General features: G+C 40.3%; 3 protein-coding genes across 5 annotated transcripts in view; all 3 read right to left on the reverse strand.

The window, feature by feature from the left end:
- Positions 1–4,906, reverse strand: part of ptdss1a (phosphatidylserine synthase 1a) — an 8,578-nt gene extending 3,672 nt beyond the window's left edge. The window contains exons 1-7 of the mRNA XM_008323313.3: positions 4,506–4,906; positions 2,897–2,988; positions 2,333–2,377; positions 2,119–2,243; positions 1,871–2,029; positions 1,559–1,710; positions 836–977 (exon numbers count right to left, since the gene is read on the reverse strand). Coding sequence (XP_008321535.1) covers positions 836–977; positions 1,559–1,710; positions 1,871–2,029; positions 2,119–2,243; positions 2,333–2,377; positions 2,897–2,988; positions 4,506–4,687 — 897 coding nt within the window. The 5' untranslated portion in view covers positions 4,688–4,906. The remainder of the gene's footprint in view (positions 1–835; positions 978–1,558; positions 1,711–1,870; positions 2,030–2,118; positions 2,244–2,332; positions 2,378–2,896; positions 2,989–4,505) is intronic.
- Positions 4,907–11,448: 6,542 nt separating this feature from the next.
- plekhg4b (pleckstrin homology domain containing, family G (with RhoGef domain) member 4B) lies at positions 11,449–34,005 on the reverse strand. Of its 2 annotated transcripts, XM_008323314.3 has the most exons (24): positions 33,532–34,005; positions 28,066–28,263; positions 25,562–26,801; positions 23,141–23,344; positions 22,526–22,649; positions 22,139–22,232; positions 21,532–21,618; positions 21,244–21,360; positions 20,652–20,750; positions 19,948–20,090; positions 19,718–19,856; positions 19,492–19,614; positions 19,225–19,389; positions 17,964–18,832; positions 17,488–17,737; positions 17,165–17,254; positions 16,507–16,731; positions 16,131–16,301; positions 15,861–16,038; positions 15,332–15,448; positions 14,848–15,120; positions 14,383–14,615; positions 13,570–13,646; positions 11,449–12,383 (listed from the first exon to the last, which is right to left on the reverse strand). In XM_008323314.3, exons 1-23 carry the CDS (start codon positions 33,598–33,600, stop codon positions 13,602–13,604), a joined length of 5,253 nt encoding a protein of 1,750 aa, XP_008321536.1. In that variant the 5' UTR covers positions 33,601–34,005; the 3' UTR covers positions 11,449–12,383; positions 13,570–13,601. The 2 variants fall into 2 exon arrangements, with proteins under 2 accessions (XP_008321536.1, XP_008321537.1); XM_008323315.3 differs by lacking the exon at positions 13,570–13,646 and having other exon boundaries at positions 33,532–34,003.
- A 12,806-nt stretch (positions 34,006–46,811) lies between these two features.
- Positions 46,812–52,694, reverse strand: part of nkd2b (NKD inhibitor of WNT signaling pathway 2b) — a 24,565-nt gene continuing 18,682 nt past the window's right edge. The window contains exons 4-10 of one of the 2 annotated variants that reach the window (XM_008323320.3): positions 51,300–51,360; positions 50,509–50,636; positions 49,182–49,277; positions 48,912–49,053; positions 48,679–48,736; positions 48,427–48,551; positions 46,812–48,131 (exon numbers count right to left, since the gene is read on the reverse strand). In XM_008323320.3, coding sequence (XP_008321542.1) covers positions 47,506–48,131; positions 48,427–48,551; positions 48,679–48,736; positions 48,912–49,053; positions 49,182–49,277; positions 50,509–50,636; positions 51,300–51,360 — 1,236 coding nt within the window. In that variant the 3' untranslated portion in view covers positions 46,812–47,505. Of the gene's footprint in view, positions 48,132–48,426; positions 48,555–48,678; positions 48,737–48,911; positions 49,054–49,181; positions 49,278–50,508; positions 50,637–51,299; positions 51,361–52,694 lie in introns of both variants that reach the window. The other variant, XM_008323319.3, reaches the window with a different exon arrangement.

The following is a 52,694-nucleotide window of genomic DNA, read 5'->3' on the forward strand; positions in this document are numbered from 1 at the left end:
TTTTATCAGGGAACACATGTTCGATCTTCTCCTCTGCAGACATGTTGATGTTAGAAATAAAGGTACAGCTGTAGAAAATAACTTTTAATGATAGTTCTGGTTCAAGAACACGCGGCAGTAGAACCAGCCAGACTGCAGCTACGTGGACCAGGCCCTGCTTTATCTGTCACACCTGTGGTGTGAAGTCACACAGCTGGTAATAAGATTTTATTAGTGCTTTATTACAGGCAGATGCAGTGAAGGTCAACCTGAAGTGGGAACATCAGGGATGTATGATAATTATCTGGTGCTCATGGCTGACATCAAGATGATAACCTATAATTGTATATGTCCTATTTAGTAATAATACACACAGTACGTGGACAGTACGTGGACATAAGTACTGACCATACAGTTTTCCAGGACTAAGTGATTCGTCTGTCAATCCCAGAGAGATTTTCAATGTCCTTAAGTGACACAGCGGGAGTGGTGACGTTGTTTCATCACTGTACCATAACAGTTACACCAGATTTCATCAGCACAGACAGTGACTCTCCACAACAGTACAGTGGCTCTCACTCAGGTTCGTATGCATGGTGTTCTCATTACCCTAACATGCTGCTCTGTAATTCATTCTTCCACTCCTACAGACTCTGTTACTGTTACAGCTGTTACTGTGACGGGATGCACATTCATGGTATGGATGCTCGTAAGATCGCTTTGGTTTTAGATTTCACCACTGAATGTGATAATTGGATTAGCCGGGACTTAGCACACCGAGCATATCGGATAATCCTGGACTAGACAGCACTTAGTCACGATGAGACGGTGAGGAAGGATTTCTTTTTAGACCCACCTGCCAGATGATCATGAACAGATAGACGCCCGCCACTCGCTGCAGGGAGGATTTTGGGTCAAGCCAACGTACGTAGGTCCAGCTCGCAGGGGTGAACTGTAGGACGGCTCGTTTGATCTTCCCTGTGGTGGTGTGGATGTCCCTGGAGGAGAAGAGGGGATTTGGGATTACAAAAACGAGTCAAATGATACGCCACGATCCACTTGTTGGAGATAAATATTTGTCATAAAGTTACAGCATTACAAAATAAATGTGTGGAAATGATATTATATCCATTTCTTTGTTTCTCATTGGGGAATATGTTCAGGGTTTTCTATACTTATTTTATGTCTGACTGAATGTATTGTTCTACCCAGATTTTTTTTTTCACTTTAAAATTCTCTTTTTTTATCTGATCATTAAACAAATGTATTCAATATCAATTTCTCACAAACATTAATGTGGTGTGGGTGTTTAGTGTGCTAGTACCACTTTTAAGTAATAAACAAAGGAGTTACTGTAAAACATTTTCTATGAAAACAAAAAAGGACTAGTAAAAAACTAGTAAAAATGTAGCTGCCCAGGCCAAAAGGAGACAAAACGTTATATTTATAACTCAACAAATACTGTTTATATAACGGTACGTCATGTGACAACATGAATATTTTTCTAAGATAAAATGGGCTAAAGAAAGACTAAAACAGTGAAAAACAAGTGCTAAATCATTGGTAAACAGTTCCATACTTGATACTGGCCCAGTGATAGGTCCTCATCTCCAAAAAGCGACACACGGTCATGCCAAGCCAGATGCCTCCTCCGTTACACAGCAGAATATCCAGAATCACTTGGTCCCACCAGCACTCGGCAAAGTTAGGCAAGAGATGCATGAAGAAGAGCTACGGAAACAGAGGAACAACAGGGCACTAAACATCTAGGTTTGGGGGAAAAAGGGGTAAAATACCAGAGTTCAATGTCATCAGATGAACCAGTGCCTGAGTGAGACAACGAGGAAGAAAGACACTGCGCAGACACTGGTGGGCTGATGTGTCTCTGTACCTCAGTGAGCTCCCAGGTAATACTGATGGTCCAGCACAGTCCATAACTTCTGATGAGCAGGGCCTTCATACCCCAGCCCCAAAAATGACTGAATGCAAAGATGTCAAAATGGCTCAGGATTCTCTCCCAGGTGAGGACATGACAGTTCACAGCGTACTCCTGAAACACAGCAGCAGAAAAAAAGCCCAGTTCAGAGCAGGAGTAAAGAGAGTTGGTGCAGGTGAAAACAAACAGACAAACAAATCCACCATGACGTCTGCTTCTCTTTTGGCATGACGCAGGTTTGAGTCCAACCAAAACATGAGGTGCTTCACTTGCTGCCAGTTGAGGAAGATGATGAAAACCAGGAACAGGAAGTAGAGAACACTCAGACCTGTTGTAGCAGAAACAGTGGCGTTTAAGGTCACGCCACCAACACTAACAAACTGTGTGTGTGAACTGGAGGACTCAGGATTCATTTACCAAAAACTATCCGCCATATTGCTGGATGTGGTCTGGTGAAGGGGCCTGTAATTAAAAAAATAACATATTAATGTTATGACACTATATGAAACATCTTCAACCAACAATGTTTTTTTAAAATCATTTATTCAACTTCTATGCTTCAGACTTCTCAGGGTCACAAGGAGAGGTCACACAAAAGGTCAAGTCACCAGTCCAACAACCATGAGCAACTTAGAATTAACCTTATCCTGTAACTTTTTGCACTGTGGAGGGAAAACCTGAGAACTTAGTGAAAACACACATGGGGAAAATATGCAAACTTGCTGTAAGGCAAGAAAATGAACCACTTTTCCACTGTTTGTCTCATAAACCTTAACAAATGAACTGTGCCAAAAACTAAAGTGGTTTTCATGTTAGGATTATACAAGAAATATAAACATATTTAGTGATTGGGTGAATGTTTAAATAATGTGTCACTGCTTAAAATTACATCAACCCCAAAATATTCCATTGTACAGTAAAGTAGTGGTGTCAACTTCTGAGTTTGTTAAACAACTACGAGAAGGTTTTTTGGCAGCCTACCGTTAGGAAATGCCAACACACTGATGATGAGGAAGAAAGAGATGACCAGGATGAGTCCCACCCAAACGTTACTGTCAGGGTTTCCATCGTCTCTGCAGCAGGAGAGCACACACACACACACACACACAGACATTAGAAACATGCACTCGTCAGCCCCACTGCTGGGCTAATGTGACTCACATGACACTCATTATCTGACAGCGAGCAAAATATAATAGTTATTTTGATTTGAATGTAGACATTGAAGGAAGAACACTGTCTTTTCTGAGAACCACCAGAAGTGTTTGGTCGTAGGTTCATTCGCAAGAACACTGCCCCCTGCCTTTGATTTATTTTATTTCTTTTTTCTTTTCTTTTTTTTAAAGAGAAGAGTGTAGGCACGTTTGGGGTTTTTTTTCCTGTTCTTGGCAATGATAAAACTAAAGTGTCAGCAGCTGCTTTTGTAGCAAATACTAGTACATACTAGTAGTAAATACTGATTTAAAGTGAATGCCAATGAACTGATGCTATGAAGCAACAGAAAATCTGTTTCACCTTCACCTGAAAAACTACAGCACTATGAAATCATTATCATAAGGTTCAGATAACATTATACACGATGAAATGATCAGCAGTTGCAGCTCAGTGTTGTGATTAGAATAAAGGGCCAGGACAAGACCTGATGGTAAAACTTAAACAACCATTGTGTTTCTTGTCATGACTGTTATATTATTTGAGGCACAAATGTAGTTGTAAACAAGTCGTACTCAGCCAGTAGCACTGTGTGTCACTGAACAACGTCCCATTGTTGTCAGGGATGAACATCGCTAGCGAATTAGCTGCAAAAAAGAAACTCCTCTTTAGCCAGTCATGCTGTCAGTGACCAGTGGTTTGGACGAGAGGGTCACGAGGTGGATGCCTTAAATCTTTCATGCTATTGATCGTCTTCACAGCTAAAAGTGCAGCTTTTTTCAGGTCAAGGATTCCTACAATGATGGAGCAAAAGAGCAGTGACCTCCTTCTAAAAAAAACCTATTCAAATAAAATACAAGATCACGTTTGCACACTAATAAAAACTCGTGGGGTATGAGGTTTTTAATTGTAAAAAATTATTGGTTTAATTATTTTGAAAAAGAAGTTCAATTTATAAAGTTCAATCTATCGAATATGTTCTTATTTTAAAATATGACCTGAAACACAATAAAAACTACAAACCCTTAATTATTTAATCTATATGTCAGATTCTGGGTAAATTACTTTACAGTTTTGACAATAACTTGGTTTATTTTAGACTGTAATCAATGTGTTAGGTTGAGCAAAGGCAAAAAGGAGAAGGAGAAAACATCAGGTGTTAGCTAATGTCAGAGGAAGCAGAGGTCAACACTGGAGTGACATTACCAAACCAAAAACAAACACTTAAGCTGAAATTTACCCAGTGTTGCTCAGATCACCAACACTGGGGAGTACGTACAGACAGAGAGAGTGCTCGAGGTGTGTTGGTGTAAAGTAATCAGTGAGAGTGACTGATTAAAGCCAGCCAAGGGTCAGAGCATCACTGTCTGCTGCTGCGTTAGCTCTGCAGGCTAACAGGGCAGCTAACGCAGCAGTTAGCTCACTGCGGCTCACTCACCGAGTGAAGGCGAAGTACATGAGGCTGAGCACCGTGCATGTCAGCAGCGTGATGGTGTGTGGCCTGTAAAAGAACTCGATGGTGATATCTTCCACTTGCTGCTCGTTGATCATTCGGAAATGCATCCTGTAGTTCACGTCATCCTTGCTCAGCGTGTGCGATCCGCTAAACACGGACGCCATAGTAGGAGAAGCAGCAGTGACTGACTGACTGTCTACAGTCGGCAGCAAACACTGCTACAGACAACCAGTCAGGCAGCAGTTGCTGTAAAACACTGTAAAAAACCCCACACATCCAGCTGAGCTGAGCAGCAGTTCAGACCATTGTGTGATTCTAGCGGATGGTTTTGATTGGTGTGTGTGTGTGTGCTTTTTTGGGAGTGTCCCACAGCCGCTAGGTCTAAATGCCCTCCTCTGGTTTGTCTAGGCAAATTCTACAAAACAGGAAAGCCGGAATAGTTGGAAATTCACACATAACAAAAAAAAAAAAAAGTCTAAATTAGCTTTGGGGAGCTATTACTGAGTCAAAGGTTTTTTGAATAAACAAAAACGTCTTCAATTGTCAAAAAGTGTACTTTTAAAGCCAGTTTACTCTAACCTGGTCATTGCTTATATATTGAATGGTACATTGCAAAACATTGCCATTATGTTTTATTCTTTGGGTTCAATTTGCAGAGCTTTTTAGCGTGATTTCTAGGCCACTCGGTCCTGAAAACCAGTGTTGCCAGATCTCATGAGAGAAACAAGCAATCAGATATAAAAACAAACCGAAAAGAAACAGCCCGCGCATTTTATTGACTTTTCGACTTTTAAAATTGTCTCTTTTTCTAAGTCTTTGTCAAGTTTATTTACAAATGAGTCGTTACGAATTCATTCAGTATGGCGGTATTGCCGTGTTTACAGCGGGCAGTGGGACAACTGTCCTACTGTTATTGATTGGTGCTGTAACGTGATAAACAGGAGTAAACTAAATAATTAAAACTAAAAAACACGCTGTTGTCAGATGCACATACACTCTGCCTCGTGTGTACATGACCTTGGCCTAGATCGCCGGTAGCCGACATCTAATGTTTCCTTGTTTCGAATAGATGCATCTTTTACAACAGTAAAAAAAATAATACTGTGATTGTCTTCCTTCCAAGGTCAATTCTGCCTTCCCCTCCATTTATTTGTGTTTGTCTCCCTCTTGTGCTCAAAAGTTTAGCCTACACGACACCACCCGTATTGTGGGAGAATGTTTTGACAAAACAAGTTACTCCAATGAAACTTCACTGTATATTTAATTGATTAATTAATTAATTAATTAAAAGAAGCACAGCAACTCCCCATTCTCTAAACTTTTAAGTCATTATTTATGTCACTTAATCGATTGCTACATTTCATTAGAGAGAATATACTGATTTTATATATGTATATAAGGTTTATTCATATTTACAAAATCTATTTTGAATATGACAATGTTATTTTTTACTCCTGTGAGGACCAGTTCTAAATAATCCACACACTTCATCATCAACACGTAATATTAAATCTGTGGATTATTTAGATCTAATCTCACGTTTTAGAGATTAAAAATCCATAAACTAAAAAAATGTATGATAATTAATTCACATAAAAAATCCAAACTTGTTCACAACATTTTCAATCTTTAAATATCATTGTTGCAAACAGCCGGAAGACTGAGCCTCACTGCACAGGAAGTCATGTGATCTTCAATAATAATATTGTATAAGTTGAGAGAAGATTAGACACAATTAAAAACATAAACCGTCTGTTTTAAATGTCATCATAAAATGCTGTCAGATTTATTCAGCAAACAGAGGCAACGCTTTCACTTCTCAGGCTGAAATAGTTAAAGCTTCATTTCTGACTTCAAATGTTACGAAGAGGGAAAAAAACCCGTGTTATTAAAACGATTAAAATGTAATCATTAAAATTTGTTTTCAAGTAGAATTATGTGAAGCTTTACCTTGTCATGTTCAAAATGCTTTGCAAAATTACATATGCTTCTTTTTGTTGTTAATTTTTATTTATTATGATTTTATTCTAGCACACAGTCTAAGAAATCTTTTCTACAAGAAAGATCTAGCCAAGATACCACACAATCAAATCGCAGTAAAAATAAAAACAACACAAATGCCTTAAATTCCATGATAAAACTGAATACGTTATACAGAAATTACACTTCAACGGCAATTGCTTTTTTTCTTCCTTTTTTTCTCCAATAAGAACATTTTTTTACTGCACAGATATAGGAACGCGGATTACATTTTGTTTTGCGCCATCAGGACGTCGTCATCCGTAACGTGGTGTTTCTGTGGAAACGACCTACGACGTTGTGACGTCTTTCACTTCTCAGGTTTCAGTATTATGACTGGCTGCAATAATAATAAAAAAGAAACAAGTTCAATATCTAGAAGATATTATATTATTATTTTATATTGGTCTGTAAGACTTATACTAATAATTAAAAATTCAAACCAAGGTGTTGAACTCTTGTCTGCACACAGCTTTGCTGGTCCAGTAGGTCAGAAAGAGGGCGAAGAGATTTTCAAGAACCAGCAGAACTAGCATCAATATATATATTGCGTCTTTTATCTGCAAAAATAAAAAATAAAAATAAAAAATAAAAAAACCCGACACTTGTTAAAGTAAATAAACAATATTCTGCACATATGGGAGAAAGTCTGTCATTTACAGATTTTCCTTCTTACTATCTCTGGGTGTCTTAAAGGGTATCTGAAAAACTGTGTTATGATTCCAATAATTGGCCAAAATGACCCAAAGAAGCTGAAGATATTCAGAAAGAACGACAGCTTCGCCTGGAAAACAGATGAGGACAAAGAGAGAGAAAAAAATTAAAAATAAATAAAATATAATGTTAATGGAGATAGTTAAAAAAAACAAAAACAAAGAATGATCACATGCCATAATAGTTAATAATATAATATATAATAATTATATCACTAAATAAAAAATCTTAAAAATGTAAAATGTCCCTTCAAAATCATATTTTTCATATTTTTATATAAATCTGTTTCTCATTTTTCTCTTTTGAACAAAAACAGACGCAGAACATTTTTTTATAAACACAAACAAATTTCAAAGTCAGATAAAAAAATATATACAGAACAAAAGAACAAAACGTATTCAAAGTTGTCATTCTCACCACAACCATGTACGAAGTCCTTCCTGACGCAAAGGAGATCAAACCAGTGATCACGAACTACAATAAAAAAACAGGTTTACAATTAAATAAAAATATCAAAATAAATGTTTACAGTTACAGACTTTTTTTTACCACAATGCAGGGAAGAACTGTGGCCATTTGAACCTTTCCCAGCGCACCCAGAGCACAAATAAACACACCGATGAGAGCCTGAACTGCCTGTTGAAAAACCCCCAGAAATAAATCAAGAGAAATGATTTGAGTTTAGTGTCTACTAAAAGAACAGCTCGGCTCAAAGTCTCCGAGGCTCAAATCAAACTCACTCCAACATGCTTTGGTTTCCCTCGGTGGACGAAGACCTTGTAGAAATCCTTGAAGACGCAGGTAAAATTCTCCTGCACCAGATGTCCTCCTCCATCCCTCAGATTCCGGATGGGAATAGTGATGACCATGGAGTTATTGCATTCAAATGTCTTCTTCATGTTGCTGCGTGAACGAGACAGAAAGAGCAGAGCAGAGCAGACTGATCACTGATAAAAGTTTGACCTGAACCTGTGATCAGTCGTCTGCATGGGCCGAAAAGGTTTGAAGAGGAAATTGCCACACACACACAAACACAAACACACACACAGACAGAGAATATTAACAGACCAATATGTTGAACACATTAAAAACAACATCTCACCTTTTCTATATAACTCCTCTGTCTCTTTCTAGTGATAATTCATGGAGTGAAGTGAAGTGGAGTGAAGTGAAGTGAAGTGGAGTGGAGCAGACGGGTGCAGAGCACAGACCGCTGACAGGGTGAGGAAGTTCGTATGTGAAAAGACCACAGTATTTACAGGGAAGTGTGACTGACTTTCTGATGAGCCAGTCATTCGTGAAGAAGGCAGATTAAGAAGTCACTTCACATCAAAACCCGGTAAGAACCTCTTTCTAACATCTCCATACGAAATTTGTACAGAAATAAAACATTTAATGTGAATTTTAATAATTATTGTGCTACCAGAAATTTCTAAGAAGGGCTTTGAGGCTGAAAGGACCAGGTTCAGTCATCAACTGGTAAATGGACTTATTTAATGATAGATTAGAGACATGAGTAAAATAAAAGTTACATCTCTTTAAAAGATTATTCACGAGGAAATTACCTTGAAACTCAAATGACATCAATGTTAAGTTTTTACATTGGATTTTGTTCGTTTCTCAACCGTACGATGATGGGAAACCTATTTAAAAACTATTCTTTAAACATAAAGTGGACAAAAACTTCAAGATGATTACAACATGTAAAGGCAGAGAACAGACGAATAAAGAAAATGAACAGGATTCACAGATTCATAATCAATTCACATTCACATTGTTCACAGGAAGGAGACGGTTTGACAAAACTCAGAAAACAGTTATTAATCAGGGAAAAATGTAAAGAAAAATATGCAAAAGTAAAACTCTAAATTTTGCTTTAAATTCTGATGAGAGTTGTTGTCATTATTTTATGTTAAAGCCCCACAAATGCATCCTGAATGTTGAGATGGTATTTTTAGGTCCCAACTTGTCCTCAACTGTTCTGTCCTCATCTATATAAACTTCATTAAAATCCATATTAAATGAAGGAAAAAAAAACTCTCTCTTTCCAGATCACGGCAGCGAACATGGCCTGTGCTAAACCTGACATGAGTGTACGTAGTGTTGATGAGGAAGATGAGGAAGAACGCAGCAAAGAGCGAACTGCACCACCGATGGTGACAACGTACCTTGCTAATGCAATAGTAATGGACCCGAAGAAACCACTTCATGACCTCATGAAGAAGCAACCGTGTGTGGTGGGGGTAAGATCCAAACTAAAGACAAACAACTATAGAGGCAGTTTGAGGCAGAAGTTTTGGAGATGTGACCCCAGAGTTGAGATGTGACCCCAGAGTTGAGGTCGGACCTTAGAAATATTTTACCTTCTGTTGTAGGTGTGATACATTTCTTTTTTTTTTTTTACAATACTTCATAATAATTTTCGACCATGTTTTGTTTTATAATTGTGTTTCTTCTTCTATGGTAGAATATTTGCAGCATCCTAAACAAGTACTGTACTGTCTACCCCTCTGTTTGTCCTGTGTCAGTCTCTGCAGATGGCAAGTGGTTTCTTCAGCGTGGGTCTCGGGATTCTCTTTGCTGTGTCCCAGGAAATAAACGCCTCGTTTTTAAGTCTGTTCAGAGTTTCCCAGCTGACGGGAGTCATGGTACGTTTCTGCTCAGACAGGACAGTGAAGTGATAAATGATGACAATGGAGAACAACCAAGTTACACAAAACCAAACAAAATACATCCATTTTCAGAATGAACTCAGTTTATTTACACGAGGCGCTCTCTTCTCCTCTCTATTTACAGTTCATGTTTGCGGGAGCTCTTTCCATGCTGTTGTCCAAACATCCAAGATTGTTGCCTGTTGGTACACACGTTTCTGATGACTCACAGATCATACAGAGTTGGTTGTTGGACACGACGAGATATAATGAATAATTTCATTTGTTGCAGATGTCACAGAGGGTTAACTGTGGCTGCATCAGTGTAACGTTGATAGCAATCTGTCTGACAATCCTTGACCTGACTATAACGAAAACTTCCTCGGAGACCTTGATATGGGTGAGATTTTGTTTTTCCAGTCTTGAAATATTGAGTAACATTTGAACATGTTAGATAAAAACAATGATTATGTTTTTCTTACAGATCACAGTGCTGGCACTTTGTGTGATGCTGTTGGAGGTGTTTTTTTCTGCACTTCTCTGTGTTTGGTTCTCAAAACAGAAAAGTGTTTAACCACCATGACCATACATGTATCTAACCTCTTACAGGAAGCTTCACAATTGAGGATGTACAAACTCTGACCTTCAACTATAAGCTATCCTTCCAAACCTCTATGAAATATTTCTGTGCTGTTTCCTTCTTCTTCTTCCTCTTTTTTTTTTTTTTGGTTGGTTGACCAGATCATAATCAACTGAATGGGACAACACTTTACAAGACTATTCGGGACATATTATGAAGCACGTTATAAAAGCCCCAAAGCAGAAGTCATTTTTTAATTTGTTTTTGCCTTATAAACAAAAACAATAATTGCAATTTATCTTTCATTATTATTAGAAGTATTTACATAGTAATTTACATCTTATGACCGTCATGGGACATATATATATATATTTAGCAATACTTGTTTTTTTAGTAATTTACATCTTATGACTGTCATGGGACATATATATATATATATATATATATATTTAGCAATACTTGTTTGCACGTATTTTGCTTATCATTTAGTGTATCAGTTTTCTTATACGTTTAAATTTAATTTGTTTCAATATTTACCTATTTTAGCGAGCTGTTGTAAACATTTCTGCCATACTTTAGCTTCATCTGGGTCAAATGTCTTCCGGTCTTTTCTCGTTATTACCGATGCTAACTATTAGCTTACTTATCTCACTTTTCGTCATTTCTGCCATTGATTCTTAATTAGCTCTATGTTAGAATCTCCGGCAAATTCATTAAATAAACGTTTTAAGAATCTAACTGTTGGCTATCATCGGGTTATCTACTTTCACCAATAAAAGAATCTAACTGTCGGCTATCATCGGGTTATCTACTTTCACCGCCTTGAATTGTCCCCATATTTCTTCTCATTAATGTCTGTACTTTTTCTGTACATTTTGTATTGTTAATTTTCATCTGAGTTTTGAGAAACATGCTTTATTTTTTTCTGTAATTTTTAAGCTTTATTATCTAGCTTTTAGCATTTTCTCTAATAAATTTGGACCAATTGTTCTGTATCTGTCTATTTGGTTAATGCATTTTCAGATATTCTTTCATACTGATTTGTATGCCATTCTGCTCATATAGAAGATATTATACATATATATTCCTGCAGTCAAATTTCTTTTAGGTCAATCATATTTGGTTTTCAGTTAGCTCTGCGCTTTGAACAGACATCACTGCTAAACAGGACAGGCTGTGGTCAGGGTAAGAACACAAAACGTATTAAAATAAATGTGAGCAGCATAGGAGACACCCCACTTCTCACCACACTGTATCACACCTTTCATATAATTTCCTGCACGAGTGTGTGGTTTCACACGTCCGCCTGCTTATCTGGGGGGAAGAAATTCACCAGCACACACTATAAAGGTGGCAGGTACAACAATGTGAGCATGTGTGTGTGTGCGATTTCAAAGTGCAGCCAGGAGAAAGCAGTGGAAAAATAATTCCATGTGAAGAATTGTAAGAGATTGAGAAAATCTGTTTAAAAAAAAGTGATGCATAAAAGCACCCTCAGAACCTCTGACGGGTTCAGTCTCAGGGGTAGATATAAAATGTTAAGGTGAATAAGGTGAATTCTAAATAAGACAGGAAGTGAGAATGTTTTGTAAGCTTTTAATCATATGTACAAACCTGTCAGAACTGGCAACAAACAAAACTCAACAATAAAACATTAAATCTGCCTCCTATTTTTTTAATAAAGAAATAAACATTTAACAACTGATCTACATTATAAACAGGTTGCTAGTCCATATTAAGGAAATGTACAGACCACTGACGTACCATCATGACAATGTAAAATGTGTGTCAGATACTTGAAATGTCATAAATCAAATTTATTTTCTAGAGTCTTAGTGCTGCGATGGTGTTGAAATGCAAATGGCTGAGGCGTCCAGGAGTCTGAAGGTCTCACAGCTGTGAAAGGAAGTGACAAAAAGGAGGTTATTAAAAAAATGTAATCACAAATATTATCCAAACATTTGAACTTTACCACCATGCAACATTAAGGAAAGATCCACAAAAAAGAAATTTTAAATGCTGTTAGCATTTAAAATTTAAACAATGCATTTTTCTGGTCCATAATTTATATATTTTTTATTTTTATAGGGTTTTTTTAACATTTCAATGGAAGTGTTTTTTAGTATTTTTAGTAAACACTGGACAACATGGATTAGCTACCACATTGTTGTCTTGTCAGTTAGCTAGCTTGTGAATTTCAATAAATGTTTGACTATATCTTGGCTAATGTATCTTTTTAGAGTTACTTTAATACTACATTCTGAAGATTTAACTTTTCCTCAAATACATTTTAACTTAGTGGCTTAATGTTTAATTTATTCAGTTGCAATATTTTCTGCCTAATATTTAAGCCAAGTAGAAGCTAAGCTAAGATATATTTTGCCAAATATTTTGGCAAACAGCTTTGTCAAGATTTGAGCTGCCTTACATTTTATTTCATAAAATGAGAATTCATCTGAACATTTTCAACCAAACTTTTATGAATCAAATTTAGTCATTTTGGTTCCTTTTTTCTCTAAACATTTTTTTCATTTCCATCCTTAGACGAGGCAAAGGAGGAGGTTTGAAAAATTTCTCCACAAACAAGTTTTTCTCTAATTGAAAAAAAAAAAAAAACTTCCTAAAGCGTTAAGATGTAAATTTAAGATATGCAATGAAATTAGCTTTGGTATTTTTCACAAATTTCCTTTTGAGCTTCCCCTCTGTTTTGGACCACAAAAACATCTCCTTAACCCAAAACACCAAACAAAATGATAAAACTCTGTCCACACCACCAGGTACAGGAACATGCATGTGTGCACTGCAAACATTCATAAAACATGCAATATTTAGGAAATAGATTCAATTCTTAAAGAGAGGCAGAAAGCCCAGAGGCAAATGTGAAGACGTGGCCCACACTGACAAAACAAAGCAGCCTCGTGGCTCATCAGGATACACCGTCATGCAGCACAGGAACTGGAGCGCGGGCTCCAAAGCACTTTTCACACGTATTAGTGTTCACAGATATCAACCCCTCACACATGTTAGTGAGGTCTGTAAAGGAAACAACATGTATGTAGAGTCTTGTGACACCGTTACTTACTGAGCCAAATCCCCCCCCCCCCACACGTCTGATCAGACCACAGTAGAAAGGCCTACTGCCACACGTGAAGTCTGGCTCTGGCAAAAACACAACAGCAGATAAGCTTTAAGGGCCACCACTCATACAACAGTTTTCACCACTTCCCCTTTGATTTCTCTGCATCTACAGACCAGCTTTAGAACGTACTGCACGATTTTTACATTATTCGTTTTTTTAACAAAGACCATTACTGACTAGAGGCATCAGTCAGAAGCCAAGAACTGGATTTTCTTACACTTTAAAATTAACTCTATCTACCCTAAAGTGTTTCATACAGATGGGATAAAAAAATAATAAAAAAATCTATATACTGTATATATATATGTTAAGTCGAAAAAAGGAAATGAAGAACAGAAATCACAAAATGACACATGAACTTCTGAAGCAGGGGAACTGTAACGAATGATGTGAAGTCACGCTGCTAGTAGTTTTTTGTTAGAGGTTTGTCAAACCTACTGGTTAATGTATGTTGCGTCATAAATGTTGCGTCAAACACCAGGGGGTGAATGGTTGGTTCTTGTAAAAACAATAGATTTGAAAAATAAGTGTGATGTATTGTGAAGTTGAGCTGATTTTTAAATGTGATAAAATAAAATGACTTTACAGAAGTGAACGAGTCAAAGAGTGAAATCAGAATACTGTAAGATGCTGGCCAAAATATTCAGTCAGTTATTCCTTTCATAACTGCTAGCAGCATCTCTGCTCTCAGCACTGATTATGTGTCCCTAACTCAACTCAAGGCAACATAGAAAAAGACAAAGGTCAAACACTCACTGCTGTGATGAACTTGGTTCCCGGCGGCTGCAGGTCTTCTTCTTTCTGGAACATTGAAGGAGATGCTCTGGAAGAAGGAGGTGAAGAGGAGCAGAGGAAGGAGGAAGGCTCAGTGTTGTTGTTGTTGAAGGAGTCCAGGACCAGGGCTGTGTGTCCTGCTATGGCGCTGGTACTGAGTCCCGCTACACTTTCACTGGAGGGACAGCGTGAGGACGTCTCTGAGCTCTCAGTGACTGAAGACCAGTGGAGGAGAAGAAACACAGACTTTACCTCCGGGACATTCCATAAGACACCATGTTATGTGCTGTTGTTGTCTGTGTTTAGAAACAGTGACTATTACGTTGAAAAGCAGCAAAATCAGGTTTGTTTTTTTCTTTGTAGTTTTTTTTCCTTTTTCCGCAGAATTCTGGGGGCTGTATATAAAATTTTTTTTCTGACATCCTGTCAACACAGACGGACACTCACTCATGGAGGGCTGGCTGCCAGTGTCCTGCTCCAGCTCATCCTCCTCTATGCAGTCATACGGCCACTGGGCGAAGGAGGGGACGCTGGAGTATGGATGAGCATGTGGGTGGGAGGTAGAGGAGCACAGGTGGAGGTTGAGTGAGCCCAGCAGCGAGGAGGACGACTGGCTGCTGGAGGAGGAGGTGCTGCTGTTGGAGATGGTGGAGTGTGGTCTCTTAAAGGAGGCACAGTGCTCAAACGAGGACACGGCGATGGAGGCTCTGGTCCTGGACTCTGTGGAAGAGACGATTCACAGTGAGCTGTGAGGGAGTTATTATTGACTTTTAGGTCTTTGTTAATTCACAATCAGAAGGGTGATATCTGTGATGTGGAAACATGAAGACACAGCTGATGTCTTTTTACCCCATTTGCTGACTGTGATCTTAATATTTTAATCTCAATAGGCTATCAATCAACCATTCTAACACTTTATTTCCATCCTCACCTGAACCCTTCATGATATAGTCGATGGATCTGTCACTAATAGCTGCTTCACTTGGTTTGATGTCCATGAACGGTTTACTTCCAATCCCCATAGAAACCATTTCCTGCATACGCAACTCTGAAGTCAGAGATTTAGAAAGAAAAATATGCACCTTAGTTAGCAGGCTAGTTTCATACAACATATAACATATAACAACAACAACAACAATAATAATAATAATAAATAATGCAGAAACTAAACTTCTGTGGATGTGAGTTTTTCTCAGCATTTATCCTATTAGCATCTCGTTGGCATCATGGAGAAAATATCCAGTGCTGCGCCATTTGTTATTTGGAGCTGAGCTTCAACATGGTTTAATACACCCTACTGTACATCAGTCAACATGGGATAAATAGCTGAATCTGTATGAAACAAGTCATGAAGTCGATGGACTTCCTGCTCATTGCATACAACAGACACAAAACACAATTTAACAATTTTGACAATTAACAATTTCTTGTCACTGATTACATCATAACAATAGACACACCTCTGTTTCTGAGTGCCTGTCTCCACAGGATCTTCCCAATGATGGCGGTCCAGACCGCTTTGACCTCTGCTGTGCTGGCTTGAAGTATAAACGTATCCTGGGACTTCCTCCTTCTGAACCATATTTCAAAACGCAGGCCGCTGTCACCAACATTTTCAGTCATTCCTATCTCTGCCGTCTAAACAAAGACATAAACACACACAAATGAATGCACTATCACTAATCGGACAGCGGCAGACGAGGAGCCGTTCCTGAACAGAATAATCTTACTTTGAAGGACTGCTTGTAGATATAAATGTCATATCCTCCCTCGATCTTCTTGGTCTTGCTGAAAAGGATGAGGTCTTCAAACAAGAAGACGTGACGGAGGAATTTCCTGCGTCCGCACCAGACTATAAACTCATCCTGGCAGCGCAGCTGACCCTGCTCTTTAAGGTTCACCTGAGGAGGAAACAGGAGCGTTTACGTTCGTGACAGAGAACAATACAAGGCCCACCGAGGGTCTGACCTCACGCTACTGTATACATAACAAGATGACTTCTGCACTCCAAGGATGGTCCACTGACCTCTGTCTTATTCAACTTACGTAAGGTTTTTAAACAGTCATTAAAGCAGCACATGGTCTTGGTGTTACTACTGCACTTACATCACAGCCTCTGATGGCGTCCATGGCCAGCAGGTCATTGCCGTGGCGGAGCTGGAATTTGACCAGCTCCTCTGCGGTGCGTAGATCTCTCAGCTCCTGCTCCTGGGACTGACTACACTCTTTTATCAGGTCTTTGAGCAGCAGTGCATATTTACTCATCCTCTGAATGGGCTTCAGCAGGTAGGACGCCAAATCCATCTTATCACCCAGCTCCACCTGCTTATTCTGGACACACAGACATCACAATATAGTAATAAGAAGAAAAAGCCATTAGTGTCTTTTTATTCCATGTTATTCAAATTGTGCCTGATGTGAGTCTTTCATTATTACCATATCTTTATTTATTTTGTACAGAACATTAACCCAGTGTGGACACCAAGTGTAGTTGTGTTTAAAGTTAAGATGATTTAAGGTGACACTTTATGTATTTATTTTCATTTTATCTAATGTGTTGACAGTGTCAGTTTGAAGGGGGTTTTCATACAAAAATATTTGTTTCCGTTTCAGTCAAACAGCCTCCTAGTTAATGAGAAGAAAATAAACCAGTCTATAAAAATCACTTCCTGTTTGTGACACTTCCTGAACTCTCAAACACATGTATGAGAATGACGTTCCATCATGTAAGGAATGTAAGCAGGGCCAAAGTTTTCAGACGCACCTTGAAGAATTCGTTCCCGTGGCTGCTCAGCAGAGCGTCAGACTGCGGCTTGTTCTTGCTGTACAGGGCATACATTCCAAACTGATCCTCCTGCACACAAGGTTAACAAGTCACAACACTGACGACAGGGAGAAAACAAGCCGACGTCTCAGAGAACTCTGCCAAACACTGAGCATGATTCAGCTCTTGATCAAACCATGCTGCCTCCGCTGGAACAGCATATTAGCCTGTTTTAAACAGCAGCTAAACACATCATTACCACAATGTTGACAAGAGTGAGGTTTTTAAGCTGTCAATGAGCCACCTCAGGGCAGTGGACTCACATGTTGAAGAAAACAGCTGCTGATGGACAGTGGGCAGTGAGCGCACGATTCCAGCTCCTTCAGGAAGTACTGACTGTGGAAGTCCCACAGTTTCTCCACATTTCCAAAAATGATGCTGCGTTTCCCTCTCAAGTCCTGCGGCAAGTCCAGACGCTCCATCTCAGGGAAATAGTGCTCAATGATGTAGCTGAGGGAGCGCACATACTCCCTCTCCGTGGAGATCATCTCATCCATGATGTGCTGCACTTTACTGATGAATATGTGTGACACGGGGTAAAATGATCAGAGTATTTCTGGATGACATTCCATTGCCATCAAAGTTAACATGTGCATATGACTAATGTTACTAATGTTTATACAGGAGTGCTTTCATAGAAATGTTGAGCTTTTTTCTTTGCAACCATAGTCTGCCATCTCAGCCATTTCTTATATTGACTCTGTGGTTTAAAACAGATGCAGTGATTTTCTTTCCTCACCTGCTTTGTTTCCTTCCATCTCCATCACTGTGTCTGGTGTGAATGCGAGAGGGCGTGGAGAGGCTGCGGCTGCGTCCTAACGCAGGACTTGTCACATCGGGTCTCTGCAGCTTCTTCTCTGCAGATACGTTGTTCGTCACCTCCAAACCCTTGATAAAAACACCGGTGTAGCCGTGAATGTGGCTAACGTCTGAGTGACCGCCGTCGCGCGGCGTCAGCTCGTAGCTCATAGTCTTCTTCATGATCTTCTTCATTGGCTGCTTGCGGAGACGTGCGGCTCCCAAGTAGACGGGCTCAGAGTGGCAGGAGATGGTGGAGTCGATGGTGCAGTCGCTGTCCGTGTCGTCAAACAAGGATGGACTGTGCCTCAGCTTGCTGTCGCAGTCTGGCGAGAAAGGGAAGTGCGAGGAGGAGGAGATGGACCTGGACGGGCTTTTGGTGAAAGGCCCAGCAGAATGAGGCTTATTGTCCTCGAATCTCAACGGTGTGAGGACCTCAGATAAAACCAAACAACTGTTACCATTCAATTGTTCTGCTGAGCCAAACTGACTCTCTGACGTCTGCGGAGAACTGTCCTTAGCAGAGAAGTCTTGCGATGGTGGCATCATGGCTCCAGCCAAAGTCTCTTCCAGCTGCTGTTTGGTTTTCTGACATTGGTGCCACACTGTGTTCCACTGCTGCAGCTGCTGAGGACTGTCCAGGGACTGCACCATGTCGTTCAGAGTGCTGAAGTTGTCCATAGAGAACTTGGAGGCTTCAGTGTAGTAATCCTGCAGATTCTGCACCACAGACGGTGAAAGTCTTACATCGGAATCGTCCAGACAGACGTGAAGGAAATAATCCTGACAGTGTTTCAGCCACTGGTTTGTCTACAGGTTAGAAAGGACGACAGCCGTACATCAGTGCAGTTTTAAGCCGTAATAGTTTTTTTGTCTAAATTCTAAAGCTGGAGACATTCATGAAAAAAGAAAGAAAAGAAATATATTATGTGTAATATATGTAATACCCTGCGATAAATGATTTCTGAGACTGTAGTTATAGTTGTCTCACTTTCTCTGGATTTTTGTTTTTATTATGAACAATCAAATATATATAGTAAAATATATATTTAGATAATTAAATAAATAAATCTAAACAATTATAAATAGGTGCTTAAGCAAAAAAAAAAAAGGTAATGTTTTAAGTCAGTGATCATCAAATGGCAGCCCTGGAGCCAATCGTAAGTTCTTTGAATCTTGAAAATATTGTTGTAAATACTCACTGAGTCGTAGAACTCATACAGGTTGCTCAGGACGTCCAGCTGGGCCTTTCTCTTCTCCACTCTGTCGAGTACTGAGCCCAGATGCTGCTTGAAGTCCAGGAGAGCGGAGCCTGGAAGAGAGTCTGGAGACTCTTTCACCAGCTGCAGACCGTGTCTCTGCTGGTGCTGTAAAATGACTTGATTTTAGCATCAAAACATTTTTCAGAAAATTAAACATAAAAATGTTAAATAAATAAAATAAATAAATAAATAAATGATGACACCAACCACAGACTCATTCAGAAACTGTTCCAAGCTCTCTCTCATCTCCTTGATCTTGGATGTAGACAGAGTAAGAGAGTCCAAAGGTGCGAGCTGCTTCTCTGCTTCTACACTGAACCAAAGTTTGATCTGGGGAAAAGAGAGAAAGAGAGAGAGAGCAGATAAAATTACTGGTTTGGAACTTTGTGTTAGAGAAACAGATGACAATGTGAGGAAGAGTCTGTGGTCTGACCTGTTGAGTTTGCTCTTCAAACCTGCAGACCTCCAGCAGACTCTCCAACTGTTTCTGACTCTTGTTGGACAGGATGACCAGCTTGTGGACTTCTTCATCCACCTGGTTGTAGAGTGCATTCAACATGTCTACAGTGTCTCTACACAAACAGCCGCAGGAAAAACAGGGTCAAACAAAAATGGCATCTTTATCAACTCAGTTGACTGAGTTCTTCTCTTCTCTCCCTTCACCTGTACATGTCGTTCTCACAGGCCTCCTCCTTCCTGATCCGGGCGAGGACGGTCCCTCCCTCCAAACGCAGTCTGTTCAGATGACTGTCGTCTAACACACACTTCATCAGATGCCTCTGTTGTTCTATCACCTCTGAAACCTCCTACAGGCACAAGTAAAATATACTGTAGCTCTGATCTATAGCATGGGCTTTTCAAAGCCACAAACTCTCTCAACACTCAACTTAACTTTGTGCAACATGGTATAAACAGAGAAGCAGCTGCTACAGCAGCATGTGTCATGTAAGCTGTTCTCATACATGATGCTACCTCACTGTTAATTTCTAAATATTTAAGCAACATTACATTGTTACACTATAACTTTTTCATTAAGCAGTAAGCTACATAAGTATCTTATTTCACACTGATACTCAACTATAAATACCTTTTTTTTGTTATGCTAACTTAAGGAGAAACAGATTTTGGTTTCAAATTGAAAAAGTGATCAGGTATGAGCCGATACTCCAGAATGTAAAATCTGTTAAGGTCTCAGACATTCAAAAACTGGTGTTGAGCCCGTCTCCAGGTAAAACATGAACCAAATCTACCTGGAACAAATGACAAAGAGCAATAACGAAAGAACTCCTCAGTTGTTTGTCCCTGCTGTGAACTGCTGTGTGTTCATAAATCACAAGGTCCGACAGCACACATGGTCTGAGACTGACCTGGGAGGTCTTCATGTTGCCACTGTTGCTCAACGTGTTGATGGATTCCTGAAGGGAATGGATGGCTGTGCTGCAGCTGCTGGCAAATGGTTCAACTTTCTAGAAAGACGGAACAGAGTTGAAATATTTTAATAATATTGATAATAAAGATCAATCCTGACAGGTAGTACAGAGACGCCATGTTGACAGCATGTTAAAGTGAGGCTCACACTTATTTTCCAGCTTCACAAGATCTCACTGATGTCACAAACCAGCAAACAATAATTATGAAGTGACTTATATTCATCTGTGTGCAGCTTATTGTGCAGCTTATAAAGCTTATGCATTTAAACCATCAAAGTTACCGACCCCTCCATCTTTATTTCCGAAAAAACAGTAGCAATAAAAAATACAGTAGACATTAAAATGTGAGCCACATATGCTGACACATGTTGCATAAGTCCAAAGGGAAGTTGTGGACAAAACTTTACACCCAGAACTAAATACATAGAGAACTTGGGTTAGGTGTGAAGAGACAGTCTGTGGCAAAACAAATGTGTTAGGTTCTTTACAAATGCAGTGGCTACAGTGCAGACGCCTGCGTCACACCCACCTGTCTGAAGTGGATCCAGTGATTGTGGTCATAGTGGAAGGTTCCCTCCAGCTCCCGCGTGAGCTGGGTTTGGTCCATGTGTTTGTGGAGGGCCTTCAGAGATGACAGTGTCTCGGTCTGTGGCAGGAAATAAAACAGACTCAGTGTCTGCAGAGCAACTGCTTCAAGCTCTCACTGGGTTTAACAGATCAGATTAGCATTAATTGAAAGTGAATAGTTGTGTTTAATTCACTTAGATCCTGGTTTTAGCAACAGAGATATAATAATTTGTTCCTTCATCATCCATACCTGCACATTCATGTCTCTCTCAGGTTTGGCTGAAGCCTCCTTGTCCAGCACAAAGATAATGGAGTAAAGTGCATTTGGTAATAAAGCCTGGGGAAAAAATGCAAATATTTAAATGTATTTTATATAAAATAATTAAATGTTATTTAAAAAAAATAAAAATGACACAGATGTGCTCAGCATCTGCTGTGTGAGAATAGGATTTTTAATCACTTCTAATCTCCGTGTTGTGTTGTTGCAGATGTATCAGTCTAACATCAGACAGTAACGCAACACAACGACATGATGACATGTCTCTGGTGCGTCGACTGCAGCCGACCGGTTCACAGCGTGTGGTTAAAAACAGACAAGTAAGCACAGGCTTCTCTACAAGAGCCTGGAGGCTTCACTTTTTGCACAGAAAGTTTAAAAAATCTCGACGTGCATTGAGTACAATCAGTCAGTAAAGGTGTGCTCTAAACAGGAAAAAATAAAATAAAGTTAACAAAACAAAAAAGTGTAGCTAAAAGAGATCCACTCACGCAGACATAGCATTACAGCGAAGAGATTTAGGGCTGTATGGTCGCAGGGCGTGTTGGGGGTAATTACATATTTTCCACTGTGGGCTCACCTGCAGTTCAGACAGGGATGACAACAGAGCTGGAACAGGCTGTTGCCTCCTGCTGTCGATGACAACAGTCAGACCCTGATCCTGTCTTTCCTTCCTGAAACCAAAAATATCAACGTTAGTCTTTGTCAAACAATTGACTCCATGTAGTGTTTAAGAAGAACCGGACAATGGAGGACAACTGAAAATCTGAGGCACAGATTCACAGTCATCAATAATGAGCATCTGACTGGATATGTCGCCTTATCTCACAACTCAAATCAACAACATTCAGAGAAAGGTCAAAGTCACCCATGAAAAAACAGTCGATATTATTGAGGGCAGTGAAAGTAATCGAGGTTATTATTAATAAGTCAGACAGAACAGGAGTCCTGTGAGTGAGTGACTTACCTCAGTGTGGAGTAGTAGTAGCCCAGTAAACAGGTGAGGTCACTGACTGTACAACTGTCACCTGCCCACACCTGTGCTCTGGTGCACACCTGCAGCACCGCCCTCCCACTGCGATCTCTGTTTCCTGGAAGAGTCACAATAAGGGTCAACACACACAGATGCACCCCCACCTCATCACCACCTGAACCGGTGCAAGTGTTTGGTCTAGTTTGCAATGTCTGAACTGTATATCCGGTGACCTCCTTTTTAAAACTTGTGCTGGTTTTCAAAGTGGGGAGCAGTGCCTCCTGGAGGTATAGCAGATGCAAAGTAAGGCAAATTTATTTAAACTTTAATATTTTATTTATCTGTGCAATTTCATTGAGGATTTTTAAAATATATATACATGTATATATAAGGATTGAGAATTATAAGATATAATATGTTGCTAAACAGTTCATTGGTGTTTTCAAATTATAATAAAAAATACATCTTCAAGGAGCTAAAGTAAAAAATGAAAGATTTACTGCATGGAGACTCATTTATAACACGACAAAAAAAAAGACCAATATTTATGAAACCCACAGTAGATAGGACCCTGATGGGTTGATGTGAAAATCAGTGTTTGTTCTGTACCTGGCAGGATCACAGCTCCTGATGTGAGCAGCTCTTGATTGACCTCTGACACGAGTTTGGGGAACACTGGTTTACCATCACACACAGAGGTGGAAACTGAAGCCGGTCTGATTGAAGTTCCGTTGGTGGCTTTAGGACTGTTTGACTCTTCTCCACCTGATCTGAGCGACCTGCTCTCACTGCTGTTGCTGCTATCCCGCTGGCCTGTGGAGAAAATGAGAAAATCAGACTGTAGAAGAAAGTGAACAAAACAGTGAAACAGCATCAAGAACACTTGAACTGAAGCGTTTCCTTTCACTTTGGTCTTTTCTTCCCAAGGAAACAGGTGTTTACAGCACCTATGAAGGTGTGTGATGGTGGTGAGTCCATACTGACTCACCCTCAGACCAGGTGTTTAGTCAGACTGAGTCATGGCTAAATTTGCTGTGATTACATACTCACGTCCTCCCAACCACCTCCTTCAGCTCTTATAGCTCAAGGCTTTGTTGACAGGAATGCTGATCTTGATCTTCATGAGATGTGCAATTGTTTTTTTTTTTACTCGCTCAAACCTGTGTTCGAGGCAGTGACACAGCCTCTAAATCTGACCATATAGAGGGTAAGGAAATTAATTCAATACATTTTTTTTTTCATTAGGCTAATCACAGTACTGACACAAACTACGACACTTCTGGTACTGATATGGTGTTGAAATATAAAACCTGTAACTGAGTTTGTGTTCATGTGCCCAGGTAGCAGATCTCCTCAACCAACGGTGAAACTATCAAGAGGGTGAAGCACATGTCAACAGCCTTAACTGCTGCTCTGTGGTTTGTGTGTGTGATGGACACCTGTGGTGTGTTGTCTTTTCAGTCTGAGGCCTCTTGCTCTGCTCTGTTCTGTTCTGTGACAGTAAACCCCTCGCGCTCGCCCTCCATTGTCTTTAAACAGTCCACAGTGCATTTCCTGTGCGACTCTGGCTCGGGCCTGTATGTTTGCTGCATGTTTCCTAAATTGCTTTGTTTTCACAGGAAGTGATAAAAGCCTCCTGAGTATTGTCCTGTGTGAAAGTCTGTCCTTTTGCATGCGAGCTCCTCTGATGGACACATTTTAACTCCTAACTTTACTGATGAAATAAATACGTCAACGGTAAACTGTATGCTTTTGAAACTGAGACAGTGTTGCTTCATTCTGCGTGTAATTCGACCCCTGTGTAGTATTTTTTGCAGGACTAGTGTCAGTCAGTGCAAGTTAAGTCTCGTGTTACTGCAGTGAAAGGACTCTAAGGACACAGGCACAGTTTGAGAAGCTTTCTGCTGTCAATCCCCAGTGGCTGATTGGTTCACAAAGGAAACTTTTGTAAATGAAGCAACCCATCTGGGATCAACACAACCCCCAACCCCAATAACACTGTAGGGTCATCTCATTCTGGACGTGGGGGTCCCTGTGGTCAGTTTACAGGACCCTTTTGTTGTCTTTGAAATGTTGTTCTGGGAAAACCTGCTTCTCTACATTTGAAACATAAGCTCACTCTGAGGTCACGGTGTGACTTTACTACTGTACTGATCAAAATTAGTGTGAGTCTGTAACAGAATATTCAAAAATATTAGTGTATACAACTCTTTTCCTCCCAGAAACTGTGATCTAACACTAAAAAGATTTTTTTTTTCAATTCCCAGAAAAAGCTTCTACAGAAACATCAGAATTATCCCCTTGGTGATATCCTCACATGGCTGCCCAATTTGAAGCAACAGAAAAGCAAACAGACAGAGAGTGGTAAAGAAAACACAGCACTGTGACTAAATGATATGTTTCCAGGGCTGGAGCGATACCTGCCCTCTGAACAGGCCAAAATACACAGCGTGGGCTCTGAAAAGCACTTGACAGTTGGTTTAATGCTGCAGAGAGCAGACCTGCCTCGCTGAAATCTTCAGCTCCAGCCACCACATGTGAACTGTTGTAACTGGTCCTGCTGCAGGGTATGAATACACGCCCTGGTGAGAAAACCACTATTATCCAGTGATTAAAGAGTGAAACTTGGTTCTCACAGCCTCCGGCTGTACTATCTGATAAGTGATAGATGATGAGCTGCGGACTGATGATTCAGTCGACGAAAGACAAAACCTGTCAACTGGTAAGGTTCTGTAACGCAATGTACTATTACACACTTGATAAATAGGGCTGTCCAATTATTATTATAGAGTTTTCCCCCCGATTCCCAAAATTCCTCGATATGACAAAAATAATCCTATAAAATACTATTATAATATCAAGTCAAGTCAGTTTTATTTGTATAGCCCAAATTTCCATAACAGATTTGTCTCCATGGAAATTACTAAACAAACTACTGCTGTGGCTACTAATTGAAAGAGTAGGCTAACTATGGCTGTTATGCTACAACTACGTTCACCCAAAAAGTTTCATTAAACAAATCATACACACCTGACTCCTCTTTGTTGCTTCTCCTTTCAGAACCAGGAAAAAGTGCTTCCACATCCAGCCTCCCAAAACGAAGAGCGTATCCATTCATCAGTTTTTTGGGTGATATGTTTGCCGAGCCTCCAGAGGAGGATCGTTCCCTGTGGCCTTTGACCTGACCAGCCTTGTTAGTCCTCTCAAGTGATTTTGAGCGTCTTTCTGCTCTCCTTTCTGCACTTCGTAACCCTCTCTGTAAATAAAGCAAAGGTGTGCTGGGCCTGGAGTCGTCACCACTGAGCCAGCCCCGGCTTCCCAACCTTCGTGATAAATGTTCTCTGGAAGAAGAAGAGGTGGTCGGCGATCGAGTTTCTGGGCTGCTACCAGTTGTCACAGTTCTCTCTCTCAGTACAGAATTGTGCTCAGATGTTTCCTCCAGGATAGACTCAGAGCTGGACTCAAGGCTCATGGGGTTCTGTAAAGCCTCCATGTAAGATTTTCTAAAAAGTCTCCTGCTCTCAAAGGCAGCAGAGTCCCTCGAATGCCGTCGCCGGGGGCTTGGGTTACTAAGGTGTGTGCTGAAGGAGAGCATCTTGGACACTGAGGCACTGTCTTTGCAGTCACTGTCCTCACGACCCTGTCCCATCCCACATGGGTCAGCGGGTTTCTCTACATTAACAATGGGTGTCACAGGGTCCACTGTGCTGTTGTTCAGGTCTGTGTGGTCCGTGTTCGGTGAGGTGGTTTCAGAAAAAATGGAGTCTGCTCCCTGAGAGTGCAAAGACTCTTTGGAGCTGCGATGGCTGTCCAACGTCCCTGTGGACCCGCTTGTGCTGCAGGTGCTAAGGTGGCCCCGGAAGGCGCTTCCGCTGCACCGTGCCTGCATGATGGCGTCCGACGTATTGCTGACAAACAGAGGGTTGACCACGTTCTTCCAGGGGGTCCGGTACACAGAGGTCCCAGTGGTGAGCAGACAGTTTTGTAGTGGGTGCAAGTTCCGCTCGCGTGTTACATTCTGCAGAAACTCAGCCGTGAACACGCTGCCGTACATGCTTTCCGCAATGGGGATTTCTGCAATGGCCTGTCCACTGGAGGACAAACATTTTATCACAAGCTTGGCAGTCTTCCGCCCTAATGGAACAATCTGGAAGTAGAAGTCTCCTTGTTTCAAACGGACTTTGTGCAGAGGAGCGAGCTGCAGAATGACTTTCTCATGAATGCAGAGAGGCCAGCCCTCATGACAGAACAACAAGCCTCGGAATTTTACCTGAGAAAAGAGAAGAAAAGGACAAGACAGTCTCCTTTAGTTTTTATGTATTACATGTATTTAATTTAAACTGAATAGTATTTATGTTGCAATATATTTCATATTCTTACTCATTACTCATAAATTAGTATTGTGGAGAACAGCACTGTAATGTTGTTTTTTGTGTCGACCCTTTTAATTAAATATTTGAATATTATACTTTTAGCTATTTAAAGGGACAGTTCAACAGGAAATGTGCTAGTCCTTATTTTCAATAAATGCAATGTATTTCTAGATTCAGCCAGTAACCTTGATTTCATTTGAGACAACTGCAGACTTCATATGTTCACCATGTGACAATCAAAGACCAAAAAAAAAAAAAATCAATCCCTGTCAGCGACTAGTCTGAAGAGGAAAACCTGTTTGTTCAGCCCTTGTTTTACAGCAACAACTCTTTGGAGTCACAGCATAAATAAAGACACAAACATGTAGGAAGGACATGGCGCTCAAGGGATGGTATTTTTGATTTTTCCCATGAATGTTGAGGCGAAGGAGGATGTGATCTTCCTCTGAAGCCTCTCGTATTGCCTGCAATACAAAGACTTGCTGCACAGCAGTTTGTTCTCAGAGGCTAGGCTTAGCTGACACTGTTGCTTTATGGCTATCCTCAGTGTATTCAACAGTGGGATGAATACTCCGGAATAAAGTTTCACTGCTTTGGTCAGAGTCCTAACCTGCAGCAATCAAAGCTTCTGGAAGCAAATATTGAGTTTCACATGGGACACAAATGTCCACAGCAGTGTCTCACACAGACCACAGTTACTCTCCGCGTCCCTCTTCAGACAGCGATGGCTACTTTACAGCGTGTTTTTAGAACAATTATCAGCTCTGTCTCTGTTGGCTGCTCCTCCTTCCCACTCAGCAAAGAATATTCTCACTCTCCAATGCTGCTTCAAATTCTTTTATCAAATAAAAAACATTTCTTCTTATCACAGCAGCTGTTATTTTTATGTCTTTCAAATGAATTCTTTTGCCACACCACAGGCCTATGGGAAACAACCCTGAGAACAAGGTTTTTGCTGGTGTTTTTATTGCTTTTTGTTTTCTCGTTCTTTCATCTGAGTCTAACACAGCCAACAGATCAGTGGGAAATTGCTAAAGTTAGTAGCAGGTAAATCTGGGGCCAGGTCAAACCTCGGAAGGAATTCAAAAACAAATCTAAGAAAGCATTCTCAGGTTTCATCCCATAACTTTCAGTATAATGTCAGCAGTGGCAGCTACTCACGCAGGTCTCTTGTTGGATGATCTGCAGAATCCTTTTGGCAGGAAGCAAGAAGTCGATGAGGCAGCGGAGGCCGTCTCCACGATACTGCCGCTCCACCACACTGAAGAGCTGCCAGAGGACAGTGGCAGCCGTAGCAGTGAAGGGGCGGTACAGGGCTGACAAGGTGCTCTGGATGCAGTTGTCCAACGACTCAGCGTCCTGAAGGGACAAGGAGACAATTCAAGATGGACGTGTTTAATCTTGCCCTTGGTGCAGTCAATGGGTTTTGTTAACAAAGATGAGAAAGACACAGAGACACACTTTTGTTTGTTTGTTTTTTAAATACAACAAAGCACGACAGCATATGACAACACAGGGATTTGGTTTGGCTTCTTGAAATATTTATGAACAAAGAAGAAAGCCTTTAAAACTTAATAAAGTGCTGTCTATTGAATTAAACTTGCTCTTTGATTTTTCTTTTGTCAAGTTCCACGCACCAAATGCTGTTCCCAATTTGTGGCATCTTTCTTATTCCGCATAGTATGGAATCATTTGAAATGCCTGTAAATCAAGACAGTTCAGAATAAATTGGAATAAGTAAGGTTACTAGACTTTCACCCAGAAACAAAACTGCAAAACGTTGGCTACAATAACAATCATGTAAGTTGGGCAAAAAAGAAAGAAAAAAAGAATAAATATACCCTGACAAAAACATATACAAATAACAAATGTTAATATTAAATAAGATATATTTTTTTATTTAATGTCCACTTTAGGGACAAATTACTCTACTCTTCGTATCACAGTGAACCCTGAACTTGAACTATGTACAAATGTACACACATTGGCATGTTGTACCTTAACTGATCTGGAAACAAACAATTTTTCAGTCATGTGATTTGTAGCGACTGCCTGTATTTAGCCAGACAGTCGGGGAATTTTGGCATGTCAGGAAACACGACACATCAGTTGTGATGTCTTTCCATTAGTGAAGGGAAACACCTGGTCACAGTGACGTCACCATCAGCGGACACAAACAGTTGAACTGGAAAGTTCACAGTGAACTCCAGGACAGTGTGATGTTAGCTTCTAATAACAACCATGTGAACACTGTCCATTATCTGACCCCCCTCCATGACACGTCGACCACAGCGGTCCAAATCACAACAGATGACTTAAACAACGACTTAACTGTTAAAACTTGTCCATAATTGACACTATTCAATAGAGAGGTTCTGGTTCAAGATGACCCTGTGGGTATGTTACCAGTTTGTGACTTTCCTCTCAGCGGTGAGAGCCAAGGACACACATCGCCCCCGCTATCTGTCCTTTTTGAGTGGAACACAACAGTGGAATAAAGACATTTGACTCCGATGATAACCACACAGACTGATAGTGATGTCAGAAAAACTCCCACACTATGTCAACACTATCATTTAGAGGGGTACTCAAATACAAATCTTAGAGGTGCCACGGTCAGGCCACAAGCCATAATATTGCCATATTCCAAAATCACAAAAACAATAAAAATGTCTTTTCATTTCCACTTTGACATAAATAAAAAAAAACCTCTGCAAAGATTCTTAACCAGGACGGTTAAAGAAACATTTTCTTCAGTAGTATAGACACAAAGGATCAAGGTCAATTTATGCTCTTACTGCTAGCTAAGTATCGATTAGCGCATTGCTTCAAAAGTGAAAGTAATACAGTGCCGTTTTGCTTAAAGCCATTGTTGGAACAGCCACAGCAGTCTGTTTACATGCGTTAACTATAGAAGAACAGCCTCATTTCACATGTCTAGCTCATTCCCCGCAAATAGGAGGCTCACAGGCCACATGTGGACCACAGGCCACCGCTTGAGGTCCACTTATGTAGACACAGAGGCTGCCTGTTTAGCAACTTTTGCTTAGATGTGTGCACTTTATTGTAGAAATTGTGTAACAAACAAGACCGTGCTGCGATAATTAAGCCTGGCAAGATCCCGTGCTTGGCCCTACTCTAGGATCTGTCTTGTTGATCTACGGAGCTCAGGACCATCAATTAGAGGAGAGTGAGTACAATTTAGAGCATTGGTACACATGCCATCGCTCCACTACAAGGCCCTCATTGTGCACTCCGCCTCTCTAAGTGCTATGTGCTGTACAGTATTGATGCCCTGAAACAAAACGCCCACCACCATTAGCAGTCAGGCTGCTTTTAGCGACACAAAAAAAATGTCTCTGGGCATTAGTCACTTGTGCAGCGGCAGGAGAAGAATAACACCAAGTTTTACTGGTGGAAAGCTAACAATGGGAGGAAAGCCCTCTCTGCATGGTTAGACAAGTTTCTTTTCAGGTTCCCAAGCTGGATATAAACAGTGGCAGTGACTGGAGCAGTGTTTTTAACAGAAAATGTGCTCAACATAGCAAATATTTAAGCTGCTTAATCATTAAAAAAAAAAGAAGTTATTTAACCTGTCTTACAGACCGTGGCTGTGCTTGTCTTCTAGATTAGTTAAACACACAAATCTGACTAACAGTTGCATCATGTTGATTGAACATTTAGATTAATGAGAACATATTACATCATCACTCTAGATATATGACACCTGGGGCTGAATATGTAAAAGCCTTTATTGTCTAAAAACATTTGGAGAGTCCTGAAGAATGTCACCAGGAAAGTTAGAGACATGTGGACATAGAGACATACATGTCTCAGCAGAGTCACTGGGCCGAGACCTCAGCGCTCTGTATGTTTGTCTGCACTCACAGCCTCGGTGACTACAGGAATGAAGAGGAAAGTCCCACGTTTTCTAACGCTGTGTCTTTGTGCGCAGCAGTGATGGAGGACAGAGGCCATAATGAATGACTCCAAGCTGCAGGTGGGACACAACCAGCTGTTACAGAGCCGTACAAGCCAGGTAAGTAGGCTAAACACATGGGTAGGTGGGTGGTGTCTCCACCCACTGCATCCAGTAGCCCTTTCACATCCGGCTAGACTAACTCCGCATAAAAGTTGGTTAAGGATGCAAGAAGTAGTTTTACTTTAGGTAATGAAAATGTTTTATGAGAAATTACAAAAAGAAATCAAAATGTACTCAATTTCTTACTCTTACTTTCCAAGTCTAAACACTGCAACCAGAGAATTGTTTGTTTGGGTTTTTTTGGGGTGATTTCATTTCAAATGTTCTTTCAGTTTGGGAAATTGCAGGAAAAAACATTCAGACGTAGCTAGATCAACACTCGAATTAACAAAAAGACGAGTTTGCTCTGATTTTACATGTGTATTTTTTAAGGGTTCCTGATCAAATAAATCACACGGCTCAACACCTTTCAGATATAATGATAAAACTTTTGAAAACGTGGCGGACACTGGGCCACACATATTCAGTTCTACGTATAAATTATCTTGGAATCATTTAGTTCATACATACATTGTACATTCAGGAGATTATCAGTAGGTTCGTCAAGTTAGATGTAGAAGAACGGAAGATGGAATTCAAACTTGGATGGATGAACTTGTTGATGAAGGCAAAGAATGTGTGGTGACTAAAGTTATCCTGACAAATAATTCTGAATTTTAAAAAAATGCCAATTGGTTTAAATTAGTTCCTTAAAATGTGATTTCTCAGATTACCTTATTACAAAGACTGTGATTAATACGTGTGTTTTTTATTTGTGTTCTATCACTAAAACACTTGGCTTGTGTTTGTGTGAAAATGCCAACAGTGAACCAAGAGTAAATTCTGAAACATATGAAAGGAGAAGAGAAGTAAAGTGGAGGTGGTCGCTGACACATTTAATGGGTCACAGACACAAAAGGCGCTGACTACCTGGCCTCCAGTGGAGCATGAAGCCACCAGGGGAGTGTAACAGGAGAGCCCCCAACACAGACAGCTCGCTAACCAAGCTGCTAACAGCCTCAAAGACAGCAGGCTAACAAAGCCAACAGGTTGCTCAGACCTGCCCTGCTGCCAGGTGCCAGGACGTCAACAAAGGAACACACTGAGAGCTCAGTGCAGGGCCCGCAGTTTGACTCTGTTTGATCTGTAACTGCTGGAAATCCAAGCTTATGAGGGGAGCATGGATATGAAGTCAGGGAAAAGATCTGCACACAGTGCTCGTGACTCCAAGTATTTTTGGCAACATCCGTAGCAGGTATGAGTTACAGAAAGACAAAGGTGATCAACTATGGCAACTTGTTGAAGCCAAATATTTGTCTGTCGGATTAAATTTACTTGAACTGATCATGGAGTACAAGACATACTGTGTAAATCCTGAAACACATGCCTGCATACTGTATGTACTGATAGTATTGATAGAATTTAATAGTAGTATTTGGACAACATGTTCCCTGATAAAGATGTTATATGGACGTCTAAATCAAATGCTATAACTTCTGTTTTATTAGTGGACTTACTTTAGGCTATTGTGTGACTGAGACAGACCTTTTTCTTATCTGTATTAGTTTCTGACCTTCTTGCGTTGCTGAATTTAAGTAGCCATTTCTTAAAACCAAGTTAGGCCTACTAGGTTATCTTTTTCCACATGCTAATTTGTAGCTACAGTACCACCGAATTTGAAGCAGCTTTGTTTAGCATTACCTTTTATTCAGCTAATTTGTAGTTATGTAAGGCTGACTTTAGCCTCAACTGAATATTTTAAGCCTTAACCAGCAAAGCTAACAGTTGTACTATTGCAACTATATGGTTTGTTACAGGATATAGGATAATCTGTTCTGGTTGCGTAAGATATGGAAACCTGTAAATATTTAAAGGGATTGTTGAAAAAAATGACATTCTCAAGATATATTTTTTCAAAATTTTCAGCATTTTGCCTGACATTCTGCTACTTTGCAGGTGCAAACGTAGAAAATAAACACACTCTTCGACGGTGTGTATGTACAGTGTTAGAATAGCACCGTAAAGCCATACTTTACTAAATGTTATCTCCCAAGACAAACTTTAACTCTGTGGGAAGAACAACAGTAGAAATCAGGGGGTGATAAAGCAGCTCACCTGTTTTAACACAAATGAGATTTATGACTATTTCATGTCGGCCATGAGTGATTTTTATATTGAAAATCTTTACAAAAGGATAAAAAACTATTACTATTTTACCTTTTTATGATAACATTTTTTGGTCACATATAGATTTATATAGATTTTCATACAATCCATGTAAAGCTGTGACACACATAGTGAAATGTTTTGTTCATGTTAAAAACAAACACTAGTACTGACTAACCCCATGATGTGTGTGTGTGTGTGTACATATTTTTCCTCCTTCTCTTCAAATGCATGTGATGTCTGTGATGTTTTGACTGCCGACCAAGTCAAAATATCAGGTGTCTACAAGTCCAGACATTAAAAACATCAATCTTTTCCAAGAAGCCAGGTTACCAGTCAACACAGACGAGATGAGGGAAAACACTCGGCCTTTGATCGCTCAGGAAAGAAGACTTTGACAAATTTGACAAAACGTGTTTCAGTAATGAAGGTTTTCATACCTTGATACTCAGGTAGTTGTCACAACTCCGGGACTTTGTTCTGGAGTGCATTTTACCAAGCGACAGCATTTAGAAAAAACAGACCCAGAAAAACAACAGAAATCCTCAGAAAAGCATCCTTAACTCCCAGCACAGGAAGAATCCAGTGTGTGATGTTGGTGTTGTAGGTCATAGCTGTGATATCAACAGGTCCAGAGCCATTTCCCTCCCCTCTCTCCCTCTCTCCCTCTCTGGATCCCTCACTGTGTTTTGCTGTCGGCAGCTGGAGCAGACTAAACTCCTGTCGGAGCGTGAGAGAGGCAGAGTGCTGGCTCCCCCGTCACTCATCCTGCCTCCTCCCTACAGCATGACCTCCCCCGCCCTGCTGCTGCTACTGAAGCCTATTCCAGTTGGATAAATGCACACTGCTGCAACTTCACACTCATCATTCAGAAAAAAAACACACACACACATGCACGCACACACACAAACACTACCTTACTCGCACACCCCCACTGCCCAGAGTCCCAACACTCCACCCCAGTAGGGGTCGGACTCTAAATCCTCTCTGTGGCCTTCCTGACCCCAGCTCCCCTACCTCCACCGGCATCTCCCCTCCACCCCTGTTGCTACAATGGTCTCTCTTTGTCCTGACAATACAAATGGACTAAGGTTTCAGCTTATTCTGCTGCTTTTCAAAGGGAAAATAGAAAGGAAGACATCAGCAAAGGACCATGGCTCAGGTCTCTCTCTGCTATGACGTTTCCCTAAAATATAGTCAGGGGAAAATCTGCAGCTTTAAATAACACTTACTGACATATGTGTCTGAAACATCTTGTCTCACAGGGGAGGGCGACACTGATGCAACACTATTAGGATTAAACATTTCTTAAGTGCTGCTGTAACATGCATGGAACTTTAACTACAGTTTTTGTGAACACACTGTGGTTACGTTCAGAGTTCACGACTTGTTGCTCAATTTAGGATTTTTGTTCGTTCACATCATAGTTTAAAATGTGACCGCGGTCGAACTCTTACTGTGAACGTTCAGCAGCCCCACGTGAGCAGAAGACATGACATTACACTGCGTCGAACTCGTGAGCAGAAGACATGACATTACACTGTTTTGTTTTTTTTATTACAAAAGTAAATAGGAAAAAAAGTTTTAAAAAGTCTGCAATCAAGTAACTTGATTTGATCACTTTGCCATTGAATGGAGAACCTCCTCAAAGCAGCTGTGAGGGAAATGTCACTCTGAAAAATATTGGCATATTTAAAACTAAATATTATTTAAATAAATAAGATTTAATAAATCAGATCTGTGCCACTTATGCCTGCAGCATTAACATAAGTCTGTCCTTGCATGCACAAACAAAATTATCACAAAAAAATTAGTCCTTAGTTTTCAGCAAATTTAAGTTTCAAGACTTCCAAGGTATCCCTGCCATTTCTCTCACTGCAAATCTCTCAGACTTTCCAAGAATGAGTGTCTGTCAATGACCATGGTCTTCTGTTCACACCACTGAGAAAACTCCAAAAATTCAGGTTACACTTTTACTTCACTATCTCATGTCCTTAAATAGTTTTGTCTCTACTGATGACATTTCCAGGGACATATTTAGTGAAGAATTGACACAGGATTTTAGATCATCTCAATGTTGGACTCCTGGGGTTCAGTGTTCTTTGAGTTGTACGTCTCTCCCTTTCTTTTTCAAACACAGGTGATATTGATTTAAAATATGGAAGGTAATGTGAGTATTTAAAACTTTATATATATATATGTATATGTATATTTATTTTATACACAAAAAGCTACAAGGGTTTCAATTAGACATCTATTTGTCAAAAGACTTGTATTTCTCATAGACGGAACTCTGCTGTTTTCACAGTACCTCCTTAAATTAAGATAACATGCTCCAAAATTCTTTGCTTAAATGAATGGAATTTTCCAAGGGATCCAAACTGTATAAAATGATGATCACATCCGACCAGACATGTGAGAAAACTCTCTCTCAGCGATGCACAAAAACACAAGGGGAGGGTACATTAACTGGAGGAATGCTGCATTCCCGGTGAGAATGAAGGCCTTGTGTGAAAATGTGATGATCCCATTAGGACAGCTGGTATTAACAGAGCAGACACTGAGGACGGTGTAATCAGGTTGGGTCTAATTTAGAGACACAGGGACGGGAGCTGGACTATTGTTGGACGTCACCGAAAGTGGTTATCTGAAAGACACAGTGTGACTGTCTGCAGGGGCACAAACACACCCACACGTTGACAGGAACACTGGAAGAAACAAACGCACACTTTGATGTCGGACATTTCTGGGAAGCCCCAAAAGACGCCGAGGCCATTCAGTAACCGAGAGCTGAAAATCACAATCACTGGCTGCACGCGTTGCTATGTATAAAGCCGTTCTATATTTATTCCCATGTACACATCTACCACATATATATAATCTGCTTTATAAACACACACACACACACACACACACACACATACCTCACATATACACTACGCAAATATACACTCTTCCTCCCTCTCCGGCTCTCACTGTTTGGACCTAGACTGACCCTATAATTTTTCCTGCCTTTGCCTTTTCCACCAGTCTGGCTTCACTGGAAGTATGGCAGAATGTTTTTCTTTTTTGGGATTCCTCCACCCTTTTTTCCCTCTTTTTCCTTCTTTTTAATTCTTACTTATTTGATTGAGTGAACTGGCTACGCATGAGAATCAAATATGAATCAAACTGAAGAACTGAAGTCAAGAAAAGGTTCCACATCTGCAGACTTTTTAAAGTTTTAAAGTTATACATATACACTGTCGTATATACTGTACATATATGAAAGGGTAGAGAGAGACAGAGAGACAGAGAGAGAGACAGGTGGAGAGAGAGAGAGGGACTGACAGACAGCGTGGTACAGTTGTAGTTGAAAGTCAGTGTGTGCTGTATTAGTGAAGCTGGTCAAGAGACTGTCAGTTGTTCTATTAAATAACAGTAATTGAATGAATTGCACTGATTGTGGTGATTTATGTAGAATAGAGAAGAATGTGAGGAGATAGTAGTACATCTGTGGATCTTTGACTAAAACCCCAGTATTTTAATACCTTTGAATGTTTATATAAGACATGACTTGGTACCTGTTACCACATGTCATACTTCAATAGGGTTACAATACTTCAGCAACCGTCATAACACAGTCTCTTTCATGTAGGATCACAAAGAGAGAACAGTAATACGGTATTCAGGGCTGCAGGCTCTGAATAATAAACAGACTCTGTGCTGTTCGACCCAGACTTCTGACTGCTGTCAATTTGCTTTTATGAACTTGTGTGAGCTATTGTGCAAATAAGATACAGTGCAGTGTTGCTTGGGTAAAAAAGAGCAGAATACCACTTGCAAAAACATAGTACAAAATGGGATTCACATGGGAGTTTTGGAGCAGATTAAAGAAAATACTTTTTACAAAACCTTACTGCAAGTGTGGAAGTCCAGTTAATTGCATATTTATTGAAGCCTAAACTTAAAAAAAGGTGACGTTACACAAATGAAATTCCTTGTATCGTTTTGTAAAAACTGATTTGAGATCGACTCTTGTTCTGACCTTAATATTATTTATTTATTTATTAAATGATAAATTCTGTCTCGTTTATTTCCCTGATGACCTGTAGTGTAACAGCAGCTCAATAAATCAACCAGTGGACTTCATGGGGTTTGATGAACCGTAGGTTTTTGCAGTCAAGCGAAAAAACACTATAAACGTTTCCTCAAACGTTCCTGTTTTTTGTTGTTGTTTTTTCATGAACCAGGTTTAAAATAGTCTTATTTATGCTGACTTCTGGTAAACATTATTTATGTGATCTTGTGAAAAAACAAAAACAGACAGGCCGGTCCCAGAGGAGGCCTGAGATCTGATAAAACTATCATGGGAACAAATTAAGTCAGATGACAAGAGAGAGACGCACTTTCATAATTCTTAATCATCCAATCTGAGCACAGACACAAAAATAGGACGATTTAGGGGAAGGACGGTTAAAGTTGTTGTTTGGATAAAGACTGAGTGATCGTACACACAACAACAACAACAACACTGACACACACCGGATAACACTCAACATCCAGTCCATGGATGGACATCTCTGTTCTGGAATGGTTACTACACTACACTACACAGGAAATATTTCTTTTTAAAAAAATCTTAAATTTTCCCTGGCCTTTTAAACACTTTCTTTTTAAAATAAATTACTCCTGCAGCTCTACTTTAACTTGAGAGAGTGAGAAGAAAAGTTACTGTTGTATCAACTACATTTTAAAGATTTTAAAGAATTTAACAGCATTTTCCCCAGAGCAGCTGTTCATTTCTGGTCCACAAACACTAACATGGAGAAATTCATTCAAAATAAAAAAAAAAAACCCAAACTATTTATTGTGTAAGTCCCTCCTTCACCCAAACACACACACAGACACCAAACTGTGGAATGTGACACCTGGGTCCAACCTCACTTCGTACCAACGTCATGGTGCCACACAGGCCACCCAGCAACTTCTGTAATAAAAACTGTATCTGTGTTTATCTGAACCACACATGGGAACTGGTCACTGACTGCAAACAATCTTTTCTAGAGTTGCAAAACACAATAAATTAGCAAAATACTTAAAGTTTTAAGCCTCAAATTTAGAATTATAGCAAGGCCAGACAAAAGAAAAGAGTGCATTTAAAAAAACCCTCCTCCCTAAACTGATGTTTAAAGAGGACAAATTAATGCACACTGTAATTAGTTAATACTTAAATGGTTTCTGGCATAAGAACCTATTACATAAAATTGTAATTCTAACAGTCTCATCCAAGTGCAAACTTTTTAGCCTTTTATTTTTAAATGGACAAAGTATATAAAGTCATTGTTTTCCCTGTTAATTTACAATCAGATCCAAAACGAGTTGATAAAGATTCTCTACTTACACTTCAGCCTGTGTTGTGTGGAGGAGAAGGTGAGTTCATGCTGAAGACTGAGGGAATGACTCAGAACCTTCCTCTGTCCACCTTCACACGAACCTGAGAATTCACATCACATCACCACCCAGGCCCACCAGCCCCTGCCCCTTCTGCCCCATCTTCACCAAACCACTGTCTGTTTCAGCTTCTGGGATTTTATTAAAAAACGTGCAGCTACGCAAAAGTCCACACCACTTCAGTACAAACAGGCCTCCATAGAAATCTCTCTTTAATCAAACGTTCAGCTGCAGCTCTGCTCCTTTTCCCTTGACGTCTTTGTCAGGAACTAGACTTTCTCCCACCTACATGACAGCGTAGTGCAGCTGTTTCACCAGAGGTCCCACCGCAGTCCTGCTCTTTACTGCGGGGCAGGAAGCGCATGCCACCTGTCATAGCCCCCTAATGTACCTTTGCCCCTGCTGTGCGGACGTCTCATTCCAAGACAAAAGCCAGTGTTTTCTCTGAGCACGCAAGCACAGGTGGCTGGAGGAGGCGAGGTCGAGTTACAGAAGGAATCATCCAGGAGTCAGGGAGAGGACACGCTCGGTCTGACCAAGGACAGTGGGCTCAAAGCAACGCAAGAGCTCTGGCAAAAAAAAAAGAAACCTTCACGGTTTGAGCTCCTACTCCTTCAAGTATAAATCAAAGCTAATCTGTGCTGCAGGGAAGACGTGTCCTGAAATATATTAAAGGCACTGGTGTTAGATCTGACTTTCCTGCGCGGACTTGCTTGGGCGCACTTACACCCGTAAATCTGTTCAAAGAAGAATTCAAACTGTACATTAAGAGCGGCCCTGACTGACTACTTCAAACTGAATTAAAAACAAAACATCAAGTCCACATCTGAAGATCAGAACTCACCCCGCTCTGCCCTGCTGCTCTCAGGTCTCCAACGGCAAATGGAGGCAGTCTCTGTGCTGACAGCTGTCTAACCAGAGGACAGGGGAGGACCGGCCCCTAAGTCCTGCAGAAACCTGACATGTTCCATCAAACGCAGGGCTTTGTTGACTGGAGTAGAATCACAAAATTCAGGCTAGCCAGGCAGAAAGTTTCCCAGCCCCCCCCAGGCATCCCAATTCCTTGGTGGGGCGTAACCCGGTGGTTTTATCTGCACCCATCTCCCTCCTGTGTGTACACTGTGAGGGGAACCGAGAGCAGTGCAGCGCCACTGACCTGCCATGTCAACAACAGCCCAGACAGCTGCGCTATACCTGCACTTTTTTATCCTTCACATTATCTCTGTGATTTATTTAATGTACGCAAACATTTTTATACAATGCTATTGATCTTCTGCAACAAAAATGTGAATTTAATATATATATATATAGCCTAGAATTTAGTAAAAGAAGCACATAGTGAATTTGTCAAAGAAAATAAATAATAGAAAACAAACATATTTGTAATTTACTGCAATCACACATATACACATGACACTGGCAGTGACTCACTGGATTAATGAAATGCACCACATGATCACTGCAACTAAGGCAGAGGTTTAAAAATATGGGGCGTGCCCTTCAGGAGGGCATGAAAATAGAAACCAAAAAAAAAGGCAGGTGTGGGAGGACAACGCACTATTTGCCGGTGTATGGGTTGGTGTGTGGGTTGGTGTGTGGGTTGGTGTGTGGGTTGGCTCCCTGAGGCCAGGAGGGGACAGTGGGCTTACCTACATACGCTGAAGTGCTGAGCGTTTACTGAGCTTTGGAGCTGTACACCTCAGACAATCAGGTCCCAAAACTTTCTACAGTCAAGTAGAAAAGAAGAAATGTCACTTAAAAAACACATTCCCACCCCATATAAAATTATGCTTTCATTTAGATACTTTAACTGAAAGTAAAGTGGTCCTAGTTCTATCCTCCACCCTCAGCCCCTCCCCAACGTTTGGTTTGTTCTCTTCATATTTCCTTTATTATCTAAAGGTTTAATTTGTTAACCAATTTGTTAAGTTCTATTTTAAATTCCCTGACATGTTAATTATCCTATTAAAACAATAATCTCTCCACTCCTGTAATCCTCCCATTCTTTTACTCTGAGTCAAAACTTAGGCTTAATGATAAACGCGACACTAAAGGCATCAAAAGCATCATTGATCTGCAGACAATGCAGAGCCTGAAGGAGTGGTGACTGCCTCCAGTACTTATGATGGCAGCAGATGTCAGGCTGCATTGTTGTATGGATTACTCCAGCCACTTGGCAAACACCTCCAGGTGTGCATTCCACACCAACAAGGGGAAAGGTTGGAGCCACTCCCCTGAATCAATAAAAAAGCTTTAAGTTTTCCCTCTCTCTCTCTCTCTGTGTGTGTGTGTGTGTCTCTCTCTCTCTCTCTCTCTCTCTCTCTACGTGCTGTGTGGTTTCACAGAGGAAATGATGAAACAGCAGAAACATATACTTAAGCTCATTTCTGCCTGTTTTATAGAGATGCAATTTGTTCACCTTCGTGCTAATCACGTATGATTGGTTTCTGCGGTCTGAGTAGAAGGTTAGAGTGCCGGGTGGCTGATGGCTCATGAGAGTACACCTGGTCTCTGCATGGCCTGTAATCTTTGGAGGAAGGAGAAGAAATTAGAGGCTCGCTCTCACGTCACTCACATTTGAACACAAACACTGGGTGGAGGACAAGAGGAGGTACGCATTCACCACAAATGAATCACCAGCAGCTAAAGCAGAGGCACAGTGAGGAAATTCCTCGTTATTGTCATTACTTATTTTAAAAACTTTATCATCGTCAAAAATTCCTGAGTTGGCTTTAAATTTAGCTTCTAACATAATGATTCATTTGATTTTTTTTCTAGATCAAATAGGAAGCTAATGGTTTTAATGGTGGCTAACATTACAACAGGAACCAGTGGGCTACTGTTAAAACTTTATCTAGCCATCTAGAAATTCACTGGTAGCCATTTTATCATCATATATATAAAAATGGCAAAACTTAAGAAATGTCGTGTGTCCTTACTATATACCTTTTTGTTACAACTTACCATTTCATCCATTCCAGCTGATTTGGCTAAGAGTTTGGGCAAGGTTACTTTGCTTTCACTACTTACTCTATGCTAGTTCTTGGAGATTTTTTTGTTGTTTTATTTTAAATTATTAAAACTTGCTTTTGTTTCTTCTTTTGTCTTAGCTACTTTTTTCGGTTAACTTTTAACAAATTCCCAAGCTAGGCTATCTTTTAGCCAAGAGGTTTTATCAAGTATAGAAGCTGAAATAATCTGATAATAAAATTTCCTCATAATCTAATTTACAAAATAGGATAAACAAAAGTTCAACTTTGTTCATTGCTTTCCAGGACAGGGTGGAGTTTAGGGGGTGGGTTTGTGCGGTCTGGGAGGTGACAAACAAACCACGATCTCATTTCCAGTAAACCTATGGACGTAAATCAGAGCGATAACATCACAGCGTCTGCACCTGATAATTAGGATGAAAAATGCATATCCAAGAACAGAAGAGAGGAAGAGGGAGAGAGAGGAAAAGACAGAGGGAGAGAGGAAGAGAAACGGGGGGGAGAACGATTGGGAGGGCGAGGTGTTTCCTGTTTTCATTGCACTAATTATACCCCTCTCTGGAGGATGCAGCCTATCAGGAGCAGTAGGAGGAAGTTTGTCATTGAAAAACTCCTCAATGACAAAGCGCAGCTTTTACTTACTAAGTACTATGATTTTTTTAAATCACAACTAGTATTCCTAAGTTTTTTTCCATTTCAAGGGTAAATGCAGTAATAACATAATTTGAGAGAAGCCATGCATTCAAATTACTTCAGTATGAGTACAATACTACAAGAACAACAAACTAAAATACCAAAAAGTACCTAGAGTTCTCTTTGTACGGCATGATGTAATATTCATGCCAAAAGTACTGTGGTAGTAAAAGTCCGACTAATAAATTTAGGAAGAAACTATTGGGATTAAGTATAAAATGTCAGAGCAAATATCCATCCATAGTTCAGTTGCACTAATGTGACGTTCAGTGGCATGACTACAGCTGCTGGTCCATTTGTCCTGTCAAAGGACATGATCACTATTTAAAATAAACACAACTCCAGCTCTGTCTGTGCACTGCTGTCAGAGTAATGACTTCTTCCTGTTTACAGATGCAGTAAAGATACACACCGCTGAAATCTGGTGACATTTGAAAAATGCTGAGTCTGGGGAACAGAAGTCTGGAGGTTTGTAGGACAAATGAGGGTTTTTTTTTAAAGGGTCCAGAGTTGTACAAACACAACACAGTTTATCGTGTCTTGATACTCAAGCCAATGAAAGCGCACAGTATATACACACACACACACATATACATATACAGTATATGTATATATGTGTGTGTGTGTGTATGTAAAAAGATTAACTAATTAATATTATATGGTCAGCACTGGAAAGGATACATTGAAAGTGAGTCCTAAACGCTCCAGAACAGTATCTGTACACTGTCCTCTAGTGGCCAACACAAAGATATATGTAAAACAACTGTTGAGACTGCTAGACTCCCTGTCTGCTGTATTTGACTGCACGTTTGAGAGAAAACTATAAATACTACAAACAACAATAGCAGGGAAAGTTCCCACAAACTTTATGTGCCACATATACGGCTGAATGTGGAGAATATTAATAATCTGTTTGACAGGCTCGGTTTTATTCCTCTATTAATATGCAAAAGAGGGGAGAGGAGCAGAGGGAGGAGGGTGCTGATGTGCGTGTGAGTGTGTGAGTCGGGGGGTTACGACACAGAAAGAAGTGGAGAGACAGAGAGAAAGAGCCATGAGCAGTGTTCATCCAGCAGCTCACATTGCCCAGCAACGTCAACACCGGACAGAGAATGTGTAGAGTGGTCTGCAGGCTGCTTCTGCTTACTCTCAGCAATTTAGCTAATGCTTCACAAACAGTGTTAAAACTACAGAACGTTAGCGATCTAAACACAGTCTGCATGTGTGTGATGTCATCAGCCAACACATCAGAACACATCATCACATTAGAGTTTGGAAAATTAAGAAAGCATTATAATAACCTAACCATTGGGATTCTCATGCCAAATGCTGAAATATTTTTCGTAAATATTAAAAACTGATGAAAAGTCAAGTTTAAGGTTCATGATCCTTTTTTTATTTTTTTAAAATCAGACCCAACTTCATTTTTTAATCTACGCAATTTGTTATCCTGATGAAGCCCCCGACTCTCATTGTAGACCAGGGGTCACCAACTATATTTGTCTGGGTGGCCCCCTGACATCCAAAAATCACATTTTTGTCTAACATTATTGTCTGATGTTTCTTTTGGAATCCAGTCACAGGTCAAATTGGATGGATTGGTGGGCAAGATTAGGTCCGCAGGCCACCAGTTCATCACTATTGTAGACTGTATACATACAAGTCACTTGTTTTTAAAACTAGCCCTATCGTCCATGTTCTAATACGTATCAAGTACTAGAAAATACTTAAAATACTTAAGAAAACGTCAGAGCACTTCTGGTTTTTCTGGAGATTTACTTCACACCCATCACGTCTACTGGGTGTGTTAGAGTTGGAAAGTTCAAGTTTAGTTCAGTTTAAAGGTACAGTCTGGTTTTTAGACTGAATACTTTCTTGTGTTTTAATGTCATGTAAATTGAATGCCTGTGGGCAATCAAGCTCTAAAGACCATAATGATTTGTACTTCCCTTCCACTTGACTGTCCTCTACTGTCCTACACTACAGAGTCCACCATGTCACAGGCTCTCCTGTCAACTCGTTAAGCCAAAGTGGATTCATAAGAGGGGGCGCAGTCTTCTTCTTTTGTGTCCGACTTGAGAGAGTCAGATTTTGGTGAACCATTTTCCCTCCAGATTCAACTCAGCTCAGCTTAGGGCTTAATCAGGTGGAAATGGGGAACTGGGGGGGANAATTGTTCAGATAAAGGCCTCATGTGGAGCAGGCTTTGATGTCTCTCTGGGGGATATGCTGGGATTTTACAGTAGTGTTTCACTCTGTTATTAGTTTTACGCACCAACGCTGGGGGGGATAAGTACAAGCTGCAGGAAAAGTCCAAGAAAAAAAGTTTAACTACACTTATTTTTAATAAAACAGAATTTTTTTCCTTAAAAAAAATCTAGTTTTCTTAAATAGTAATTTTTAAACTTAAATATGAACATAAATTTGTTAGTCCAAAATATTGTAAAAATAATTATTAATAAATTTATTTAATAAATAAAACATTATTTAATAAAACAAAAAACAACAACATTTGAATATATTCCTCAAGTGTCTCCAACAGCTTTGGTCATTTTTATTAAGTACTTACTGGTGTGGACAGGATTGCTGTCAAACGATAGTTTATTGTATAGAAACGTACACTGGTAATAAAGAAGCTATTTATCTATGTATTATTTTTCCTTTCTCAAGTATTAAGCTGTTACGTCTAAGTCTTTCATTTTTTTCTACAATTAAGTTGAACAGAAACCACTTTGCAAACTTTGCAATTACTTTAGTTTTTTCCCAAAACTGAAAAAATAACTTTTGATTTTACTCCTTTGATGAGGAGAACAAGCAAAAAGTATCCCCTCCGTATTCCAAAAGCCTGGAATTATCTGATGCAGAATGTGTAGAGAAAGACGCTGTTATTCATAAATACACATTTTTTAATCGTCTTAACCTTTTTCAGTTACCCTCATGTGTCTAAAAATGCCAGTTGTCTCCACGGAACTTTTTTAATATTCACACAGAATTCCCTTCTGTTTGTCACTGCACAGGCCGACAGGCTCCCACTGACCCATTATGTTTCAGGGTCTTTTCTCATGCATGTCTTGAATGAATGCCAGCGTATCGATGGTCTGAGGATAATCACGTTTTCCTGCGACGGGCTTAGCTGCACTAAATAAGCCCCACAGGGGGTGGAGGGGTGGCTGGTGCAAAACTGCTGTATGTTCATAAAGTTTTTTTCCCCCCAGAAAGTTGTTTTCATAACGATGGTGACACCGAAAAAGACAAACAAATAAAAAAAATAAGAACATGATTCTAAAAACAGAGAACACGAGTGTCAGGACAGCATACCTCAGTGTTCGCTCCTCCAGCAGGTGCACATGGACACTTCAGTGATGCTGCAGCGGCCTCCAGTCCTCTCCTCTCCGAGGAAGTCCAACACTTGTTGCTCTGCGAGTGACACCTCCATGTTCGAGAGCACCTAGCAGTACGAAAAGCGACAAAAACACACCCGGCTCCTCGGCAGCTTCACGGTGGAAGTTGGTAGTTGTCAGTGTTTGGTGCTGGCTGTGCGTCAGGGCGTACAGAGTAGATATTTGCATTGGGCCGACCCCTCCCCTCGTCTTTCATAGCAGTCATTGTTCGTCTCAGCCGGAGCTCGGACTCAGTCCTTCCCTAAATCCCTGACGACAAGAGCAGGGAATGTTTCTGCTCCGAGCTAGGCTACAATATACGAACACCACTGTAGCACAGCATATTAATGTCAGTCTAATAAACTTGTTTTGTTTTGGGTTTTTATTTTTACATTTTATTAACTGAATAAAACGGAATGTGACCAACTTCAATTTATTTACAATTAGCCGTTTGTTTCTTCTTACGCGTTAACACACAGCTTCCAATGGCAGTAGTTTTGCCAGGTCTCGCGAGACCAGATTTACAAAAACAATCCAAAAGGAAGCCACTCACTCACCGCCACTTAAACACATGCACGTTGATACGTTATTTGAAGTAACAATTCATCTTTTGTGCGTATTTTTTGTGTAAAACACAAGATTTAGTTTCTGCGTAATTTTTAAAGAAATCTATTTAAGTGCAGTGATAAGCCCAGGTGACAGATGTTTCTAATCACATTAGCGAAGTTTCTAGGGAAAGTCAGGCTTTCCTTTTTTCTGTATCTTTGCTGCCACCTAGCGGCTAACTTGTTTTGTTCCTTAATTGAAAGCTTTTTGTATACAGAAAAAAGAGAAAACGACGTCTACATTTTCACACAGCTGAAACTTTATATGTTTTAATTCTAAAATGTTTCAATTGTTTCCACCTAAAATTGTGAATTTATTCTTTTGAATTTAGACTTGTTATGACTTAAAATATGTAACATTCTCAAAAACATACCACTTTTATTTCTGGCAAAAACTATGACATTTTCTTCAGAGTATTTAAACATTTTTTTCTGTTAAATGGACACATTTTTAACCTTCATTAATTTGTGCGTTTTTTAAAGTTATTTTATGGAAACTTTATTCTTACCAAAAAAAAGTTATAAATACATTTAAAATAAATACGTGATTTAAATAAACAAGTGACTGCAATACCATTAAGATAACTATATAATGTTTATTAAAATATATAAAAGAAAATACATATATGCATAATATATCCATGATGAAATATGCATATACAGAATAATAATTATACAATAAAATGTGTTTACATTTATAGATTTTTTTATACATAGAGCAAGATAATTTTGCATTAAAACTGGCAGTGGTGATTTTACGTAGACTCCCTCCCTCCCAAACAGGAAACCCCTCCATCCACATTAGGGCCTCCTACAGGAGGAGAAGAAGCCCATGTGGAGAACTTCAGAGCAGCAGCACCTTTACACCTGAGATCCATGTTTTGGAAAGGTCCTACACAGAACGACACATCTACTCCAATATACAGTATAGCTTCATGGGACTTTAGCCAACAGTATCAAGAGGGAAAGAAAGGACGATGCATCAAAGTCACTTTGTTTCTTTTCAGGATTCGTCCCTCGGAGACAAACGCTGCAGTCCTGTCACAACATTAACAAAAACCTCAAAGCTGTGCCATATATATTTTGTTATAACACAATAACTTCTGACAAACATCCTCCTGGTCCTAAATGGTCAGTCATCACACTACCCCTCATCTAACCTCAGATTATTATATCTGTATAGCCTGGCAGAGTGAAACTGAAGATCCTGGAGGCAGAGCCGGACTCTCCTGCTGGGATGACGTTAAGTCCTTCAGACTGGTGTGGTTGTGGTTGGTCCTGTACAGTTTTAGGTCACTGCACGCTGAGGGTGGTCATGTCTGATGGTAGTGGTGGTAGTGGTGGTGGTGGTGGTGTTCGTGATGATGGTGGTGCTCGTGGCGCTGGACCATTGGAACCACAAAGCCTGGGCTCCCAGGAGGAAGTGACGTCTGCTCCCTCTCTAGACTGGGCAGTACAGTGGGCACGGGAGCGGGCTGCTGGGACTGGGACTGAGGTGACAGCTGGGCCCTGGTCGGGGACAAGGTATCTCTGGTTTTGGCCCTCAGACGTTTACTGTGACTGTACTGCAGGGGGTGCTGGTGGTGGTGGCTGGAAGATTGGACCTGGTGTGGTAAATGGTACACATCCTGGCCACCGTGGCCTGATGCATTGACACTGTGCAGCGCAGGTTGCAGCAGCGGGTGGTGGCCGTGACATTTAGTCGATTTTCCACCGCCGCCGCCTCCATTGTTGCCACCCCCTCCTTTGTAGTTTCCTTTCGGAGACTTGATGAACTGAGTACTTTTGCCTCGGGACTCCGTGGGGTTGTAGCTATCGCTGATAATCTGTGAGCGACGCTGGTGAATGACTTGGGTTTCTGGTTCATGGGAGCGTGAACGGCTCTGGTTCTGGGAGCTTCGGACTTGAGGCTCCTGCGAAGGAGTGACTGGGGCAGTTCCTGAAGCAAGAGTACAAAGACGCCAGGTAAATTTACCATGAAAATAAAGAAAATATTATAGTATAAAATCACATGAAAAGAATCAATGGAAAAATTTAGGAAGAATGACCAAAGTTTTTTTTCAGTATTTACAAAACAGCTACAACTTATAAAAGAAATATATTAATTAAAAAATGTTATAAATCATCATAATTCTCAGAGTCACTTTGCTTTTGTGTGTCTACCTGTTACACCTTGTAATTAATGTATACGTATAAAGTATGTAATATATGAAACTAAAAGAAATGACCCCAACCTTCAAACCTCGAGGTGTAATTCTCTATCCCGGCCAGGTCCAGGTAGTGATTCCTCCTCTCCGTGTTCTCATCCACACAGTAATGTTGACCCTCAGGGTTTGTCGCCTCGGTGCTCTGCCCTCTACTGCTAGAAGTGAGACACCGCAGCCAGATGAGACGCCACAATCGTCATTAGGCATGTTAAATCTATGGTGATGAAAATAATGTATACAGTATATATATAAATGATGACTTTGATGACGATGACTGACCTGATGTATGAGGACAGGCGTTTATCAGTGGAGCGTCCTTCCTCCTGGTGACAGCGATCTGTGGAGAAGTCAGTTCAGTTAAAACCACAGTATTTATCAGTTTATAATATTCCTTGGTCTTTTGTAACAGTTATTGTTTTTGCTATTTTTAAGAACTCATATAAACACTGACTAAAAATAACCAAACCAAAACTAACTCGGTTTAACAAATTCAGACTTTTATCCCGACTGACCTGTTCCTGTTTCTCTCCGGTGGGACCTTGGCTCTGGGGTGACGGTCAGTTTGACACGCAGAGTTTTGCTTTTGTTGTGGCAGGACTGATTGACAGAGGCATCCACCACATCATAGATGGTGTGCATCAGACTGGACATGTCCTGTAATGACACAGGAGGAAGAGTTTTACTCTGGTTTGTTGTACTTCATTACAGGAGGCACAGACACAGGGAGATAATGACAGAGAGAATAATGACAGTTTAACACACACACACACACACACACACACCTCCTTTGTAACTTTCCCACTGTTGTCAAAGTCGTACAGGGTGAAGATCCATTCCTGACGGTTGTCGTCCTCCACTGACACGTCACACTCCAAGTCCTGGTTAAAAAATCACACGGTTTAAAACAGAATCAACATTTCATGTCACCTTAACTGTATACAAGCATCCAAAATTTGTAACAGCAGGGGGCAGCAAAGGCAGTAAATGAACCTATTCACAAATCCTATTCACAATCCCAAGGTATTAACTCTTATCCTACCACAAACAATTTAATTAAAAGAAAATATGTTCATGTGCCAACAAAGGCCCCAGGCCTGGACTTTGGACAAACCCAGCTTCGGATAAAAAGGATAGGGGGAAAAAAAATCACAAACTGATATAAATTATTAAATCCTGAGAGTTTTGCAGCTGAAGATGAAGCTGGTGAAGTCCCTGGTTTACAACATGTAAACAAATCATTTGTAATTCAGCTGTTTCCTTTGGTTGATTTTGCCTTGAGGCAGAGAGAAAAGAAACCGAACGGTGAGTATTTCCATTGTGACCTTGTCTTTCTGCCATCTTCCAGGAAAAATGAGCTCAGCCACTCTGTGTTACAACTTTTTGACAACAGCTTAGATTCTGATGTATCTGGTAACATGGCCATAATTGGACAAATGGGCACAGCAGAGAGCTGACACTGTGAAAAAGGCAGTGAACACAGAGAGAAGCACTTCAGCAAAATTTCCTCCACTCACATAACCGGCAGCGATCTCCAAGGTCTAGATCTGAACACTTCTTAAAAGCATTCAAATCTACTTACTGATGCATCCTAATGAGGAAGTGCTGGAGCGGCTGAAACAGATGACCGTGCAATACATTCATGTAAGGTATTTGAAAGTCAGATCAATGATGAGCCTAAATTATAGTCAAAAATATCTGAGAAATTCTAAGATTTTTAACAAGCTATGAATTAGGCCAAAAGTTGCTAATTTTAGAAAAATAAACATACAAAAATGTATTAAATTTTACTGAAAATGTTTTTAAAAATGGCCTCTAGAACTGTGGAGATGATCCTTTAGAATTAAGTTCACGTCAGGTTATAGCACTCAGCTGTAAAATGTATTCACCAGTCATTCGTCTTAGCTGGTGAAATCCTTCTTTTGTCCATTAATAGAATCAGGAAACATAAAAAAATGGAGCCATAGAAATGACTGCCCCAGCAGAGTTGTATTAACTGTTTCACAAATGTAAATAAAATCCCAGCGTTGGGAGACTTCACACAACAGGCTCAGCTTGATAATCAAACTCGGAGCGATCCATCTGCAGCCTGTCGAAGTGTAAACTGCTTACGTCCAGGCTGATGCGTTTTTTGCCAGAAGCTTTGGTGGCATCTCTGAGTATCTCTCGCTCTCCATCCTCTGAGTGCAGGTACTGGAGATAGCTTTCACAGCCCTCAGCCTTCTCAGGAGGAAGAACCACTGTGAAGACAAGTCCATAAAAACCAAGGTCAGAATCTGTGGATTCATTCTCTACTGGATCAAAACAACAGTCTGAGAGTCCAAAGTTGACTATTGGAGCTACAGAGGACACTGCACTGTACTTCTAAGGTGCCAACATAGAACTGCACATTTACAATAAAAAGCTAAAATGTTGGAAAGAATCAGTGGAAGTTAATGAAAATAAAGCAACAAGTTAGTTGGAATAAACTGCTACCAAAAAATAGATGACGTGGCAAAAATTGTAGCATATTTGTCCAGAGATTAAACAGCAGCTGAGCGCACAGCTAAGTTAACATTAGCACATATCATTATATAATATAGCAATAAGATATTCTTAAAATAGCAATGTGGTTTTAAATGATACCTCATTAAAAGTTCTAAATTGGTTCCATTAACAAATATCAGCCACAAAAAAGAAAAGAAAAGAAAAACAAAAAGAAACGCTAACTAGCTATAATTTTAGCAACATTACTTCAGATTCAGGCCTTAAAGTAGTCATTTCATGCTCTGTGTTAAGCTTTAAAATTCATGCATATATCATTTTTTATCAAACTATGGGCCGTTTCCTCTCCGCTGTATAAAATATTCAGAGGCTGTTTCTGCACAGAGCCTATAAGTGAAAAGACATCATTTCCCACCTACCCTCTAGGGGACAGTGTTGATCTGTGAATTGTCCTTCCTTCAGCTCACCACTTGGAAACTCCTGGGAGGAAAAAAGACAAGGAGAAAAAGGAGGAGGGGGGAGTAGAGGGGTTAGATGTAAGTGAATCTACAGTTCAGACCACAGACACAGGGAAAACAAACAGTTCCAGCAAAAGCATTTCCTACTCAGATGAGAGAGGGAAAGAAAGAGGGGGAGAGGGAGCGAGAGGGAGAGGGAGAGGGAGAGGGTTGGAGGCTCCAGCGTGGCCAAACACTTTGAACATCTGCATGCTTATTGTGTTTCTCTGTCTGGGGCGCAGCAGCGCGGCCACAGCCAGGCTTTCAAGATTCCTCGAAACTGTTCAAATGAACTTCCATCAAAAAGTACTTCATACTTCATAGTAGTAATCTCTCTCTCTCTCTCTCTCTCTCTCTCTCTCTCACACTCATTTTAAGTCAACCTGTGCACACTGTACTCATTACGTCTGACATGGAACCCACTGAGGAGTGTTTGATGGTGGAAATCCAGAGTTGGGGGCCCAGGTATGATAGTATTTCTCGTCGAGAACCTGACGTGGAGCTGCTAATGTAAACCAAATATCACAATAGGCTCCCAGCGATAGACGTGTGTTTATTTGTTCAGTGCAAAACAATTGCCAGATGGAAACTTCCATGTAGACAGGATGGGACTGATTAAATACAAAAAAAACCATCACTGTAGAATAAAAATAGGGGGCGGGGTTTACTGTCTTATGTGAACAATCTTTATCACGCATAAAGTATAACCACAGTGTATTCATAACCATTCCACACATGTGCTGATCCAAATTGGGGCCCTAATCACACACACACACACACAAACACTGTTTTTTGTGTTTTGTGAGGACTTTATTTACAATGCATTTCATACCCCCCCCCCAACTCTAACCACAACCACAACAATGACACGTCTACTCTGAACCGTACTCTCATCCTGACTCCAAACTAAATTTAAATCTCATTACTGTTTCACTCAGTGCGGACGTCCCAACGAAGGCAAGTGTCTCAACAATCACAGGTCCCCACGAGTATAGCTGTATAGACACACGCACACACACAGGCCTTAACAACTGGATTGTGGAAACAATGAAAATTAAGTGCAGTAGAGGCCCCGGTAACCGCAAAAATTTAAACAACAAATGATTCATCTTATTTACGTCATCCTCAGTCGGCCGAGCCGGTCCACACACACTTTGAAATAAAATCTCACCACACCGAGTGGAGGAGGTCCACTACGAGGAGACAAATATGAAACAGATAGATGCTAGCAAACAAAAGAACTCCATGTACCCTCAACAGAGCTCAGGCTCAAAGCGAGAGTCAGAACATCTGCATACGTTTAGGTGAACGTCCCCT

Source organism: Cynoglossus semilaevis, chromosome 13 (genome assembly GCF_000523025.1).
Source record: "Cynoglossus semilaevis isolate Cse_v1.0 chromosome 13, Cse_v1.0, whole genome shotgun sequence".
In the NCBI taxonomy this organism is placed as follows: domain Eukaryota; kingdom Metazoa; phylum Chordata; class Actinopteri; order Pleuronectiformes; family Cynoglossidae; genus Cynoglossus; species Cynoglossus semilaevis.

Bases quoted from the DNA above. Each gene is read 5' to 3' on its own strand.
- plekhg4b (XM_008323314.3), bottom strand. From the start codon at position 33,600: ATGCTGTCGCTTGGTAAAATGCACTCCAGAACAAAGTCCCGGAGTTGT. The intron at 19,390-19,491 runs GTTGGTGTCATC...GTCATTTTACAG, and splicing joins AGTTTCTGAATGAGTCTGTG to CACCAGCAGAGACACGGTCT. The intron at 14,616-14,847 runs GTGAGTGTCCGT...ACTGGTCTTCAG, and splicing joins TGGCAGCCAGCCCTCCATGA to TCACTGAGAGCTCAGAGACG.